Source organism: Capra hircus, chromosome 3, assembly GCF_001704415.2.
Source record: "Capra hircus breed San Clemente chromosome 3, ASM170441v1, whole genome shotgun sequence".
NCBI classification, from domain to species: Eukaryota; Metazoa; Chordata; class Mammalia; order Artiodactyla; family Bovidae; genus Capra; species Capra hircus.
Genome location: NC_030810.1, coordinates 93,595,522 through 93,666,947, shown reverse-complemented (window position 1 = coordinate 93,666,947; position 71,426 = coordinate 93,595,522). Strand labels below are relative to the sequence as shown.

At 46.7% G+C, this 71,426-nt stretch overlaps 1 protein-coding gene and 1 long non-coding RNA gene across 3 annotated transcripts; both read right to left on the bottom strand.

Annotated features, from left to right (window-relative positions):
- ATP1A1 (ATPase Na+/K+ transporting subunit alpha 1) lies at nt 22,399-55,262 on the bottom strand. The gene is made up of 23 exons (XM_018045956.1): nt 54,911-55,262; nt 43,728-43,832; nt 43,066-43,125; nt 40,163-40,366; nt 39,425-39,538; nt 38,908-39,042; nt 38,681-38,798; nt 37,983-38,251; nt 37,252-37,450; nt 36,899-37,008; nt 34,864-34,998; nt 34,004-34,196; nt 31,642-31,817; nt 30,509-30,645; nt 29,090-29,240; nt 28,339-28,507; nt 28,070-28,224; nt 27,572-27,695; nt 26,120-26,265; nt 25,864-25,994; nt 25,274-25,375; nt 23,112-23,203; nt 22,399-22,762 (listed from the first exon to the last, which is right to left on the bottom strand). Exons 1-23 carry the CDS (start codon nt 54,920-54,922, stop codon nt 22,734-22,736), a joined length of 3,066 nt encoding a protein of 1,021 aa, XP_017901445.1. The 5' UTR covers nt 54,923-55,262; the 3' UTR covers nt 22,399-22,733.
- LOC108635587 lies at nt 47,008-54,879 on the bottom strand. 2 transcript variants are annotated; one of them, XR_001917859.1, is made up of 2 exons: nt 54,149-54,879; nt 47,008-47,237 (listed from the first exon to the last, which is right to left on the bottom strand). It is a non-coding gene; the product is annotated as an uncharacterized LOC108635587 (long non-coding RNA). The 2 variants fall into 2 exon arrangements; XR_001917858.1 differs by lacking the exon at nt 54,149-54,879 and adding an exon at nt 50,601-54,140.

Genomic DNA, 71,426 nt, shown 5'->3' with positions numbered 1-71,426 from the left:
CCGTAGTGCGGAGCTAAATCCCTGCATTCTGAGCGCTGTTCTAACCGTGCAGTTGGACCAACCTGGGCTTTTCCGGTGCATCCTACCTCATGGGCCGTATGAAGGCTGAATGAGGTAATGCATGTAGAGTGTTTATCGCAGCCCAAGCCCGATGTTGAAGCTGAAACTCCAATCCTTTGGCCTCCTGATGTCAAGAGCTGACTCATTTGAAATGATCCTGATGCTGGGAAAGTTTGAAGGCGGGAGGAGAAGGGGACAACAGAGGATGAGATGGTTGGATGGCATCACTGACTCAATGGATATGAGTTTGGGTAAACTCCTGGAGTTGGTGATGGACAGGGAGGCCTGGCGTGCTGCAGTCCATGGGGTCACAAAGAGCTGGACACGACTGAGAGACTGAAGTGAACTGAACTGAAGCCCCATGTGGGCAGCCAGCCTAAAGGGGAGTTTCCATATGTACCCCTGTTAGGGCCCGTGCATGGTCAGCAGTCCTGGCACTAGCTAGGGATCCCAAATCCCTTTACCTTTGAATAAGGATGATGCTTCTGGAGTGTTAAAAAGATTAAACCAGATTATGTCATCTCGCTTATATTAATTATGTCATCAGCCACAGGGGCTGATGCTAAAATAAATTATTCCCTCTACTGCTACTGCCGCCTTACAAATGGACCTCTGCAACAGTCTCTCAGTGGATAGCTTGCTTGTAAGATGGCGTTAATAGGTGTGTTGTGAGAATTAAGTGAGAAAATACACATACAGAACCTGCATTTAATTAGGACTTGGAGAATGTTGTCGCTCAGTCATGTCAAACTCTTTTGCAACCGCACGGACTGTAGCCCTCCAGGCTCCTCTGTCCAAGGAATTTTTCAAGATAGAATACTGGAGTGGGTTGCCATTTCCTTCTCCAGGGGATCTTCCCAACCCAGGGATCGAACCCACATCTCCTACATTGGCTGACGGGTTCTTTACCACTGAGCCATCTGGGAAACCCTTGGAAATGGTAGCAGTTCTTTTTTCATTACACAAGTGGCACCACTGGAAACACCCACCCTTAGCACCTGCTTCTCATGAGTTGAGGGTGGGAGTGGGGCAGAGAGAGGGCAGATACTGCCAGAGCTGAGAGAGCCAGAAGGGAGCCAGCCATGCCCAGGCAGGCCGCAGTCTTGACACTCATCAGCGTCCACTCTCTGCCCCACCCTGCCTGATGTTTGTATTTGCTGCGCCCATCAGTTCCCACACCTGTTCTCTGAGGCAGTGAGCACAAGGACAGCTTGTCCTGGTTGAGCACAGTGAGTGCAGCACCCATCAATGGCAGTAGCCCTCAAAGTCAGCAGGTGAAGGTCCCATAGCCTCCAGGTCGGTGAGACCCTCCGGGTTAGCTTCCCAGCAATAGCCAACTCAAGGGCCTGCTGTGGTCAGTCCCTCCTCCTGTCTGCAGTAAACCAGAAATTATAGAGTACTAAAGAAGAGAATCCCATGGGTGGAGGAGCCTGGTAGGCTGCAGTCTATGGGGTTGCTAAGAGTCGGAGACGACTGAGCGACTTCACTTTCACTTTCACGCATTGGAGAAGGAAATGGCAACCCACTCGAGTGTTCTTGCCTGGAGAATCCCAGGGACGGGGGAGCCTGGTGGGCTGCCGTCTATGGGGTCGCACAGCGTCAGACATGACTGAAGTGACTTAGCAGCAGCGGCAGCAGCAGCAGAGAAGAAAAAGGGCTACCCAGGAGGCTCAGTGATAAAGAATACGTCTGCCAATGTAGGAGACACAAGAGACCTGGGTTCCATACCTGGACTAGGAAGATCTCCTGGAAAAGGAAATGGCAACCCACTCCAGTATTCTTGCTAGGATAATCCCATGGACAGAGGAGCCTGGTGAGTCCAGGAGAGTCAGACATGACTGAGCCACTGAGCACATGCGCAGAGAAGAGAAAATTGACATCTTCATTCCATTGTCCAAAGGAAAGGCATTTCAAGTGCTCTGTAATCTCATTTAATTCTTATAATCACTCTCACAATGTTCTGTCCCTTTTACATATTGGAAAACTGAGATTAAGATATTTGTCAAGGGTCACAGCTAGAAAGCAGCAGAGCCAGAATATGAAATCGGCTGATCTATAAATAGTGTGCTCTTCACAACTACTCTAAATATATGCCCATATCCTCTGCTTTAAATACAATGCTTTGTGTCTTCATTTTCTGGGGCTCTAATAAAGCCTTTTGCAGAACATGTTTTCTAGGTTCTCCTCCACCCCATGAAACCAAGCTTCCTTCACTAACCTTTTATTCATTGTAAGCACATAATGCATTCATGCTGAATTGGTAAGCTCAGCACCATGCTTAGCAGGCTTTGGTTAGGGAATTCAGTTGCAAACTTCCTGCGGCCCACCCAAGTGCTCAGGGCGAAATTCAGGGGCGCAAGACCCCTTGGCTCTGTAATTGCAATGACACCATGATACAGTATCCCTGGATCCTGCCTCAGAGGCCTCGCCACCCCCTTGTTCTAGTGAATTCATTTCTCCCTTCTCCAGTTATTGGGACAAAATGTCCTACGCATTCACCTTTACATGGCTCCAGATGTTAGATTTAATTTCGAAAAAAACTCTGCGGCAGAAATGTGGGTGTGAGTCAGGGATGCGTACGTGTATGCTCGTTTGTGTGTGAAGCCAGTCTCTCGGCAGCAGCTAAAAATGTGAAGCAGCCAGTCTGTGCCGGGAATTGAGGACACCGTTCGCTTGCATTTCTAGGTCTTCTCAAGAGTTACATAACTGGCCCCGAAGCCAGGGGGCAGGAGCAGGGCCAGCCGTGGGAGATGTTTCCCAAGTGGAATGCAGGGGAAAGACTGGCCTTGAGAAGATGGGGAGCTGGCCAGGCCGTGGAATGCTCCCAGCCTCGGGGCTTAAACAAAAACTGTATTCAGAGGGTGAGGGCTCTGTTGAGAACAAACCTTGTCTGTCTCCCTGCTTTGTCTTGGGGGCTTATCAAGGTGAACCTTTACCCTGTGGGGCACTGGTTATTGAATTTAGAGCCGGGCACAGCTGCCAGAACCGGGCCCTGGTAATCCTCCCAGCCATCTCTAATTAGCAGACTTTGGGGCATCCTGAGGGCCAGGCAGAGGTGAGAGAAGAGCTCCAGCCTCATCTGCTCACAGTATTGTTGGGGGAGGAGAGTGGTGGGAGAGGCCACAGCTAATCAGTGGAAGCTTATTAAGGGCATGCTGCGGGCATCCTGGGGGAGGAAGGTATCTGATTGGTCCCTTCCCCTTGGCACCTTGTAGAAGCAGCTCTGTTTGCCGCTCTCCCTGCCCACTATCTTACTTGTGTGCGTGCTAAGTCACTCAGTCATGTCTGACTCTGTGATCCCGTGGACTATAGCCTGCCCGGCTCCTCTGTCCAAGGGATTCTTCAGGCAAGAGTACTGGAGTGGGTTGCCAAGCCCCTCTTCAGGGGATCTTCCCAACCCAGGGATGGAACCTGCTTCTCTCAAGTCTCTTGCATTCGCAAGCAGGTTCTTTACCACTAGCACCACTTGGGAAGCCCCCTGTCTTACTTGACTAATGCTTATTTTGCCTTCACACTGTAACTTTTGCCTTCACCCCAAGTACTGAGCCCTAGAGCAGCATTTTTCAAGCTGTAGGTCATGACCCATTAGTCATTTGTCATGACACCATTAAATTTAGTAGGTCACACCCAGCATTAAAAGAAAGAGACCATCCAAGTATATCTGATGTAATAAAGATACCGTTGTTTCAGTTATCTGTATGAAATGAATTTATATTGGTGATTGTAGTGAAAAAGAAAGAAAGAAAATTGAAAGACTCTGGCTTAGAAGCTATATCTGGCTCAATCTAGTGTGGGCAAGAAGAATATTTCTTGTTTCACTTAAGAAATCCAGAAAGGGGCAAGGCCTCAGGATACAGACTTCACTTGGATTCAGGCTCCTCTTTGCCACCAAGGACACCAAGCCTTCATGAGGGCTTTATCCTCAGGCTGGTAGCAAGATGGCTACAGAAGCTCCGTGTCATAGCCAGAGAATATCACAGAAAGGAGAGACTGGCTTTCGTGACAGAATGAGCAAAGGTGCTTGTAATGTTGAAAACTGACATGGGACTAATTTCTAGACTGTACAAGAAATTCCTACAAACCAGGAAAAAGAGCGACCCTAAGAGAAAAATGGACGGAAGATATGAACATGCAATTTATAGAAGAGGTAACACTAAAAGCTAAGAAACATATGACAAAATATTCAAAATCATTAAAGAATATAATGATTAATTATATTCTAAGTATATCATTAAAGGAATGAATTCAAGTGAGACTTGTGTGCTTGCATGCCCGGTTGCTTCTGTCATGTCCGACTCTTTGAGATCCTATGGACTGAAAGCTGCTAGGCTCCTCTGTCCTTGGAATTTTCCAGGTAAGAATGCTGGCTGCCATGCCCTCCTCCCGGGGATCTTCCCAACCCAGGGGTTGAATCGGTGTCTCCTGCGTCTCCTGCGTCTCCTGCATTGCAGGTGGGTTCCTTATCCACTGAGCCACCTGGGAAGCCTGAGATTTTTAATATCCATTAGATTAACAGAAAACTGGGGAATTCCAGTTGCTGGCAGGATGTGGGGACATGGGACCCCACACATGCTGCCTGTAGGCGTGAGGACTACTGTAGCTTTCCTGGAGGGCAGTTCTTGGTCAAATTATGTAAATACAGCATTATACCATGTGACCAGCAATTCTGCTCCCAAGCAAGTTCTCACGAAGGCCACAAGAGAGGGGTGAGGATGTTCACTGCAGCTTTACCTGTGCTGGAGGGGAGTTGTCCACAACCGCATGTGTACCACCGAGTGAAGGAAGAGGCCAAATGTGGTGCACCAGAGGCCCTGACGGCAGTTAGAAGTGATGAATCAGAGGTTCCCATGGCAACGTGTGTATCTTGAAAACACTGTTTTTTGGAAGAAAAAAATCTACTTGGTGGTTGTGAGTTTTTTAAAAGATCACTTTCTGCTGGAGATACATAGTGAAGTGTTAATATTTCTGGGTGAAATGATATGATGTCCAGAATTTGCCTTAAAATACTCCTGAAGGAAAAAGTGAGCATGGAAGGTGGAAGGTAGAGGAAACAAAACTGGAAAAATATTGGTAGTTGTCGAAATGGGTCATGGCTATGTGGAGCTTTGTTGTATCATTTCTACTTTTGTGTACCTTAGAGATTTTTCACAATTGAAGTTTAAAGGAACACTCAAAAAACAATACCAGCATGATGGGAACATGCTGGAGTAAAATTACACAGTACCTATAAGGCAGAAGAAAGGAATGGAAGTTGGAGAACAAAAGGAAAAAGAAAATCGAGGAAATATTTTATGTTCCATCAGGAAGGTGCTGAAAACTCGGGATGTCCCAGTGGAGCCTGGGATGTGTAAGAATAAGGCAGGGAGGGGACATGGACTGAATGTTTGCAGGCAAACAGTAGGATCTGTATGGTGCCCACATTGATTTCCTTCAGGAGCCTCCTTCCAACCCACCCGTGCCAAGGCTGGGTTAGGCTCCTTCTGTGAGTTTCTGCAGCATAGGAGTTGGGTGACAGGGCCACAGGAGCAGGCCCAGGAGTGGGGAGGGTCCTATTCTGGCACCTACTTCAGAACATGTTAAGCTCTGCACAGCCTTTCTCCCAGACTGGGAGTTACAGGGCGTGGGACCGTGTGTTGTGGTTTGCACAACATGCATCCCCAGCATGTGGTATTGAGTCTACCCCACCAGGTGCAGTCGGTAAGCTCTGTTTATTAAACAACAATAGCCAAGGCTTGTTGAGTATTGTCTCATTTTATTCTCACTAAGAACCCTATGAAGTAGGAAATAGTACTTTCCCCATTTGGTGCTGTCTATGGGGTCGCACAGAGTTGGACATGACTGAAGCAATTTAGCAGCAGCAGCAGCATTTGGTCAAGGAAATGGAGACCCAGAGAGGTTAAGAAATGTGTCAAAAGTCACACAGCTAAAGCTCAGCAGGGCAGGGTCCGGCTGGACCATCTGCCATTGGAACCAATATCCCCAATCACTGTGTCACACTGTCTTGAGGGAGAGGGCAAGGCCACTGGTGTTATGAGGAGGACTGAACACACCTGCAGCACTTTGAGAGCGCCAGCTTGTTATTGTTTAGTTGCTCAGCCATGTCCGAGTCTTTCTCGATCCCATGGACTGTAACCCGCCAGGCTCCTCTGTCCATGTGATTTCCCAGGCAAGAGTACTGGAGGGGGTTGCCATTTCCTTCTCCAGGGCATCTTCCCGACCAAGGGATGGAACCTGCAGAGACACTCCTACACAGAGAGCTAAAGGTGGTGGTAAGACTCCGGGAGTGCAGGTACTGCTGAGAAAGAAAGGGCCTGATCAAGGAGATGGGAAACCAAGGGAAGGAGCTTGTTGAGGACAGCGGCAGGAGGCCAGCATGTGATTGCAACTGACTCCAACAGCATCTTCTCAAAATTGCTCTGGGGCTGAGATGGTATGCTGAACATAGCAGTCCTTGGCGTGTCTCTTCCCTCCTCGGTCTCTTCTCTTCTAGGTAGTTCTTAATCAGTGCTTCTGAACTGGGGGTGGCTTTGCCCTCCAGGAGACACTTGGCAGTACCTGACTAATGGCATCTAAGTGGGCAGAGGCCAGGGATATTGCTAAAGAAGCTAGAGTGCACAGGACAGCCCCCCAAATAAGAACGTGCTGTTGACAGTGCCAAGGTTGGGAAACTCTGCTCTGAACTTATCACTCACTCAATCTGTGAGAAAGTTTTGACCGTTCATCCCCTCTGCTTCTTACAGCCCCTCGTCTCTCAAGCCTCCAGAAGCTCTAAATACAAGGACTTGGCCAAGACAGAGTTTGTCCAGAGAAGTCTGAGGGCTGGCTGGGTCTAGGGAGCCTCACACATTGGTGGCATTTCTTTTGATGCTTCATTACCGCTCAGGAGGGGTGCACCATGCTGCTGTCTCACCCTGATACTTGGTCCTAACAATGTGCTGGTTAATGTTTAACAGCTGGCTCTCTGAGAAAACAAGCCGTGGTTTGCAGCATTTGACATTTTCCAAGGTGTAAATATTCTAGTCTCCTTTTCCTCCAGCGTCAAGCTACTGATGTGAAGTCGCCTGGCTTGAAAAATTTCCAAAGATGGATCGATGAAGCGAGCTGATAGGAGCCAGCTCTCACACACCACTGCTTAGTCCCACCTTCAACTCTTCCCTGTTCTCTTTTAAGCTCTGCAAACATTGACCTACCGGACCAGTGGCTTAACAAAATAAAAGTTTATTTCTCACTCATACTCCAACATGGGTATTCCTGATACAGCAGCTTGGGACCCAGGTTCCTGCTGTCTCGTGGCTTCCTTCCTTGAGGACAGTGGCTCTCAAACTTCAGTGTTCAGCAGAACCAGATGCAGAGCTGGAAACATGATTCCCCAGAGTTCTGACTCAGCAGGTCTAGGGTGAGGCTGGAGGATGTGCATTTTCTTACACATTTCCAGGTGATGCTGATGCTGTTGGACATGTACATATACTGAGAACCACCCCTCTAGGGCAACACTTCTTCACCTTGGCTGCAAGGAGGAATCGGCAGGAGAACATTGACAACTCCCACTGGCTGGGTTCCACTTCCTGTGCTCCTGATTTAACTGGCCGAGGAAGTAGCCTGGCCATGGAGATCATTAAAGCTCTCCAGCTGATTTCGTTTTGCAACAAAGGATGAGAACCACTGCTTTAGGGCCTTACTCTCTCTTCCTATGGCTTCCCAGGTGGCTCAGTGGTAAAGAAATCTGCCTGCCAATACACGAGACGCAGGTTGGGAAGATCCCCTGGGGGAGGAAATGGCAATCCACTCCAGTATTCTGGCCTGGAGAAACTCATGAAGCCCGGTGGGCTCCAGTCTAGGGGTTCACAAAGAGTTGAATGTGACTGAGCAAATGAGCATGCACACACCTTTTCCTGTGCTTCCCAGGGGGCCTGGCGGTGAAGAATCTGCCTGCCAGTGGGGGAGATGCGAATTTGACCCTGGGTCAGCAAGATCCATGGAGAAGGAAATGGCAACTCACTCCAGTATTCTTGCCTGGGAAATAGCATGGACAGAGGAGCCTGGAGGCTACAACATCAGTCTCTTCCTGCATTCCACAGGTGGATGTGGAAAGAGAGTGAGGACTCTCTCCGTTGAAGGGTGTATGGGCCAGGCCTGGAGGTGACCTGTAGGAGTGTAGCTGCAGCTTTCAGGGCAGACTGGGAAGTGTGGTCTCACTGGGAGCTCAGGAGGAAAGGGGGCATCGTTTGCTGAAAAACTAGTGAGTTGCTGCCATAACTCCATGCTGCTTTGGAACAAGCATACCTGGAGGGATGCCCACAAGTGTGGATTCAGGAGTCTCTGTGAGCCAGTGTGAGGGTGCAGGAGTTCAAGGCTTTAGGGTGAGTAAGTCCGGGTAAAAACTACCAGAGGTAACCTGGGGTGCTTTTATGTCCCTGGAGGAAGGCATCTTGATATAGTTGAAAGATTCATGGCTTATAGACCAGTGCTCCTTCCTCAACCACCTTTTATGAGCTACTAATCTCTCCAGCCCTCAGTTTTCCTTCTCTGTAAAGTGGGAACAATATCTACCTATTTGCTTCATAGGTAGTCCACCAGGCTCCTCTTTCCATGGGATTTCCCAGGCAAGAATACTGGAGTGGGTTGCCCTTTTCTTCTCCCAGGGATCGAACCTGTGATTCCTGTAACTGGCAAGCACTGCCAGGCAGATTCTTTACCACTGAGCCACCTGGGAAGCCCCTAATCTCTCCAAACCTCGGTTTCCCTCCTCTGTAAAGTGGGAACAATATCTACCTATCTGTATCTGCTTCGGAGGATTAAGTGAAATAAACCTAAAGCCCAGAGAGTGCTGAAGGCACATAGTACATGTTCAGGGAATGTTAGTTCCCTTTCCTTTAGAAAACGCTGCCCGGCTGGCACAAGGCATACTTCCTCAGTCGCTCAGTCGTGTCCAACTCTTTGCGACCCCGTGGACTGTAGCCCACCTGGGTCCTCTGTCCTGGGATTCTCCAGGCACCAGAGATAAAGGAACTGAAACAGGTGACCTGCTAAGACTCTGGGCTTCTCCCCCCAGCTCACGCATATGCGATGAAACTCTGGCTGGGAGTGATTTGCTGTCTATTCTTTGGGAGAAAATACCCCACAGAACTCAAGGCTGAAACTCAATTTCTGGGATAATTTCTTTGGCAAGATGTCCTTGTGTGTCTGTTATTTTGGGAAGAAATTAAAAACTTGCAACTAGTTTTGTGTGTGTTAGTCACCCAGCCATGTCCAACTCTTTTCGACCCTATGGACTGTAGCCCACCAGGCTCCTCTGTCCATGGAATTCTCCAGGCAGGAATACTAGAGTGGATTGCCATTCCCTTCTCCAGGGGATCTTCCCGACCCAAGGATCAAACCTGGGTCTCCCAAGTTGCAGGCAGATTCTTTATCATCTGAGCCATCAGGGAAGCCCCTTGCAACTAGTTTTAAAGGGAGCAGTTATTTATACTACAAAATATTCTTTGAGTTAATGAACAACCTCTTTAAGCAACTTTGCTTTCCTGTGCGCAAATTAACTGCACTGGGGCAGCCTGGAATGCTAGAAGGGAAGGGATCACTGCTTTCTACAGAAGGCAGAGCTGGGAAGGGCAATGTGAGCTCCTGATCACTGACAAGCAATCATTAACACAGAACCTGAGAATGTAAGGGACCTGCCATCCTTCCACTCACAGTTCTGCAGCATTCTGGGAAGCAGATCCAGCACCAGCCTAACAGGAGAGGCAGCACAGAGCTGGCCTGAGGTTACAACCACCCGCCTTCACGCTCACTGCCCAGCTATGCAAACTGCAGGCTTAGTCACCCAGCAGTTCCTGAGGGCAAATCCATTTGAGTAACTGTTGAACACCATGTGCTTAACTTCCAAGAAACTTTCCATGATCTTGTGTTTTAACACCAACTCTAACCTTTGTTTTTCATAAAAACTGCCCTTCTGCAGTTCTTGGCCCCAGCACTAGCTTTCTGCCACGATGCCGACATGTTCTTGCTGCTGCTGCTGCTGCTGCTAAGTTGTTTCAGTCGGGTCTGACTCTGTGCGACCCCATAGACGGCAGCCCACCAGGCTCCCCTGTCCCTGGGATTCTCCAGCCAAGAACACTGGAGTGGGTTGCCATTCCCTTCTCCAATGGATGAAAGTGAAAAGTGAAAGTGAAGTCGCTCAGTCGTGTCCGACTTTTTGCGACCCCATGGACTGCAGACATGTTCTTAGTGCTTGCTAAATATGGGCTTAGGAGTCTGGGCTTCAAGACAGACTCGCCCATCTCTGTTACTCCTTAGCTGTGTGACTTCAGGCAAGTTACTCCCCTTCTCTGAGCCTGTTTCCTCATTTGTAAAATAGTTGTAGTATAGGCCATTGCCTGGCCCAAGTAGCTATTTCTCTTCTGGGAATACCATGTCTGCTCTCCTAGGTTTGTCTTCAGGGGGTACTTGAAGCCCAGTTACTGTGCAGATGTGCTGGTGGGCGAGTGTGGGAAGTGAGCTTCCCTTTAATGAACGCTGATGAAGAGTCAGGGACTCCTCATGTAATCTTCAGTTGCCTCCGTTTTGCAGACAGAAGGAGGTTTGCTTATTTAATCACTTATGGTTTGGGGCTATACTGAGCCATCGTTGCTACGGGGGCTCTTCTCTGGGTATGTGAGGCGGGACTGCCCTCTTTTGCGGCGCCCAGGCTTCTCCTTGCAGTCGCCTCTCTGGTTGCAGAGCGCAGGCTCTAGGGCGCTCAGGCTTTAGTAGCTGTGGCCCATGGGCTCAGGAGTTGCTCTTCTTGGGCTCTAGAGCACAAGCTCAATAGTGTGGCACGTAGGCTTAGTTGCTCCGTGGCATGTGGGGCCTTCCGGTCCCAGGGATTGAATGCGTGTCTCCTGCATTGGCAGGCGGATTCTTCACTGCTAAGCCATCCGGGGAGCCCAGGAGGAGGTTTAGAGAAAGTCCAGATCTTCGTCCAGACCTCCCGCTTCACAAATTGAGGAAACAGACTTCCCACACCACTGCTGAGACCGCTTCTCTCTAGGCACACAGGCTAAGAGGGACAAGGAATAGAAAGGAAACCCAGCACCTGAAGCCATCTGAGCCCAGCCAGGAGGCTCTTTGTAGCTCTGCACGCCTGGGTCTGCCTCCAGGAGGACGGACAGCAGGAGACCCACCAGCGAGGCCTTGCCTTTGCTTTCAGCTACATGACGTTATGGACAAGTCTCTGCCTCTTTTAATTATAACGTGTCTTGGTATGAGTCACTTTGGTTCCATCTTATTTGAAACTCTCCGGGCTTCCAGCATCAAGAAGATGTGTTTTTTCTTTTTGGTCTGATTGGGTAGGGTCCACTGTCCCATTCCTTGCGTTCACAGATCCTTTCTTCCCTCCGTCTAGTCTGCTGTTGAGCTCTTCTAGTGCTTTGCTGTTGTTGTTAGTTCAGTTATCATACTCTTCAGCTCTGTGACTTCTATTTGGTACTTTCATGTATCTCTTACATCTTCTTCTTGACGTTCTCAGTGTGCTCATCCATTTTTCTCCCAATTAGGGTGTTATGGTCGTTATTTTTAGTTCTTCAGATAAATCATTTATCTTTATTTCCTTAAGGACCTTTTCTGAGATTTTGTCTTGTTCTTTCATTTGGAACACATTCCCCTATTTCATTTCCCTCGACTCTCTTTTGATTTTTATGCATTAGATAAAACAGCCACCTCTCCAACTCATGAAACAGTGACATTATGTAAGAGATGAACTTTATTGTTCAACCTTGCCCTAGCTCTTGGTTGCCTCTCAAACCTTTGTGATTGTCTTAGCAGTCTATTTTTAGTGGTTAGGGCAATGCCAAAGAACGTTCAAATTACTGTACAGTTGTGCTCATTTCACATGCTAGCAAAGTAACGCTCAAAATCCTTCAAGCTAGGTTTCAGCAGTACATGAACCAAGAACTTCCAGATGTACAAGCTGGATTTAGAAAAGGTAGGGGAGCCAGAGATCAAATACCAACATCTGTTGGATCATAGAGAAAGCAAAGGAATTCCAGAAAAACATCTGCTTCTGCTTCATTGACTACACTAAAGCCTTTTAGTGTGTGGATCACAACAAATGGTGAAAATTCTTAAAGAGATGGGAATACCAGACCACCTTACCTGTCTCCTGAGAAAACCTGTATGCAGGTCAAGAAGTAACCATTAGAAATGGACATGGAACAACAGACTGGTTCCAAATTGGGAAAGGAGTACACTGAAGCTATATATTGTCACCCTGCTTATTTAATTTATATGCAGAGTACATCATGCAAAATGCTGGGCTGGATGAATCACATGCTGGAATAAAGGTTGCCAGGAGCAATATCAATAACCTCAGATATGCAGACAATACCATTCTAATGGCAGAAAGTTAAGACGAACTAAAGAGCCACTTGATAAGGGTGAAAGAAGAGACTGAAAAATCTGGCTAAAACTCAGCATCCAGCAAAGATCATGGCATCTGGTCCCATCACTTCATGGCAAATAGATGGGGAAAAAGTGGAAACAGTGACAGGCTTTATTTTCTTGGGCTCCAAGATCACTAAAGATGGTGACTGTAGCCATGAAATTAAAAGACGCTTGCTCCTTGGAAGAAAAGCTATGACAAACCTAGACAGTGTATTAAAAAGCAGAGACATCACTTTGTCAGCATAAGTCCATATAGTTAAAGCAATGGTTTTTCCAGCAGTCATATACAGATGTAAGAGTTGGACCATAAAGATGGCTGAGCACTGAAGAATTGATGTTTTTGAACTGTGGTGCCAGAGAAGACCCTTGAGTCCCTTGAACGCAAGGAGATCAAGACAGTCAATCTTAAAGGAAATTAACCCTGAATATTCACTGAAAGGACTGATGCTGAAGCTGAAGCTCCAATCCTTTGGCCACTTGATGCAAAGAGCCGACTCATTTGAAAAAATCCTGATGCTGGGTAAGACCAAAGGTAGAAGAAAAGGGAAACAGAGGATAAGATGGTTGGATGGCATCACCGACTCAATGGATGTGTATTTGAGTAAACTCTGGGAGATGATGAAGGACAGGGAAGCCTGGCATGCTGCAGTCCATGAGATGGCAAAGAATTGGACACAACTGAGCAACTGAACAACAACCACCACCACCCCACAGTTAAGGGTGTGCCAAGACCTGTCAGTGTTTCAGAGGAAAAGATCTCAGCACCTAGATTCAGAATGACTAGGACCCAGACCCTCAGGCAATAGATTTTAAAGTATGCAAATAATATACAGTCCAATGGGACTGCAAGCATAAGTCCTACAGGCCAGATGATGGCATCTGGTCCCATCAGTTCATGGGAAATAGATGGGGAAACAGTGGAAACAGTGTCAGACTATTTTGGGGGCTCCAAAATCACTGCAGATGGTGACTGCAGCCATGAAGTTAAAAGACGCTTACTCCTTGGAAGGAAAGTTATGACCAACCTAGACAGCATATTCAAAAGCAGAGACATTACTTTGCCAACAAAGGTCTGTCTAGTCAAGGCTATGGTTTTTCCTGTGGTTATGTATGGATGTGAGAGTTGGACTGTGAAAAAAGCTGAGGGCCGAAGAACTGATGCTTTTGAACTGTGGTGTTGGAGAAGACTTTTGAGAGTCCCTTGGACAGCAAGGAGGTCCAACTAGTCCATCCTAAAGGAGATCAGTCCTGGGTGTTCATTGGAAGGACTGATGCTGAAGCTGAAACTCCAATGGCCACCTGATGTGAAGAACTCTTTGTTAAAGACCCCAATGCTGGGAAAGATTGAAGGCGGGAGGAGAAGGGGACGACAGAGGATGAGATGGCTAGATGGCATCACCGACTCGATGGACATGAGTTTGAGTAGAGTCCGGGAGTTGGTGATGCACAGGGAGGCTTGGCGTGCTGCGATTCATGGGATCACAAAGAGCTGGACATGACTGAGTGACTGAACTGAACTGAACTGAATGTGAATATGTCCTCTGGGTAGCTGCTGAAAAAAAAATGGGGTTGCTAGATGATGAAAGTTCCTTTTTGGAAACTTCAGGTTCTGGTTGCAGTTACCTGGAATGAGGGAGAAGGAGCACACAGAGATGGCTTCCATAATCCCTCAAGTGCACCTTAGTAGGGGCCTAGATGTGTACCAAACCAGAAGGCTGCCCCTCAGCCTAGAGCTTCAGGACGAGAAAGTAGCCCTCTTGCTCAGGAAGACTAGGAGTGTATTTCAATCTGCTATTAGTGCTTTTCCCTGGGGTGGGATGGTCTGTCTGTCACAGGCCTGTGGGACTCAGGGATGCAAGCCCCCCTTGCCAGGAGAGCCAGGCAATCAGTGTCTCCTGGGTGCCAGACCGAAAACCTGAGGCACCAGGCATGTGCAAAAACTCCTCTCCAGGAGATGCTGATGCTCTCGAGTACAGAGAGAGAGTACAAAGATAGCACCCACATTCTGAGTCTCTGGAAAGGTTTCTGTAGAACCTTAGATGTGTGTCTGGTTGGAACCCTCAGGTCTCACCTATGAAGATAGCCCATAGGCCTCTTTCATAGAAAGACTGGGCTCCTTGGAAACCATTGCCTTATGCTGTATGCCTTGCGGGGGTGGGGGTTGGCTGTTTAAAAACTCTTTCTCCTTTGGTCACAGTTTTGTGGGACCCTTGAGCATAAAATCCTCGCTGGGCACCAGAGCCGGATGATCTCAAGGTGTCCCTTGAGTGGCAGCCACAAAAATCAGGATGTCAGAAGAGGGTAGAAGCTTCTTCCTGGGAGGTCCTGACAAGCTGGGGGCAAGGCAGAGGGGGTGGCGCTTGATGGTGTCTGATAGTAGGCTTCATCCCTGGAAAGAACCCTGCAGGCCCTAGATGTGTGTTGAATTAGGTGTCTGCCCCCGGACTGATGCTGTAAGATACGCAAGTAAGCCTGTTTCATGTAAGGTCCGGGCGCCTTTCAATTGGCTCCCTTTGCACTGGTCTCTGGGATGAGCCCAAACACAGGAGCCCTTTAAGAGCTGTTCCTCCACTCACTACAGCCTATGAGCCTTGTGGCCATGAGGCCTGTTGGTTTTCAAAGCTAGAAGTCTGCAGGGGAGTGGTGGGGGGTGGTGGGGTGGTGGGGGGTGGTAGTGGGGGGGTGTCTCTCAAGTGCAGGTCTTAAAGTAGGGGCACCCTTGCTCCCCAGGAAGAAACTCTGGTTTTAGATTTCCCCCTGATTGTGGGTCATCACACAGTGGGTAAAGTCTTCCAAGTGCTTTGCCTGATGTGGAGGAGTTGCTCAGCTAGTTTTTCAGAGGTTTTCGTTTTCAGAGGAAAATGTTCCATGTGTCACTGCAGGTTCGGCACATCCGTGGGAGGAGGTGAATTCAGGATCTTCCTACATTGTCATCTTGTGCCGGAACCCGCCCTTCTCTTTAAATAGAGAGTGTTGGCCACTGTGCTAAGTGCCAACTTCTCTTTTTAAGGCACTGAACTGAGCACCAGGGATAAAACAGAAAAGAACAGACCAGCTCCCAGACCTCATGGGGCTTATAGGTTCCCCGGCAAAAATAGATGTTAGATTCATTATTACATAATTGAGTAATACATAGTGAGAACAGTGAGTTCTATGAAGAAGCAGAACTCTAACCTAATCGGGAGTGGGAAGGGTTTCTCGTGAGATTATTTGAGGCCCAGGGATTTGAAAGCTCTGGAACTGAGGCGGGCCCGTCTTGGTGGCTCTGTGTACATCTCCTCCTCTTCTCTATTTTCTTGTGTCACTTGCCATGGTCTGCCAGTCCATTTCTTGCCATCCTAATTCCATCCATGACTCATTTTTAATAATCCCTAATTTCCAGCCTCAGAGTCTTGAGAGATGGGGAGAGGCCCTAACTCATAGATTCCTGACAAGCCTGGGCATGGATTTCCTTTGGGGACTGTCAGTTCTGATCCAAAAACAGACCCAAGATGAAGGTGAAATGTTAAAAATATGGCTCTTTTGGGCAGCAGGAAAAACATCTGGTAACAAGCATGTGTCCATTCATTCAACAAGCACCGATTGTGTCCAGTGTTAAGGAGGGTGTGGCCTGGTTCACTGCTCTAGGGAACTCTAGTTCCCTGGTGAAGGAATAAACCAATAAACAAAGGTCTGGAGGCTGCAGCAAGGTGTGCACGAGGGAGGGGCCATTGAACCTTTCCGAGGGAGCAAAGGCCTGAAAGGCACCTGGAAAGGTGAGTCAATTAGCCAGGAGGACTGGCTAGGTTAGCAGGTTGATCCAAGGTGGATGATTGGAAGGAAGACGCCAAGGGAACTGCAGACTGACAGAAGCAGTGTAGAGCCCATTAGGACTGCCCAGGAATTTGGATGGCTGAGCAGAGATGGGTTTATGTGCTGCGGTCAAGGGTGAAGAAATGGAGTAGCTATCATGGTCAACAAGAGAGTCTGAAATGCAGTACTTAGATGCAATCTCAAAAACAACAGAATGATCCCTGTTCGTTTCCAAGGCAAACCATTCAATATCACAGTTATCCAAGTCAATGCCCCAACCAGTAATGCTGAAGAAGCTGAAGTTGAACGGTTCTGTGAAGACCTACAAGACCTTTTAGAACTAACACCCAAAAAAGATGTCTTTTTCGTTATAGGGGACTGGAATGCAAAAGTAGGAAGTCAAGAAACACCTGGAGTAACAGGCTAATTTGGCCTTGGAATGCGGAATGAAGCAGGGCAAAAGCTAATAGAGTTTTGCCAAGAAAATGCACTGGTCATAGCAAACACCCTCTTCCAACAACACAAAAGAAGACTCTACACATGGACATCACCAGATGGTCAACACCGAAATCAGATTGATTATATTCTTCGCAGCCAAAGATGGAGAAGCTCTATACAGTCAACAAAAACAAGACCAGGAGCTGACTGTGGCTTAGATCATGAACTCCTTATTACCAAATTCAGACTCAAATTGAAGAAAGTAGGGAAAACCACTAGACCATTCAGGTAAGACCTAAATCAAATCCCTTATGATTATACAGTGGAAGTGAGAAAGATTTAAGGGACTAGATCTGATAGATAGAGTGCCTGATGAACTATGGAATGAGGTTCGTGACATTGTACAGGAGATAGTGATCAAGACCATCCCCATGGAAAAGAAATACAAAAAAGCAAAATGGCTATCTGAGGAGGCCTTACAAATAGCTGTGAAAAGAAAAGAGGCGAAAAGCAAAGGAGAAAAGGAAAGATATAAGTATCTGAATGCAGAGTTCCAAAGAATAGCAAGAAGAGATAAGAAAGCCTTCTTCAGTAATCAATGCAAAGAAATCGAGGAAAACAACAGAATGGGAAAGACTAGAGATCTCTTCAAGAAAATTAGAGATACCAAAGGAACATTTCATGCAAAGATGGGCTCAATAAAGGACAGAAATGGTATGGACCTAACAGAAGCAGAAGATATTAAGAAGAGGTGGCAAGATTACACAGAAGAACTGTACAAAAAAGATCTTCATGACCCAGATAACCACGACGGTGTGATCACTCATCTAGAGCCAGACATCCTGGAATGTGAAGTCAAGTGGGCCTTAGAAAGCATCACTACGAACAAAGCTAGTGGAGGTGATGGAATTCCAATTGAGCTGTTTCATATCCTGAAAGATGATGCTGTGAAAGTGCAGCACTCAACATGCCAGCAAATTTGGAAAACTCAGCAGTGGCCACAGGACTGGAAAAGGTCACTTTTCATCCCAATCCCAAAGAAAGGCAATGCCAAAGAATGCTCAAACTACTGCACAATTGCACTCATCTCACACGCTAGTAAAGTAATGCTCAAAATTCTCCAAGCCAGGTTTCAGCAATACATGAACCGTGAACTTCCAGATGTTCAAGCTGGTTTTAGAAAAGGCAGAGGGACCAGAGATCATATTGCCAACATCTGCTGGATCATGGAAAAAGCAAGAGAGTTCCAGAAAAATTCTATTTCTGCTTTATTGACTATGCCAAAGCCTTTGACTGTGTGGATCACAATAAACTGTGGAAAATGCTGAAAGAGATGGGAATACCAGACCACCTGACCTGCCTCTTGAGACATCTGTATGCAGGTCAGGAAACAGCAGTTAGAACTGGACATGGAACAACAGACTGGTTTCAAATAGGAAAAGGAGTACATCAAGGCTGTATATTGTCACCCTGCTTATTTAACTTATATGCAGAGTACATCATGAGAAACGCTGGACTGGAAGAAACACAAGCTGGAATCAAGATTGCCGGGAGAAATATCAATAACCTTAGATATGCAGATGACACCACCCTTATGGCAGAAAGTGAAGAGGAACCAAAAAGCCTCTTGATGAAAGTGAAAGTGGAGAGTGAAAAAGTTGGCTTAAAGCTCAACATTCAGAAAACAAAGATCATGGCATCCGGTCCCATCACTTCATGGGAAATAGATGGGAAACAGTGGAAACAGTGTCAGACTTTATATTTGGGGGCTCTAAAATCACTGCAGATGGTGACTGCAGCCATGAAATTAAAACACGCTTACTCCTTGGAAGGAAAGTTATGACCAACCTAGACAGCATATTCAAAAGCAGAGACATTACTTTGCTGACTAAGGTCCGTCTAGTCAAGGCTATGGGTTTTCCTGTGGTCATGTATGGATGTGAGTTGGACTGTGAAGAAGGCTGAGAGCTGAATAATTGATGCTTTTGAACTGTGGTGTTGGAGAAGACTCTTGAGAGTCCCTTGGACTGCAAGGAGATCCATCCAGTCCATTCTGAAGGAGATCAGTCCTGGGTGTTCTTTGGAAGGAATGATGCTAAAGCTGAAACTCCAGTATTTTGGCCACCTCATGTGAAGAGTTGACTCATTGGAAAAGACTCTGAAGCTGGGAGGGATTGGGGGCAGGAGGCGAAGGGGACGACAGAGGATGAGATGGCTGGATGGCATCACGGACTCGATGGACATGAGTCTGAGTGAACCCCGGGAGTTGTTGATGGACCGGAGGCCTGGTGTGCTGCGATTCATGGGGTCGCAAAGAGTCGGACATGACTGAGCGACTGAACTGAACTGTACTGAATTGAGCAGAGATGGGTTTGTGTGCTGAGGTCAAGGGTGAAGACAGGCATGGTGAGAGGCAGCCAAGTAGAGCTTAGAAGATGGTGTAGAGCAATAGTTCTCAGATTTTGACATGCATCAGAATCACCTGCTTATAAAAGAGACTGCGGTTCTCTTCCCTCTCTCTCCCCACCAGTTTCTGATTCAATAGTTTGAATTAGAATGCACTTTTCTAAGAAGCTCCCAGGTGATGCTGGTCTAGAGATGACCCTTTTTGAGAGCCACTGAAATAGAGGAAGGCAGAGAGTGGAGACCAGCCAGGACATCCAGATGTCAAGGGCGGTGACAGCAGAGAGAAGGATTTACCGCACTAGCCACTGCACTAATCTCTTTATGTGTAATCTCACATAATCCTTTTAACAACTCTGAAACGCCACCCTTATTCTAGGGTAAATGAAGCACAAAGAGACTAAATGCCATGTCCGTGGTCAGTTAGTGACAGGACCACTGTGCCCAGGCTGTAGAGACACAGAGCCCCTGCTCTCAGCCACCACACGGGAACCAGCAGTGGGTGGTGACGGGTGGGGTGGTGGGGCCACAGCAAGATCAGGGAGAGAAGCCTCAGGTGACTTCTAGGGTTCGGACGCGGCCACAGGGTGACAGATGTCTTTGCCCAGAGCATGTTCATTGTGAGGGACCTCACTCAGGTTCAGTTTTGTCACTGGGGTTAAGACTCCACAGTGTGCTGTGCTCTTTCTGAATAAACGACGAGAAAGATGGATTTATGGGTCTGGGGCTCAGGCTTCCCTGGTGGCTCAGATGGTAAAGAATCTGCCTGTGATGCAGGATACCTGAGTACAATCCCTGGGTCGCGAAGATCCCCTGGAGAAGTAGATGGCAGCCCACTCCAGTATTCTTGCCTGGAGGATTCCATGGACAGAGGAGCCTGGCAGGCCACAGTCCATGGGATCGCAAAGAGTCCGACACAACTAAGCAACTAACACACACAGGAAGAATACAGGTGGGAAAGGGGGTGGGGACCTCCCCGAGGAAACTAGCAACAGAGAGGCAGGTGGAGATGAGGGCGGAAAGGTAAGGAGAGGGCAGAGGTGATGTCAGAAAGACAAGGCAGCTGGTTCCAGGAGATGTGTGATGGCGTCACAGATGCTGCAGAGGCCAAGGGGAGTACCCAGTGGATTTGACACTCAGGAGGTCAGCGGCAGCCTCAACCGGAACAATTCTGGTGGGCCAGAGTTAACGGGAGGCAGTGGGAGGAGGCAGGCAGGATGATGGCAGATGAGCCAGTAGAGGGAAGAAGTGATGGGTACTCTCCTTAGAAGCCTGCCCATGAAAGGAAGGAGGGTGAGAGTTAAAGAGAGGAGTCAGTAATGACACCAAAAAATGACTGGCCAGAGCTCAGATATTGATGTGGCCAAAGGGGCAGGTGGTCAGAAGTGTCAAGAGGGCATTACCCCAGGGATGTTTGGGAGGCACTGCGGGGGAATATGGCTGGGGGTCAGGAGGGCTCAGTTGCAGATTTGTAGGGGTAGACAGTAGCTGATGTCAGTGTTCAGGAGCCGTTTGTTTTTCTGGAGCAAATTGTAGCTCTTACTAACAGGGCTAAAGTTAATGGGTGAGTGTTGGGTAGGAGTGTTGGTAGGAGGCCTAAGCTGCCTATAGGAGGCTTGGGAAGATCTGGCCCTTTAGGAGGCCTGGCTTTGATGCCAGCTTTGCCTACCCCCATATCTGAGGTCTCTAGATGAAATGTTTGGCTATAAAACGTTTTATGCAAGGGACTGCCAAACAGAACAAGGGCAGAGAGATTCTGGTGGAAAGAGGGCAGGAGGTTCTGGCCAGCCTTTGTGTTGCTCTGGCCCTGCCTCCCCATGCTCCTGGAAGTCCAGGCCTGCATAGAGTGCAAGGAGCCCCGGCAGAAAGCTATCCGTGGTCACCTACAAGTCTACAGTGTCAGGCTGCTTCAAATGCCTCTAAGTCAGGGAATATCCATGACCTTCATCAGGGTTATATTCGCCGGTCAGCTCTCCAGGGGTGCCAGAAAACAGATGGGGATTAGAGACAGCAAGCCTCTGGAAGTCCCTGCCCATGTAAGCATGTGGGCAGCCTCATTCCTGCGCTCAGAGCTGTATATTCTCAGGGAGGACACAGCGATCACTTGCCCTGAGCCTGAGATCTGTTAGTTCTTAGCTTTATCCTAAGTTTCCTTATGTTGGGCTGAACAAGTGGCTCTTTAGCAATGACTTGCCCACAGGCACAGAGATGATCCTGGAGAAAGAAGGGAAGAACTGATGTGTTGGATGAGGGAGGCATAGGTCACCCTGCCCTCCCAGTTCCCCAGTGGGAGAGGCTGCGGACAATGCCCGGTTGTATGTGCGAGTCACTTATTCCCCTCCCATCTGCGTAGCTTGGAAGTGAGTAGCGCAAGAGGCAGGAGCAATGAATCAAGCTTTTCAGAGAAAAACCAGAAACTTGAACCCAAACTATCATCACCTGGCAGATAATGATCACTAGTGCCAGAGAGAAGGGCTCCCCCCTTATAGCGTCTACTTGAAGCAAGGACGGCCTTGAAGTACAGCTAGTAAACAGCACTCAGGATGGATTACTGAGTGATGGGACTTGAAGGGGCCTTTTACACTAACTTGATGAAAGCGGAAGAAATACTTGATCTCGACCCTGCAGTAAACAAATCTTTCCACCTTCTTTCTTAAGTACCTTCTGGCACATAACCCCTCTCTGAAATGGAGCTATTCGATGCTAAATTAGGAACGAGTTTATGTGGAAGGGAAGCACTTGGTGATGTGCACATGTATTCCAACCAGCTGTGTAGAGGCAGCTTCCTACTTCTCAGATCTTGGTACAGAGACACTTGAGGCTAGAGTGGTCCTGTGATTAGAGACCACAGCTGCGGCTGCACCCAGGATGGGAAGTGGGGGTGGAGGTGGGCCTTCTCTGAGGTCTGAAAATCTTTCTCCTGACAGGTGTGTTTATCAAGAAACAGATGTGGAGGCAGCAGTGGGGGGTTTCAGCCATACCCCCTGCAGTACAGGCCATGGGGAAACCCGTTCGGGTGAGCTTGTCTCCTCAGACTACAAAAGGGCAGGAAGTTTCCCTCAGCCTGTGGTTCTGAAACTTGAATGTGAATCAGCATCACCTGGAGACTTATTGAACAGATTGCTGGCTAGCGTCTCGCTCCACGGCCGTGGCTTGGCTGTGCTAACCAGTCCCCGGGTGATGCTGATGAGGCTGCCAGCCAGGGACGCATGCGCCGGGAAGCACTGCTCCAGATCAATCTTGCGCGGACATCTGGACCACAGAACTGATGAGGGCTGTGAGGCGGACTCCATTATAATAGCCATCTTTATTTGTAAAAATCCGAATATAAAATGTATTTCTTTCATACATTCCGAGTTTTCCATTTTACAAAAACAAAAAGGCACATAAAAACCTTCCCCACGGTTGTTTCCACAGACGGATGTTTCTCGGGCAACCCTCCCCCCCACCCCCACCCCCCCCATAGAGCTACATGCTTCATTCCAGGACGTCTCGCTTCCCCACATGCTTCGGTGCTTTCCTACCAGGGTGGAATTCTGAATTCCAAGACTGAAGTACACAGAGAGGGGGTGGGTGGTGGGTGCAGAGCTCGTGGCGCGATGCTCCGCGGCGTGCAGGAGGGGCTAGTAGTAGGTCTCCTTCTCCACCCAGCCTGCGGGCAGCAGAGAGACAGAGGGGAGCGACTGTGAGCCTCGGGGAGCAGCCGACGGGGCCCTCAACTGCATGTGTTTTTAAGCGTAATGTTTTAGTTAGAAAGACGGTTTAGACTTCTGGCCAAGTTTCTACCACATCCTATTCAGGTTGTATTTGGTCAATTTTGAAACCTCAGTTGAGATCTCCATTCTGAGGATGGGCTGTGACCGGAGTTAGTTAGCATCCCGTGGACTTAGCCAATCAGGCTGATTGTGGAGGAGCCCAGACACTTTGAGAGAAACAGAGCAAAAGCCAGAACTAGGCAGCCCTCCCCAGCCCCACTCCTAACTGAAAATGCCTGTACTCACCGCCAGGGCGTCGCCTGATGATGAGCTTCCGGACTTCGTCATACACGAAGATGAGAAGCGAGTAGGGGAAGGCACAGAACCACCAGGTAGGTCTGGAAGCAGAACCAGGCGGCAATTTACATGTGGACACCACTCAAAGGCAGGCAGAGACGGCACGTCAGCAAAGGGACAGCGAAACACATCAGCCCCAAGGGAGAAGCCAGGCACAGTGCCGGGTAACTGCTGAGCACTCACACAGAACTCTAACAACACCCCACTTCCCGGACGCTCAGAGCCTAGAGGCGCAGCAGAAAGCAGACTGCCTCCTTCACCTGGGTTTCCATGAGAACCGGTTGGTACTGTAGGTCAGCTTTTTTGTTGTTGACAATTCCAGAGCCAACAGGATATTTCCTCTTTTCCTTTGCTAAAATATTTAAGAAACTCAAGTACGTCTGTCTCATGTCCTGGCATTTGAAGATAAAAGAACTGCCAGTGTGGGTCATGACTGGTTTAATCATCCCCTGAATCTGGTCTCTGACAGTAGAGTTTAGGAGAGTCAGGAGTGTGCTGAGTCCCAGACCTGGGGAGTAAGCAGCTGAATCCTAGCAAAGATCTGAGGCCTTTGGGGACCCAGGGGCTACTACCACAGTCCCCAGCCTGGAGACAGGCACCCTGGGCAGCCTCTAGAGGAGGTTGACACTATGACTCCCAACTTCCCAGGGCAACCACAGGAGGAAGGCCGTCCCAGGGCAGAGCTCTGGCATCTCCCCCTCTTCCTGTCCGGTGTGTCCTCCACAGCTGCTAAAAGACGACTTCGCTTGACTTGGGGACCTTTGTAACTAAGCCACCTTCCACATAAGTCCATACAAGTTCTCTCACAAGTCACAGCAAAAGATGCTCAGAGGCATCAGTTTGTTTTGAGACTTCTCATTTTGGCCTTTTTAGAGAGCTCTGATCCTCTTAGCCTCCTCTTAAAACAATGGCCCAAAATGATAGAATTCAGCTAGGGCAAGGTTTGCCCCTGTCGTGTACAAACTCTGTGCAGGGGGCTGGGAATACAAAGCCAAAAAAAGACACTGTGGTCCTTGCTTTGAAGATTATAATCTAAGGCGTGCACAGTGACAACAATGGCAAAGGAGGGGTGCAGCTGCACGGGCCCGGAAGCCAAGAGCACAGGGGACAAGCCCCAAGGGAAGCAACCTGGAAGAACGGTCAGGGCTGATGAGTGGGAAGGGAACAGCCTCCCAAATATGAAGGCAGAGGAGGAGTGCTCAATTCACCTAAAGTAAGCCTGGATGGGTCCAAGGCTAGGAAGACCGTCTGGCACAGTAAGGAGACCCTGGATGCCAGCCTACCCTTACACCGCCGACAGGAAGACAGGGCACCCACGAGGTCTGGTTACTTCTGGGACGAGAACAGGGAGAAGTGCTGAGGGCAACAGGCTACTTGGGAGAGAGTCCAGATGGGTTAGAACCAGGATGGGAGACTGCTGTTCAGATCACAAGTCCCACTTTCTGTGGCTTAGCATATTCTAATGAGGATGCAGCTGCCTAACCTGAACCAGTCGGCAGATACCACAAACACACTCCATCCTTCAAAACACTCTTGGGAGTTTGTGGCAAATTCTGCACGTGAAAATTCAATCTATCAAAGGTGTTGTCATTCACCATGTTCAAGGCCAGTCGGGTTCTGACCAAAGACAAGTGGCTGGCTTCCTCTGAATCTCTACCTATGCATGGTCTCCTGACACTACCAGGGCTCGACTATGAAGACCTCAGATTTGCGGCTCCACCCTCCTCTTCTGAGAGCAGAGGAGTCAAGGCCCCAGAGATGAGGGGCTTGCGATGTGATGCACATCACTCACTGGGTGAGCAAACCAAGATTTGGACCTGAGACCCCAACTTCACAGCTGAGGACGTCCCCCGCTGGCCTCAAGACAACCAGGCTTTGGCGCTCAGCTCAGCTGGCTGGTGAGCAAGCCCAAGGGTCAGAGCCTGGGTGGCCCTAGCAACGCCGATTCCTGGTCTGCATCACTGAGTCAGCCTCTGTTTCCCAGCCCAGAGGAACTCTTATACCTATCAGCCGACAGTTCTGAAAAAAGACAGCTACTAACATGTGCCATGGGAGGAACAAGCCATGCTGGTTATTTCCAACTTTTTGGACCTAAAAGAAGAGGGACTTACTTGAGGGGATACATCCTCAGGGCAACACCCATTCCAGGGCAGTAGGAAAGGAAAGCAGCAAGGGCTGTCTCTTCGAAGAGGCCAAATATTAAGATCTTGTTCCTAAAAACAAGGAGGGGCGAGAGGTTAAAAAACTACAAATAAAAGTATATCTCCTAACGTTTTTTATTATTATTATTTTTAATGTGAACCACTTTTAAAGCCTTTATTGAATTTGTTACAATATTGCTTCTGCTTCATGTTTTGGTCTTTTTTGCCCTGAGGCATGTAGCTCCCTGACCAGGGTTCGAACCTACGTCCCCTGAATTGGGAGGTGAAATCTTAACCACTGGAGTGCCAGGGGAATCCCTACTATGTTTTACATGGCAGGTTGATGTCTTCTTAGGTCTTTATGTATTTGTACTTAGGAACCTGAGGTCAGGTGAAAAAACCCAGAAAATGACATTTTGCTTCATGAATTAGCTCCCCAAAGAAGATTCTAGAACTTCTGTCCAATGTGTCAGATGCTGGGCTTTTTATTTAGCACAGGGCTTAGACATCCATCACCAGACCCGTCTTTGAGTTGAGACCCCCGACTGTGGCCTACTCACTTCATCCCCTGCTGGAAGACGGAATTCCTCCTGGTCTTGCAGATGACCAAGTCAGCCCACTGCACCACCACGATGCTGACAAAGAAGGCCGTGTGGCAGGTGAACTCCACGATCTTCCTCTGTTCATAGGTCTGAAACGTGCAAGGCAGGCCGATGAGCCTGGCTCTTGGCCCATGTGTCCAGAGCCCGTGAGGCCCTGCCCTCTGGTGCTAGAGGAGCTATGTCTGGCATTGGCAGGCAGGCCGCCCTCACTCACCCACTGCTGCCCATAGCTGTCCTCCACGTCGTTGATCCAACGGTCATCCCAGGTCACTCGGATGCCCAGCAGGTGATTAGGGAGGAAGCCGTTCTCAGCCATGATCACAAAGTAAGTGAAGAAGCCCCCCAGGGCCTGGATCATACCTGAGAAGTGGAAAAGAACTTGAGTGCCAGGGCCTGGTACAAGGCATCTGCAGGCACACTCTTCACCCACACCTGTTCCACTGTGAGTCACCTATTAGAGCTTAAAAGAGGGACCCGGCCCTTGTTCTTAAAACACCCACCTCTGTTCTTTGGTCATCTGCTTCTATCAGGACATGACCCTTAGGGGTAAAAATCCACATCGCCATTTTTTAATTCCTGAAAAAACATTATGACTCCTGTCCCATCTCTCAAAATTTTTACCCATGGCCTTTTTGCCAGCCACTGTGGAAATCATGAATGTGGCACTTTCTGACCTGATCCTCCACTTCCCCAATTCCAGGATCCTTCTCCTGGGATCAACTCTTTGGGGTGGGATTTCATCCTATACTCTGGACCATTTTCCTACTTCAAAATTAGGCCTTTCTAGCCATCACTTTTCACTTTCATGCATTGGAGAAGGAAATGGCAACCCACTCCAGTGTTCTTGCCTGGAGAATCCCAGGGACGGGGGAGCCTGGTGGACTGCTGTCTATGGGGTCACACAGAGTTGGACACGACTGAAGTGACTTAGCAGCAGCAGCAGCAACAGCAGCCATCAGCCAATTACTTTGTTGTCAGAAATGGTTAAATCAATCTTTGCCATATTTCCGTAACATACTTGATTTGTCTCATTTTTACCCAAGTGTTCACAGTGATGCAATTAGTCTAGAAGAACAAGTTGCTGCTGGTGGCTTTATGAAGTTCTGCTAAAGGCAGTGTTTAGGATCAAAGGGCATTTTCACTGTCCACCATCTAGACTACCTGTTAGCTGGTTCTGCTCCGTGAGTGGAACAGAAATCAAGCACTGGGGGTGAGGAGAGTGAGGCTGCAGAGTTGCCACGTGATGGTGAGCAGTCAGCCAAACCTCCAAACTCCATTGGGTGCAGAGTTAAGAGTTTGCTAAGTCCAATCAGTGGTAGTACTTTATTTCCCCAGAAAAGCTGCCTTTGAGTGAATACTGCAGCTCTTAGGAGCAGTGCCTGGCATTCAGAAGGCTCCATGAGCAGGGGTGTTGCTCTGTTCTAAAGCAGATGAGCTCAGTTACAACTGCCCAATCTAGTTACAACTGCCCAATCTAAAGAACTAAGGTTTCTGGGAAGATGGCAGAAGATGTCTTCTCACATGGAAGGCAATCTAAAAAAAATCCCCAGCCTTACCCTAGGATCCTGGCTCATCTTAGATTTGGAAGTTACCCAACTTCTGAAGCCTCAGAACCCTGTCTGAGGTGGACACCACCCCTACAGAAACTCGAAATCTGCCTGCTCACCAATCTGTCCGTAGGCCATGCTGATCAGCCGCTCGTTCACGAGTTTGTCTGTCTGGGGGTTTCTGGGCTGTCTCTTCATGATGTCGCTCTCAGCTTGCTCATAAGCCAGGGAGATAGCAGGGACCTGAAGGAAGGGCGGGAAGTCATCAGAAACCGGCAAGCTCATGCTGTGACCCTTTTGTTTGTTCTCAAATTCTTGCTCTCCCTTAAAAAAAAAGTTTCTCATAACGAGATATTACAAGTCCCCCTTTTTAAAAAAAAAAAAAAAAAGGGCAAAATGATACAAAAGGGAAGATTCCTATCTGATAAATAGGTATTGACAGCTGTCTTAAAGAATGATTTAACACTGAATCTTTGATGCTGAGGCTGCCACACAAAGGCCAAAAAATTCTTGGTAGTGACATTCCAAAATGCTGGCCACGGGGACCCAGAGAGCACAGTGAGTGCTAATGCCACACCTTAGCACTGTGTCGCGTGTGAGGTGTGCCAGTCACTCACCATGTCCGTTCCCAAGTCGATGCAGAGGATGGTGACGGTCCCCAGGGGGAGTGGAATGTTTGCAATAATAAATATCAGGAAGGGGGTAATCTCAGGAATGTTACTGGTGAGGGTATAAGCAATGGATTTCTTCAAGTTATCAAAGATCAGACGACCTGTGAAAACAAGATTGTTTTGACTGTAGAGCTTAATGAAAAGGACCGGAAATCACACACAGAAATGGCTACTGCTCAGCAGCACCTGGGCCAGGTTTCATGCAGCACTCTCACCTTCCTCTACTCCAGTCACAATTGAAGCAAAGTTGTCATCTAGGAGGATCATGTCAGCAGCTTGCTTAGACACGTCTGAGCCTGCAATCCCCATGGCAACCCCAATGTCTGCCTTCTTCAAAGCCGGGGAGTCATTGACACCGTCTCCAGTTACAGCCACGATGGCACCCTGCCAGGAAAAGGAGTGGAATTGCGTGGCTGGGCATAAGTGTGGTGCAGCCTCTATTTGCTTCTCATTACAGACACTGTTCCTTTCCCACTGAGACTCATCTAGACTTAGAACTATCGCAGCCAGGAACGCACACAGCTAATACCAAACAGCAGGATCCAGGAGACACCCCCACCTTGTGCACAAGGTCTACATGAAGCAGTGACTCGGGTGACTGTCACTCAGGAAAGCCCCGCTCCTCTATGCACCATCACCCCCAGGTCTCTCCCAGGTGTGGGATGGACCCCCTGGGCATTCACATCCCCCATGTGGACATCAGGACCCTGCACTGCTCCTCTGGTGCTGAGTGCTGAAGCTCTGACTCTGGGCCACAGCAAAGACCAGTACAGTAGAGTATGTGTCTCGGCTAAACTGTGATCCAGTCACCATCCTCTACGCCTGGAGCTTCTTACTGGCCCATGTGTACTGAGACAGAGAGGCGCTAGCTGGCTCAGGTTCCCAGCACTGTTGCCTTGTTTTTTGTCTACACTCTACACTGAGGTCAGCAACGTCTGAAAGAGCCCGCCCCAGCTGTGTGCCGACCTGTCTCTGGCAGCCTTCCACAATGATGAGCTTCTGCTGCGGAGAGGTCCTGGCGAACACAATCTCTGTGTGGTACTTCAAAATGTCATCCAGTTGCTCGGGAGTCATGTCCTTCAGATCACTTCCATGCACCACGCAGGCCCTGGCATCCCTACGATCAGGACCAAAAAAAACAAAAAACAAAAAAAACCACACCAAAAACCACAAATAAAGGTCACCTGTCTGTCCCTTCTTCACTGAGAACAAAAGTTGTCTCACTTCACAGAGTTGCGTTGCTTGCTCAGTCATATCCGACTCTCTGTGACCCCAGAGGCTGTAGCCCATCAGGCTCCTCTGTCCATGGGATTCTCTAGGCAAGAATACTGGACTGGATTGCCATTTCCTCCTCCAGGGGATCTTCCCGACCTGGGGATTGAACCCAGGTCTCTGGCATTGCAGGTGGATTCTTTACCATCTGAGCCACCAGGGAAGCGTAACACCATAAAGCCAGGGGGAACTGTCCCATTAAGTAAAAGGTATTACCTGTGCAGTGTTTTACAGGTTATAAAGCATACTCATGTATATTATCTCATTCAAGATTCACAACCACCATGAGGCAGGCCTGTCTCTCACCTTCCTTACCCCATGTTTACAGGATGCATCAAAACAACATAACTAAGTTTTAGACACTGGCAGAGCTGACGAAAGACCAAACCCAAAGTAGGCCAAAGTAGGCTTTGGTGGGGGTGGCGCTAAGCCTTAACAAAACATTAAAAAAGCAAATCTAATTTGTCTCAAGTCATCTATTTCACTTTATTGCCAAAATTCTTTCTGGCCTGAGTCGTAGTGCTTTGCCCATTTTGTTAGTGTGGACTTGAAAATGACAAGGTGCTAGGTGCTGGGCAGTAAGGAGAGAGGGGAACAGCATGAACTCAGAAGCCTGACTGCTGAGTGTACTGCGAGACTCGGCCTCAGCTTCCCTGCTCTGCAAGCTGGGAGCACTACCAACCTCTGTGGGTTTCTGTAGCAAATGCTTAGGACAGTAAGCACCATCTAAGTGTTGCTTACAATGATTGCTTTATTGAAAACCCTCCCTGGGGTGTTCAGGGCTGGTGCACTGCGATGACCCTGAGGGACGGGATGGGATGGGGAGGGAGGTGAGAAGGAGGGTCAGGATGGGGAACACATGTACACCCATGGCTGATTCACGTGAATGTATGGCAAAAACCACCTCAATATTGTCAAGTAATTAACCTCCAATTAAATTAAAAAAAAAAAAAAAGAAGAAAACTCTCCCTGGAAACAAGGCTGCTTTCTGCCACTGAAGGGGCCTTCCTACCCAGAGTAACCCTAGAAGGAAACCATGTAGAACCAAGCTGAAGATGCCCAACCACCAGCATCTGCACATTCAAGGCAGCAGTGCTGACCTTCCCGCCTTACCTGGGATTCACCTGGCTCACTGGGATGTTGAGGCGGGCAGCAATGTCTTCTACAGTCTCATTCCCTTCTGAGATGATGCCCACACCTTTGGCAATGGCTTTGGCAGTGATGGGATGGTCTCCGGTGACCATGATGACCTGTGGCAAAAAAAGAGGACAATCTGCTGAATGCAGCTGCCAAGCAAATGACCTTGAGAAGTCTTACAAGTGGGCAGGAATAAATATCAAGGATGACTCAGCCTGCAACATCAAAGGGAAAGAAATGCAAATAGAAAACTGATAAACACGAACTAGCCCAAAACACAAACACAAGTTCACAGAAGACACCAAGCAAAACCCAGATTTTATCTTGGCACACAATCACACAGGATAAATAGCTATCTTTTTCTTTTTACACCATCAAACAAAGATACTCAAATTTACTAAACCCAACAACAACAAAAAAGGATGAAAATCTCATGCTGGTGCGTAATAGGGCCCACACATTGCTGGTCAGCATCCTGAAACTGGCCCAATTCGGAGGGAAAGCAATAAGTAACAAGAATTCAAATCAGTTGCTGTTCTTTTTGACCCTACGATTACATTAAGAACATAATCAAAGTGGTAGGAGAAGAGTTTTTACAAAGCTTTTCAGAGCAGTATTACTCATGAGAATGAGAAGTTGGAAATAAGCCAAATGGCCGGTAACACTGCAGACTACAAACCACACTGAATCGGCGCACCTGAACACTCTGCAGCTTAAGACAGACAGAGTCTATACACCAAACATTCCCTTCAAAACAACTATCTGAAAACACAAGACAGGCATTCAATGCCTGATGAGTACTAATTTAGAATAAGGCAAAAATTTCAAAATTTAAAACCTTACCAAGTCTTCAGCACTTTTTAATTTGCTTAGTTACATTTCTCTTAAAGGTTTTTTTTTTTTTTTTTTAACTTTTTGATCCCTCATCTGCAGCTCACACCGACATTTTAATACCATTTGGCTTTCTCCAGGGGTAACTAAAAAGCTTTGGAGATGAGAAACCTATCCTCCAGGTGAGAAACACCAGCGATCACATGGACCCTGAGGGGCACTAAGGAGGGTGCCCAGAACTGCTAAGAGGTGATGCCACGGTGGGGTGGGGGCAGTACCTTGATTCCAGCACTTCGGCATTTGCCCACAGCATCTGGGACAGCAGCCCGTGGTGGGTCAATCATGGAGATGAGCCCCACGAAGCAGAGATTATCAACAGGGAAGTTCACATCGTCGGTGTCAAACTGGAAGCCTTCAGGAAACTGCTCATCTGGCAGCATCAAGTGGCAGAAACCTGCAGGAGGGCAGGGAGTCTGTGAGGACTTCCGGTGACAGAGGAAGCTGCAGGACACCAGCTTGTTGTGCAGCAGTTTGCTGGTTTGGAAAGCTTTTTTAAAATTCTACTTTTATAACCAGATGAGTTTCACTGAACATTTATGAATGATACAGAGTCCTTGGAAACCACGCAATACAGACAGAATCCATCACCAAGCCTCAGAGGATGAGGCTCTGTTTAATGTGGAGAAATGGGAGTCTGAGCACCGTGGTTTCAGTCCCAAATTGGGAAAGGAGTAGGTCAAGATTGTATATTGTCAACCTGTTTATTTAACTTATACGCAGAGTACATTGTGAGAAATGCCGGGCTGGATGAAGCACAAACTGGAATTAAGATTGCTGGGAGAAGTATCAATAACCTCAGATACACAGATGGCACTGCCCTTATGGCAGAAAGCGAAGAGGAACTAAAGAGCCTCTTGATGAGTGTGAAAGAGGAAAGTGGAAAAGGTGACTTAAAACTCAACATTCAAAAACTAAGATCATGGCATCCGGTCCCACTACGTCATGACAAATAGATGGGGAAACAATGGAAACAGTGGAAACAGTGACAGACTTTATTTCTGGGGGCTCCAAAAATCACTGCAGATGGTGACTGCAGCCATGAAATTAAAAGAGCCTTGCTCCTAGGAAGAAAAGCTATGACAAACCTACACAGCATATTAAAAAGCAGAGACATTACTGACAAAGGTCCATATAGTCAATGCTATGATTTTTCCATCATGCACAGATGTGAGAGCTGGACTATATAGAAGGCTGAGTGCCAAAGAATTGATGCTTTTGAACTGTGGTGTTGGAGAAGACTCTTGAGAGTCCCCTGGACAGCAAGGAGTTCCAACCAGTCCATCCGAAAGGAAATCAGTGCTAAATATTCATTGGAAGAACTGACGCTGAAGCTGAAGCTCCAATACTTTGGCCACCTGATATGAAGAATTGACTCACTGGAAGAGCCTGATGCTGGGAAAGACTGAAGGTGGGAGAAGGGGACGACAGAGGGTGAGATGGTTGGATGGCATGACCGACTCGATGGACAGGAGTTAGAGCAAGCTCCAGGAGTTGGTGATGGGCAGGGAAGCCTAGAGTGCTGCAGTCCATGGGGTCGCAGAGTCAGATATGACTGAGCGATTCAATGGAAGTGAACTGAGACTCGCCCCCTCATTTACTTGGACTTTGGCACATCATGTGATTACTTGTCTCTACTCTCCTCTCTGGAGAAAAAACCAAGGCCATGGGTCTACTCACTGTTCACCTAACCAAAACATATACTGCTGAGCAGCTGTGTAGAAGAAAGAGGCCAAGCTTCGAGGATAAATGCAGATCAGACACACTCTGCCCAAGGGGTTCATCATCTAGTATTGTTGTTAATACAAGAATCGTGATACTTAAGACATTTCTTTCGATGTTGTGTAGAGGTTACAATGTCCTTTAAAGTGATATCAGGTGCTTTGTGGACTCATAGGAGAGACTGCTTCTACTGTGAGGTGGTGGAGGTGCAGAAACAGAAAAAAAAAACAACAAACCCACACTTAAAAATGACCTTTCAGTTGAATAGAGACCTAAGACACCTCAAGTTAGACTGAAGAGCAGGTAAGAACAAGAGGATGGGGACCAGGTTCTAAGTTACCCAACTAAGGAGAACAGAGGAATTACATTCATTTTTTAATCTGTACAAAAGATGACAGATGCTACTTTCCCTATGACACACTGGGTGAACGTGCTTCTCGTCCGCAGTGGCTGACACAGAACAGGTGGCATCCGAGGCTCCAAGTTCACCATTCACCTAATCTGGGAGCTGATAACACAAGTGCCCAGGTAAATTCACAGCCATTCTGTGGCAGCCGGGAAGCGGCTTTATTCTAGATACCCTAGGAATGAATGAATTTTCATTTCATGAAGCTTACAGATCACGGACATAGCAACAAAAGCCAGACAACAACTCTCTTCCCCTCCTTTTCTGAGCAAACAGAACTGACCAGCATGAGACCAAAGGTCTAAGTCAGAATCAGAGGCAAAGCGGCAGGATTTTGTTGCCTGGTGTCTGCAGTGTTTATGGTTTTCAAAACAAAGGGGGCAAATAAAGGGAAGTTAACGAGAGGCAGAGGTTAACGCGGTAACTTGCAATCGTTTCCCGGACAGTCAGCGCACCCAGCACACGTTCTCCCAGGCCACCCAGCTCCAGGTAGGCGTTCTGAAAGGCGTCCTTCAGCTCCTCGTCCAGGGGCTGCTCCTTGCCATGGATGAGGATGGAGCTGCAGCGATCCAGGATCCTCTCCGGAGCACCTTTCATCACCAGTAGGTGCCGGGGCTCACCTGCATTGGCATTCTTGTGGATGGATAACTGTAAAGAATGGTAAGCATGCAAACGTTAGACAGCTGGGCCTGACAGCCCAGGGAGCGAGTTTTTTTTTTCTGTGGCTGTGACATGTGGCTTGTGGGATCTTAGTTCCCTGACTAGGGACTGAACCCAGGCCCTTTGCAGTGAAAGTACATCCTAATCAGCAGAGCACTAGGTAAGTTCCTAGTAATTGTTCTGAAAGATACAAGATCCCTTATTTCTGAATTTAGTGTATTACACCCTGTAGCACACTTTGAATGGTACAGAGGAAACGAGTGTGGCAAGGTGCTCATGCATCCCTGACACGTGTTCATGTACACAATTTTCCCAAAGAAAATCCAGAACAGGGACTGGCAGACTCATGTGCACCTGCAGCCCTGCCCAGCCCTCTCCCCATCCCCACATCCACTCCAGCCCACAAAGGAGAACTCCAAAGGGCCTGGACAACACACTAGAAAGAAGAGGCTCCATTTATCCTACTAATGTTCAAATAAATTAGAATTTTCTACACGGACACAGACGTCAAATTCAAGCACTCATAAAGAGTGTGACTAATTTGTTTTTAGAAAGCATTTAAACCTGGAAAATTCCAAAAGGGTGGAGGGATCTTTTTCTAGCCTATGTCCTTCCTTTCTGTGCCCCCTAGCAATGAGGCCCCAGATCCTCAGACCTGGTACTTGTTGGTGGAGTTGAACGGGATCTCGACGATCTTGGCGTATCTCTCTCTCATCTCCTTCACAGAACCGCAGCACACCTCAATGCACTTCAGAAGCGCAGACTCTGATGCATCACCTGCTACAGCCCGCTGTGAACAGATGTCTCCATTAGTCACCCTGAAAGCGCTTCGCCCTGTAGCACGTCAGCACTACACTACCGAAACCCAGGAGAAAGCTTGGACTATCTTCCCATCTGACAGAAGAGGGGAGGTGGGCGAGGAAGAGCACCATTCTGGGGTGTGACCACCCATCACAGTCCTTTATTCTCAAATTCCAAACTCTTCCTGGCCTGCCCTCCTCACCCTACCCAAACTGGTGCAAGGTGTCACTGAGCCCTGGGGGAGGCATGACATACTCTTCCAACCCACTCCAGACTTTTTTTTTTTTTAAGCTTCCCCGGGACTGCTGAGAAGTCTCAAAGACAGTATTATTCCCAACCACCTATTTCTAGTTATGAATCAGAAAATACAGAGTGACAATGTAAATAGTTATAGTCCCCTTCACTGCCCTGCAATTTAAGAAGAAAACGCCCTGGGTTCTCAGGATGGAGGGCAAATGGTCTGTGTCAAAGACTAAGCAGGACTTTATGCTTTAAACATAATTTAATTGTGCAGGATTATCTGGGCCTGAATGATGCGAACTGAAAGTTATTATTAGTTCCAACACTAATGTCATCAGCTCCCGTTTTAGTTGAAGCCCACACTTCAGGTATCACGCATTTTGTACGCTATACACTGTGGCACATTTTGACACACTAAAAAGCACTTTCGGCTGCACTCAACTTCCACACAGAAGAGTATTTTACAACTGTGGCATACCAGACCACACGTGCAGATGGGCAAATGAATGCTCCCTTATAGATATGGGAGTTCTTTTTAATAAGAAATGTGGCCAGGTTTCGTAAGAAGCAGGAAGTAGGATCACTTTAATAAAAGGCAATTATCAAAGCAGAATAGGGCTGTAGGTCCCTTTTTTTTTTTTATAATGTCATTAACATAACATGGCCCCAGACTCCTGAAATAACTTAGAAACAGCAGCTCATGCTACCTTCCTGGAGCTTTGAAATGAGAAAAGGTTGGATACTTATGAGTCCCCATGCTCAAAGCCTAGAAAGTTCCACTTTGAGGTAAAGAAAACGATGAAGCAGGCCATCTCAAGCTTTATCCCAAGATGAGCCAACATCCCCAAATCAACACTGATTCAATGCCAAGAAACTCCTTTAAAGAATAAAGGAGCCCCATCCTCAAAACAGAGGTCATCTCCATTCCATCTGAGCCATATTCTCTTGGACAACACAGTTTCTACCCAGATCCACCACAGGCAGCTTAGGGGAGAGTGAGCCACCCTAAGGGGCTCCACGTAGCTCCTCTCAGCCTCAAGGGCCTTGTATAGCTCATGACCTTTCTGGGACCGAGTCTTTACTGGGTCACACAGTAATATCTTAGTCATTGCAAATTTCATGTGAATTCCAGGAGGCTGAGCTTAATTAGCTTTTTTTTGCATCATTAGTAAGCAAGCTAAGAACAAATAAGATAAGAGAAATAGCTGAGCTATTTTAAGAAAATAAATGGCTTAAGGGATTGGCTGGAATCTGCTGTATCATAATTTGCAAATACGATTATCAGGTCACAAAAGTAGCCCTCACTGTCCACTAGGTGATTGGGATATAAATTCAAGGAGTCAAGCTGGGTTTTACAAGTTAGGTGGACGGCCTGCCCCCCACTCTCACTTTAGTCAGTTTTTCCCATACATTCCCCCTTTACTGATCTTTATGGACCACAGGGTACTATAAGTACTTGGGGATCTACAGGCAATACAACTCAGGTTACACACAGCAGAGAGTTACATACCATTCCAAGTGTCTTACAATAGACAACGATTTTACAATACCCAAAGGTCACGTGCTTTTTAAAGCGAACCTTCAGGCGGTGGTTCCGGTGTGGCCTGTGCACAACCTGAAGGCAATCTTAACAGAGCTGCTGAGCATACCTTCAGGATAGGCAGGTTATCCTGGTTAGCCTGAAACACGGCCCTGTTACAAAGACCTGCAATTCTGGACAGAGCGAGCCAGGTGGCCGAAGTCTTGTCAAATGAAACACCTGGTAGAGGCAAAAAGAGACAAGAAGAAAGAGCTTAGCTTGGTACTGAAGTCCCATAAAGATGTGAAATGGCACACCTCCTTTCCCCATAAACGAGTCAGGTTTCAGGCATTTTTCCAACCATGCTTGAATTGACATGCAAAAACACCAAAACGAAACCCCCAAACCAGAAACATCGAAAACCAGGACGTTCGATAAACTTCAGGCAGGGGAGGCTGAGCCGTGGGGGCGGGCCGGCCTCACCGCTCTGATTCTCCGTCGTGTCCGCCTCATGGATTTGGTTGTCGAACCACATGTGGGCCACTGTCATTCGGTTCTGGGTCAGAGTTCCAGTTTTGTCTGAGCAGATGGTGGACGTGGATCCCAAGGTCTCCACAGCCTCCAGGTTCTTCACTAAGCAGTTCTTCCTGGCCATGCGCTTGGCAGTCAGGGTCAGACACACCTAAAGCATTGGGAAGAGATTATTAATACTTCAAATGGCCAGGCAGCCGTTCTATAGGAACTCTGGCTACCCCTGCCCCCACAGAAGTCTTTCTTAAAACTAAATCTCTCTAACCTTTCTCTGAAGTCAGAAGAAATAATAATGGTCACGTGTATATGGGGCTCCTTCCACCCCCTCCAAAAAGGCTATTAAGCAAAGTGAAAACAGTCAGGATTTATCATATTCTGCTTTTCCCACTTAGCCCTAAGTCCTTCTCCTTTCTGGGCTACACTGTTCTGGATCATGTGATAACTCAAGGGGGAAAAAAAAAAGTATGCTTCTGGGTTACTATCTTCCACATAAAAATGTGCTGAGGTCTTCTCACTGTTTAACCCTACCCAGCTGGCTCCAAAGAAAACCCACATATAAACACATGCAAGAAAAAAAAACCAGAAAACCAAGTCAGCAGCCCCCTAGGAGAGGGTAGTGGATGAACCTCACACTGAGGCAGGCCTTCAGAGTGGGCAAGCATCACCTTTCCGCAGCCTCTTACCGTGACGGTGGCCAGCAAACCCTCTGGCACGTTGGCTACAATGATGCCGATGAGGAAGATGACAGCCTCTAACCAGGTGTACTCAAGGATCAGAGAAAGGATGAAGAAAGACACGCCCAGGAACACAGCCACACCCGTGATGATGTGGATAAAATGTTCAATTTCTGCAGCGATGGGAGTCTGGCCCCCTTCCAGCCCAGAAGCCAGGGTGGCAATTCTGCCCATCACGGTTCGATCCCCGGTGTACACAACAATGCCACGTGCAGTGCCTTAAAAAAAGAGTACGGGAAATTTTATCAGTGAAGCTGCAGAATCTGCACAACTACACACCAGGGTTGAAGAAAGAGAAGAAACACCCATAATTTTAAGGGCCACATGCTGTTTGTTTTAAACTATATGGACTCTGGCAAAGGGATTTCACTCCATTAGCAGGACCATAGCTCCAAACCTTCCTTGAGCTTAGCGTTGCTAAGAGGGACATGTGAGGCAGAGGGAACAGGGGAAGAGCAGCCACGAGGTTTACTGTGTCTTCCTGCCAGCATGTCAACTGCTTCTGCCATGTTTGACTGAAGCGGCCAAAAATGGGACCCACAAAACAAAGAGAAATTGTGGCCGCGGGGTTATTTTTTTTGGTGATTGTCATTAAAGCCCAAGATAAATGCCACGCTGTGCTGAAGAGTGCTTCAAAATGGTCCTACCTTCAACACAGTTGGTTGAAAAAAAGGCAATGTTCCGTGTCTCTAGAGGATTTTCATTGGTGAAATCCGGAGACCTGGTCTGTGGCTCTGATTCTCCCGTGAGTGAGGAGTTATCCACCTGCCCGTGAATAAAGTCAAACATGTCACATGAGCAACACGAGCCTTCTCTGGGGCTGCGGGACCACTCCATTCCCTCTGCCCCAAGCACGGAGGCTGTTTAAACCTACCTTGCAGCCATTCGCGGAAATGATCCTGAGATCAGCAGGAATTCGATCCCCTCCTTTCACTTCCACCAGGTCTCCGACGACAACTTCTTCCGCATTTATGCTCATTTTTTCACCATTTCGAATCACGAGAGCTTGCTTTTGGAAGGGGAGACGTTTACACCATTCCATCAAGTAAAAATGGATACCACCGGGAAGGTAGTATCAAAATTACAAAACCATCTGTAATCTCAACTATCTGCATTACAACCAAGATTTAGCTTTTTATTTATACCAAGTTAAGGAAAGCTTGCTCAGGTTACCTAAGAGGCAGTCTTCATGCTGCCACTGTGTGGTACGCTCAGAGGGGAGACACTCACTTTCCGGGTACAAGAAAAACAGATGTGGTCTTGGGTCAGGGGAGGTGTCCCTCTCTCTCTGGTGGAGCCACTGAATACTCGGAAGGCCTTAAGCTCACACTGGTTCACACTCCTGGTGCTGTCAAGTTACCAGACAGGGAAGGACAAAAAGCAGCAGGTACCTGAGGAACCATGTTTTTGAAGGACTCCATGATCTTGGAGCTTTTAGCTTCTTGATAGTAGGAGAAACACCCGGTTATGATGACAACAGCAGACAGCACCACACCAAGGTACAGCTAGAACAGAACAGACGGGTTAGGGCGGCAGAGCTCTCGGCAAAGGACTGGGAACAGTCAGTTAACTTTCGACTGAATAAAAAACACTTAAAAAGAGAGAGAGATCAAGGCTTCAGAAATACAAAACTCATGCCTTCATGCTTCTTCCCAGAGACAGTGTCCAAGAAAGTCAGAAATGGAGTCACACTGATACTGGTCACTAGCTTGGGGAAGTGTTCCAGATGAATCAGTTTCTCCTGCTTTGTTAAACGTATTTTCAAGACAACTTGTGACTTGAAGAATGGCTACCAAACATTTCTGGATGCGTGTAATGTTCCAATGTTAAAAACTATGCCCTCCACCAAGTGGCAACAGGACCTGCACAGGGTCTGAGCAGAGCTGCCCATTCAGGGCAGTAGCGTGCAGGGTAGATGCCCAGCTTGGAAGAACATCTCAACACAGGGCAGGAGACAGAGAGAGAACCTGAAGTGAAGAAGGAAGACGTATGGGCCCTGAAGGCAATCGACGCTGATGTTACTTTCCCCAGAGTGTAAAACCATCAAGTAACCCGTAGCGACTGAAAATAAATAGATGGCAGATATTTACGCATACCTAACAATCCACACTAGGAACTAAGGTACTCACATTATCATTTTGAGGTTCCTCTTCTGTAGCAGCTTGGATGCCATAGGCCAAGAAGCAAAGAACTGCTCCAATCCACAGTAACATTGAGAACCCCCCAAACAGCTGTCGACAGAACTTGACCCATTCAGGGGTTGTGGGAGGGGGCGTGAGGGCATTGGGTCCATCTCTGGCTAGGATCTCAGCAGCTCGAGCAGTTGTTAAGCCCTGAGAAACAGAGGGATATAAGTAAGACCAAGCGCTTCAGAGCTCACAAGCTAACACAGCTACCGACAGCTGAGAAGGAAGCAGAGAGAAACTAAATGTCCCAGGCCAATGCAGAAGCTACAAAATCCTGATGATCACCCTATGGTTCAGGCAAACAAGAGCCCAAATGTCCTGAGAAACCTACAACACTCAGACTGAAATACTTTTAAAATTGACCCATGGACAGATTGGAATCTGGTATGGTCTCTTCTGAGTTTTACAGAAGGAATTCACGCCAAACTGCATTTACCAAAAAGATAACCACCTTAACTAACTGATTCAGTTTTGCAAGAGTTTCCTGTGTATTGAATCTGTCAAGGAAGTGGAAAAAGAAAAAAACACTATTAATATCAAAGGAGGAAAAAAAAAGCTGTCAGAATCCATCCTGTTACTTGGTTAACTGCCAAATTTCAGTATAGAACTTTATTCCTTGGATGGCAATTAAAACACCTGTCTGGTGGGGAAGGGGGTCACATGTGTAATATCTGATGCTAATAACCCCAGGACACCCATCAGTTGAGAAGTATTCACTGGGGGCCTTCTCTGGTGGTCCAGTGATTAAGACATGGGCTTTCACTGCCAAGGGCCAAGATTTGATCCCTGGTTAGGGAACTAAGATCCTATGAGCCATCTGGGGTGGCCAAAAAATTAACAAATAAAATCTTAAAAAAAAAAAAGTATTCACTGGAAGAAAGTGAAAGAGGAGACCGAAAAAGTTGGCTTAAAGCTTAACATTCAGAAAACGAAGATCATGGCATCCGGTCCCATCACTTCATGGGAAATAGATGGGGCAACAGTGGGAACAGTGTCAGACTTTATTTTTGGGGGCTCCAGAATGACTGCAGATGGTGACTGCAGCCATGAAATTAAAAGACGCTTACTCCTTGGAAGGAAAGTTATGACCAACGTAGACAGTATATTCAAAAGTAGAGACATTACTTTGCCGACTAAGGTCCGTCTAGTCAAGGCTATGGTTTTTCCTGTGGTCATGTATGGATGTGAAAGTCGGACTGTGAAGAAGGCTGAGCACCAAAGAATTGATGCTTTTGAACTGTGGTGTTGGAGAAGACTCTTGAGAGTCCCTTGGACTGCAAGAAGATCCAACCAGTCCATTCTGAAGGAGATCAGCCCTGGGATTTCTTTGGAAGGAATGATGCTAAAGCTGAAGCTCCAGTACTTTGGCCATCTCATGCGAAGAGTTGACTCATTGGAAAAGACTCTGATGCTGGGAGGGATTGGGGGCAGGAGGAGAAGGGGACAACTGAGGATGAGATGGTTGGACGGCATCACGGACTCGATGGATGTGAATCTGAGTGAACTCCGGGAGATGGTGATGGACAGGGAGGCCTGGCGTGCTGCGATTCATGGGGTCGCAAACAGTCGGACACAACTGAGCGACTGAACTGAACTGAAGAAGAGCCCACTGTACCGAGGCCCTGCTGTTTCGTAATGGCCTTAAACCCAAGATGCACTGACAGCAGGTAAGAGACACACGGCTCCCACCATGAGGGGAAAATGTGGTTACTTTCACAAAAGACATAAAAAACATGTGTGCCGGAAGCATGTATATATATTTTGTTCTCAAGTTATCTTTAATATCAGAATCAAGGAGGGAATATGGGGAAAGGGACAAGAACACCTACAGGGTCCACATGGACTTACTTCAGGACCTTCCTCTGCCTCAAGTTCACGACACAATCCCTGGAGAGAATGACCACCACCGACACCAGCCATCTGAGCTGTCTCTGCATATGGGGCACTGAATCCAGTACTTCCAGTTAACTTTAATTCTCACCACAACCTTTACCCAACCCTTTCATTAACCCCATTTTACAAGACAACGGCCCCACAGCATTTGAGTAAGTGACCTAGGTTGCAGAGAACACACGTCATAGGAACCTAGAGTAAACTTCAGTGAGATAACCCACATGAGGTGCTCAGAGACCAACTGCCTGCTGGGTCTTAGTGCCGGGCCTCCTCTCAGAGCCTAAGGCCCCAAACTTCTCAGAGCTTGTTGGTAATTTACTGAAAAAACAGCTCCATCGTAGCTGGCACTCAAGTCATTCCTCAGACTTATTAGTGACTGTCCAGAAAAGAACAAACTCCCCCCTGCCCCGATTTTACTTTTATATTATTTGCAGCAAAGTTAATATCAAAATCCACTAGATAACAAGGATATAAGGTACATATTTTACTGAAGTTTCTTTGAACTGTGTAAAAAAAAGTTCCTAATAAATGACAGAATAAACCAAGGTTCTGACCTACTACCATGAGCTAGCTGATAAAAATACAAAAATCTGAATTGTTCAAGATTCAACTAGTTGAAATTTTCAAAGAATAAACGGAACATCTGTGCCCACAAGGTCAGGTGGTAAGCATGACCTTGGATCTGTTTGGTTTCAAATCCTGGAGCTCCTACTTGTTGCTTGTCACTTGCTACAAGATGGGGAAAATAATGACTATTTTCAAAAAGTTTCAGGGGAAACAAAATAGTAAAACAGCACATAAGAGCCCAAGCTCTGTGCATGTCACACAGCAGACATGATATGGATGGTGGCTATCACTATTCCAGAGTCGCCAAGGTTAGGCCTGTGATACCAGGGGAAAATGTGATAGGAAAGAGCAGAACTCTATGCAAACAAATAAAAATTACAACATACTCGGTTCAAGTCTGTTCCATATTTGCGATGAAGTTCATCAAGGCTAAGTTTATGATCATCCTAAGGGAAAACAGAAAGAATTAAACATTTTATCACTAAAAAAAGAATTAAAAAACCATCAGTGTCATCCCTCACTATCATTAGGCTCAGAACACAAGTTAGTATATATACTCTCACCATTGCCAATGGCTTGGTGACCACACAGCTCCTACTGAGTGGTCTTCAACAGAGAATGGCTCAAGCTGTATGATGGGGGCCTTCACAGCCTGACCAGGCAAATTCTAGACAGGTTGCATCCGTGGAGGCCTCCACCGCCTGAAGAGGCTGAAAGTTCCCTACATTCAAGATGATTCAGAAACACAGAAGCAAAGGCCCATGATATCAACCACTCCTCTGTGGACCTTTGGTTGAATATTGAGTATTGAATACTGAATACAGAGTATTGAATAACTTGTCCAACCCGCTGATAGCTTTTACAATGAAAAATTTCCCTACCAACCTCTACGATTCAGTAACATTTGTAGGACTGCTATAATCTCTTTACTTTGAAAATGAAGCAAATCTGATTGAAGAATGGCTGGGGGGAGGGGCACCACACACTCAAGGATATAAGATACAATTCATACTTAAGAACAGAAAGCACCCTTCCTGCTGGTACTTACCATAGAAACTTCTTTCTTCAGCTCGTCCATATCCCTCTCTTTCTTGGCCTTTTTTTTGTCGCCATGCTCTGAAACAGCAGCCGGTTCATATTTATCACGTCCAACCTATAGAGGAACGGGGGAAAGGTGTGATTGTGAATTAGGAACAGCATCTCAAAATTCAAGGTTGTGGAGAAAGGATTTTCAGCAGTTTTAGGCATCTTGAAGAGTCATTGGGCTAATATCCATGGAAATATATGTGCTGATGAGGCATACTCAACAACAATCCAGTATGATCCAGAATACTGCCATCTCTAGCTCAAGACAGGCCATCTGCACCCTAGGGCTAAGACCAGTGGGAAGGCCTTGTCAGGACTCAGAATGGCCCTCCCAGTTGCTTCCGTCTGGGGTGGGGGGCGGGAGAGAAGGTTGTGCTGTCAACATTTCCATATCATGGCCCTTCATCCTCCCCACTGAAAGATGAAACTATCTTCACATCACTAACTTAGAGTATAATACACTATACTCATGCACTTGTACTCCAAAAGTGAAGTCGCTCAGTCGTGTCCAACTCCTTGCGATCCGTGGACTGTAGCCCACCAAGCTTCTCCGTCCATGGGATTCTCCAGGCAAGAACACTGGAGTGGGTTGCCATTTCCTTCTTCTTGTACTCTGAATCAGACATCAAATCCTGGGCTCCACCACTTAACACCTGTGTGTCCTTGGGCAAATCACTGATTCTGAAATTGCACTATTCTCTTCCCTAGCACAGAGATGATGGTGCCCATTCCCTTAGATGTTTGAGAGGACTAAATGATACACACCTAAATGCTAATGACTTGATTATCATGTTTAATTCTTATCTTTGCAAAGAAGTCATTACATACCAACTTTAAAGAAGTCATTACATACCAACTTTAAATATAATACCTTTAGGGCTTGCCTAAGAGTACGAACTTTTTTACCTTATTTAAAAAAAGAAGTCAGCCCAAGAGTCTTTCAAATTCTTTAAGTGAAAACCAAAAAAGGGACTCCCCACCCTAATCTGCAGCCTGAGAATAAAGCCCCCAAATGAAAAGTCCCTGGAAATGTTTTGACAGAGGCAGGATATAGGAGAAGCATGTGCATTATCACACAATTCACAGGATCCACCTACGCCTCTTGAAAACTGGAACAATTTTTAGAGAAAACGTTGATTCCATAGTTTAAATTTAGATTGTTCCACTCCCCCACCTCCTGTTGAAAATGCCTGCGCTCAGCTACACAAGGCCGGAACTTAGTGCTCCTAAGGGTGGTCCCCAGAGCAGAAGAGACCCCCCCACTCCAGAGGCCTCCAGCCCACAATCTGCTTGCAACCACCACCATCTCCTAAGAAGGGAAAAGAAAGGCAATCTTAGCAATTTTCTTACAATGGGTGCTCTGTGGTGCAATTTCTGTTCATTCACAGCTCTCCCTTATTCACTTCTAATTTTCAGTACACCAGGTACTAAGGCAATAAGTAGAAACACTGTCTAGATTAAAATGATACTGTGTTAAAAAAAAACAAAACATAAATACCTTATAGCAGATATGGTTGTAAATAAATACTATAATCACTTTGTTGCAAGAAGGCGGACCCCTTCCAGGGCCCGAAACTGGGTTCTTGTCTAACACTTGGAAATGACTTGTCCGAGTTGAATTTGAAAAATACCCCTTAAGACTCTAAAGAGATTGTAACTTCAAGTTTGTGCTACCAAGACATAAGGACACGTACAGTATTCACACTGCTCAACTTGTGTGGTTACATTTACAGTGTTCCCTGCAGATTAATTTTTTCAGAGTGTCCTTTAGCTTTCTGTATCTTATCTGTTAAGAATGAAGGAGAGCTAAAGATAGTCAACATTCTCAACATTCTCTCCACTATGGAGCAACCACGCTGGTGAGCGCCTCTCTGGTGGAGCCCTGGTGCCAGAGGTAAGATGGAATATCATCACACACTGGAAGCAAACAAGACAACACAAACCAAAAAAAAAAAAAGGCCACCCCCTCCGCCCTCCTCGCGCGGACCACTGGATTGCCTTCGTATTTTTAATGAAGAAGCCCAACACTGAAACGTTAAACACATTGACTAGGGAGCTCTCAAAGACTCATGTGGCCAGTTTGTATTTATTTTTAAAATCCAGTCCACAAATTCTCTAAGCAAAGTTGAGTATCATTAAAAGATATTTAATTTAAATATATGAAAATCAGAGTTAAAATCCCTCTGCCTCACCATCTGTAGGCTTTGATTATTTTCTGGCTTTCAACATCTTACACTCTGAAAGAGGGGGAGAGAGTTATTAGACCAGCTAAAACTTGGATATGTTCCAAAGTTCTATCCCCCTTTGCAAAAACAGACCCCTTGCCTGAAGCTTCACAGTTCTCAATGCTTAAGGTAGCTGGAAATAGAGCCCCCCTAATAACCCTCCCCTTTCTCCATCAATTCATGGCATACTAAGAGGGGGTAAGTTTAAAGCAGGAGATTTGTGAAAGAGACAGGGGAAGTACTAACGAGATATTTCTTTTCCTTCAAGATTTTAATCGTTTCACTAGGCACTGTTTGTCCAGAAGACCAGGCTGCTTATGCAATTCAGTTCTTTCCTACAAGTAAAACAATAATACTAGCTCATCTTGATGGGAACCAAACATTACTTCAGTCCCTACCAATCTCAATTACTAGTTTCAAGGGGCCGGGGCGGCGGAGGGGTGGGGGAGGGTGGGGGGATCTGTCTGTGTGGAAGGGTAGAATGCAGGGTGGAACAGGGAACAACTTAAATTGGGTAGATAACATTTTATTATTTCTTTGAAAAGCATTTGGGAAAAACAAAGGTCATGGAAAGGGGAATGATAACATGACCTTCCCACTCCTCCAGGTATACAAGTCATTTTTTCAATTAGGAAATGCCCAGAGGCCAGGCAGGTACCATGCTCTGTGGGCAGCACCCTTGGGGCACCACTGTGCTCTCTCCCTGGGATAAATACAATGGAGGCTCAAGGTTACTGTTACACCCTCCCCAAAAGGGCCATTTGTGAACCTTCCCCTCCACCCCGTTCTAATTTAGGAAGTAGGAGGTCACAACAAGGGCAGGGGCTTGCCCAGTGTGACACAGCCTCAAACCAAAAGTGTTATTACTTCACCCTGCGCTTCCAGGGGATTTCATTTTCTCAAAGGGTTCACTATAAGTTCTGCCACCATTTGATCTGGGTAGAGGAAAACTGTGCTCAGGATGTAAGGAGAGAAAATTCGTAACCAAAGGAGCCAAGGCTGAAACCTGGAGCAAGGTTAATTTATTTAGCATTTATTTTAAACTGTTTCAACTTAGTTTATTTAGGGGATTCATTTTCACTTCTCAACAGATTATGTATTTCTCAGCTGCTTCTTCATCTGAATTAGCTCATCTAGTTCTGAATGGTTATTGAGTGTCATCTTGATTAGCCAACCATCTTCACCACAAAATGCGATGACAAGTCCTGGATTTTTGGCAAGAGCTTCATTCGTTTCAGTGATTTCTCCTGATAGAAAAGAACAGAATTCACTTGCAGCTTTCCCCACAGCCCCAAGCACCAAACCACTTTTGTTTGTTCAACTCTGTCCCAACTGCAGGCAGACAACAGTAAATAACATCTTCCAAAGCTTCCTGTACAAAGCTGCTGACTCCTCCTGGGTTCGACCCCTGGGTTGGGAAGATTCCCTGGAGAAGGAAATGGCAACTCACTCCAGTACTCTTGCCTGGAAAATCCCATGGATGAAGGAGCCTGGTAGGCTAGAGTCCATGGGGTCACAGAGTCAGACATGACTGAGCAACTTCACTTCGCTGCTAACACCATTTTCTGTTGTCATCTATTCACGTTTGTGAATTTATGCACAGAGCAGAAAGGGGCTGGTATGCAGCACAGGGGAGGTGCCCACCCTCAGCACTCCAGCCCCCAGGCCGAGGCCCCAACCTTCACTCCTTTAAAAGCACAGACTGAATCCTTACAATGAGCATGATCTGTTGGGGCTGACGAGGCACGTTCCTCTTCTTCAGTAATTGACAATTTAAAGAGGGAGGAGTGGGAAGCAGATATGACAGGTACAGAGAATTATCCATATGAAAGTGAAAGTCATTCAGTCGTGTCTGACTCTGTGACCCCATGGACTATACAGTCCATAGAATTCTCCAGGCCAGAATACTGGAGTGGGTTGCCATTTCCTTCTCCAGGGGATCTTCCTGACCCAGGGATTGAACCGAAGTCTCCTGCATTGCAGGCAGATTTCTTATCAGCTGAGCCATAAGAGAAGCCAAGAATTATCCCTAATTTTTTTTAAAAGGCACACAAAGAAGGTACAAGGAGTTTAGGAGAGAAGTTTCTATCCCAGAGGTTGAGTCACTGGAGGTCTGCATAAGCTAAAGTTGCCCTGAGGCCCTCAGATCCATCTCTACAAGCCCCCAGGAGGGCAGGCCTTGGAGATGTTCTCAATTGAGCAGAGTGGACATCTGACCACAGTTCCCACCCTATCAGCACAATCCCCTGTGGCCAGTAGGGAGGTCAGAGACCTTCAGACTTCAGAAGTTGCTGTTGATGAAGTCTGGAGGGTACTTGGGAGCAAAGACATCTATACCCTTGGGATGGGAATATGGATGGTGCTTTTAAGTCAGCCCCAGGTCATTCTAGCTCTGCCATATGCCAGCAAGACAATCCTGAACAGTCAGCCTCAGTTTCCTCCTTGCCTAAAATGGAAATAACACTTGGGGGTAACTACTAAAGACTCTAGATGGCATTCTAATAGTCTGATGAATCAAGGGGCTACCGTCAAATCCAAAACCAAAACACCTAAAGCCAGCACTGTTTCTAAAACTGACAAAGCATGCTTTGGACTATCAAGATGGGCCAGAAGAAGAGTAAAAGTAACTGCCCCAAATGCAGCCCGTTTAAAAGCTGGCCAAGAGGGCTGTAGAAAGGGTACCTCTGATTCCAATTAGGCAGGGAAGTCAAAGGGATGATCTCTCTCTGATCCTGCTGGTTGCCTAGGAATACTGCCTAGAGTAGACTACATCTTTCTTTTATATATATAAGGGATGGGGGCGTGGATCTTCCTGATGTATTATTACATCATTATCAAACCTAATAGTATATGTGAAGGTACTGTGCAAAGCACTACATGAAAGTTATTATAACTTGGTTTTAATTGACTTATATCACTGCCATTCTTCATTGACTATGAAAAGTCATAATCTTAAAAAAAGAAACCTCATTTTGGGCATTTTTTAATTTTATCATCAACTAAAACAAAGAAAACAGAAAATATTATCACACCAAGTTCATTACAGCTCTGATCACTCCCAAATGACTAAGAAGTTTATGTACAAAGAATGTTCTCTTGCCAGGGATCTGAGGCTGGAGATGGGAGAGGGCAGGCACTGCTGTGATTCTACAGCCAGCAGCATTTAGGGCAGTGAGGAACAGGAGGTGACCCAAGGAACACCCTACCTTCACACTCCTTCTCTCCCTTACCTAAACCGTGGTGGACCTGGGGAATACCAAGCAGCCAGGCCATAGCAGTGGGTCTCTTTGTGAACTCAGCTCAGTCCCTCCAAACTTGGGCTGCAGTCCATCAGCCAGCAGAGTGCAAAGAAAGCAGCTCCAGCTCTAGCCGGCAGGTTCCCTCAGCCCAAAATGAACAAGGCTTAACCTTCCTCTCCAATCAACCTGCATGTGAAATTTAAGGAGCCTGACAGCCCACCCTACCTGCAATAGTTAGTATACATTTATGATCATTCAAAAAAAAAATCTAAAGCATCTAAATAATCAATATACTTTAGATTTACTACCTCTTTAAAAATGTGCTTTTTCAGTTTTAAAAATGGGGTGTTACTTTCTACCTCTACACTAGGTGCCTGGGTTGGAAAGAGTTAAAATATTCTGCCTATTCCCCCCATTTGCTGCCCTCCTTAACCCTTTCTCATTTTGTCAGACCACTCTGGCTAGTGCTACTCGAAAGAAGTTGTTGGTTTGAGAGACCATGGATTAACAACTGGCACAAGCATTAAAAGCAGACTGAATTAATTTCCAAAGTCCTGATCACTCCCCCTCAATTGGTACCCCGCAGCCTAGGGTGGGAAGTAATATAGCTGTAGGGCTGAAAAGAACAAAGGCAGTGATAACCTAGAGAAATGCCCCCTGGGTTAAAAAAAAAACCAATATGGCACCATAACACAAGAGGAGAACACCCCAAAGTGCATGAGGATCTGCCCTCACCATGCCGACAAACAGGAAAGATAAACTGAGTGCCAAGTCCCCCTGATCCACGAAACCTGAACACCGAAAACAATGCAGGTCCCAAAGATCAAAGCACAGGCATCAAGGATCCACTGTTCAGATCACCAACAGAAAAAAATCTACTAGCTGTTACTACAGAGGGTTTGAATAAAACCAGATACAGAACTAATTAACGTCCAGATATAATTCACTGTAAAGTCACAACGGAACTAAGGAATGGGGTCTACTGGCCAAAATTCCCTCGACTCAGGATCCATAGGAAACCAGAGAGGAAAACTGCAGGGTGGGTTGGGGGGTAGAGTGGGGTGCTTCTATTCTCACTGACAGAGTCTGCTATCTCAAACATTAGTCAAATAAATGAAGAACTTCTTGTGGATTCCTGATGACAGATTTAAGCACAACTAAGGAGGTGACTCATATGCAGAGGAACAGTCTCTCTCCGACTCCAGCCAAAGAATACACTTCCTCTCACACACACACTCGATTCATAGCAACGTGAGAAAGTTCAAGCCTGATTTGGTTACGTCTCCTTTTCCAAAAATACATAAACGAAGATGAGTTTAAGAAAATAGTTAGTGGATTTTAAAAGTCTCTGTCCTTCACATTATCACTTACTGGACATGTAATTTCAGCGGAATCCAGAATTGGACAGCTCTGGCAGGGCCAGGGAAACATTCTGCCCAGTGTTGTGCTGGCCAAAAGCAGCCACTCTGATTACTGTGAGGCCATCTGATCTGACACTCGTGTTTCTTCTTCTGGCCTGCTGGCTGGCAGAGGGCCCTGGGCAGCTAGGAGGAGGCACCACAGCACAGATGCTCGTCCTCCCACCCCTCACAGAGGGCTGAAAAGCCCATTTCATTTCATACGACCTTGACCAAGACTCTGAAAATGTAAAGCCTTTTACCTGAAAAGTGAAAGTAGATGAGAACTTAAAAAGCCATCATCCCAGCTGAGTCCACTGACACTTTCACTTGGCCTCCCTGGGGTGGGTAATTCATAATACTTTCCATTCTTTCGAACCCTCAGTATTTTTTTTTTTTCAGGTGAGAGAAAAACTATTTTCTAGCTTTGAAAAGGCTTAAGACTTAACTGGTGAACAGCACAAACCCATACTTGATACATGCTTGATCTCTCAATGCCAAAAGCCCAACAATAACAGGTGCCACTCTCACTTGCCCTGCACTCTATAAACGTGTGAGTACTCTAGCTAAGGGTCAGATGAGAAACGGACGCTTCGGGGCTTTTATAACCCTTTTTGTTTTAAATAAAGAAACTAGTTTTACTTTTCCACACAAACTCCTTTCAAGAAAATTATCTTTAAAGCCACTGTCAGTCTTAAATTTGGATATACTATGTGAAAGAACACAGCCTGACTGAACAGAGTCACTAGTCACTAATCTATTCATTCACTGCTAAAATCATAGCCAGCAAACAATGCTCTAAAAGGGTTCTGGGGTGGAGAATGGATGGGCTATGTAATGTTGAATCCACTTTTTTCTTTTTAAAATGCAATTTAGGAATAACACTTGGGCAGGGGGTGGGGGCTGGGTATTTTAAGCTTTACTCTTCCCCTGCCTAAACATTTTACTAGGTTTTTAAAAATTCCTCCCCCTCCTTTTGGGGGAGGGGGGTTGTCAGGCTGAGCCTACTCTCAATCTTCTCAGATTTATGATGCAGACCTCCCCTTTCCTACCCTCCCACCCAAAGGTGAGTCACCAGAGTGTTACAAACTTACTGGCAGAGAAAACTACAAATTAACCAACAGTAAGTTACCCAAAGAGAATACACCCTCAGAGCAGCAGCAGGGTACAGAAAGTGGGGGCGGGTGGCAGGGGGGAAAAAAAAAAAATCACACTCAGATACACTGAACACTTGACAGGCAAAGGATGTGATGCAACCCCAACCTTCTCTGTCCCCAGTTCCTCCCGTAACCACTCCACTTGTTCCAGCTGGGCCCAGGCAACTTTCCATCCTGAGAACTCTGCCTTATGATGTTTTCAGTCTAAAGTCCTGGCTTTACAGCAGCCATAGGAGATTCAGCCACTTTCAAGTTGAGCTCCAAAAGGGCAGCTGACAGTGTTACCCTGCAACCAGGATTTCTGCTGACATGTGTATACCTTGTGTAACCTGCACCTTTTCCCCAGCTCCTCTTTACATCACTACCCATAAGCTAGGTAACTAAGGTAATGTTCTAACAATGGAGAACTGCGGGGAAAGGCCTAGTGACATCCCTCCTCCCCAGCCTGGTCTTCTGTAAACTTGAGAAAAATAAAGTTTCTTGCATATCTTTGGTTGGCTAAAGAATTGTGGGTGGTAGGCCGAGCTGCGGATTTAAGCCAAGTCACTGGCAAAAGCAGCCAGTATGAAAAGAAAAAAAAAAAAAAAAAAGGACAAAATCCTATTTCATCCAGGAATGATTCAGCAGGAGCTGGTTCTTTCATTTCATTACCCAAAGCTTAGGAGATCGATTTTTTAAGGAGAACTAAAATCACCTGAAATACAGTCAAAACCTGGGCCCCCAACAGTAGTGGGAAGAGGAGGGGAAGAAATGAACAATGACCTTAAAAATTAGCTGCCAGCACAGGCTTCCTGGTTAACCAATTATCAGCAGGGCTTTAGTCACCACTCCACCCACATTTTAATCCCCATGTGGAAAAATCCCAACATTTCAGCATAAAATATCCTTCTGAACATTTGGACTATCAGAGTAAGTCACTAGGGACAAAAGCAGTTATTTTATCCCAGAAGAATTACCACCACCACCACCACCACCAGAACACAGACACACACACACAGATACACCCTCCCTAATGTTCAATTCATCAGAGTACTCAAAATACTAATGACAACTCGGCAGATAAGCAGAATATCAGCCTGTGTTAACCAGTTACAATTCCAACTTTGGGTTTGCTAGCCCCTAGACATGTTATTAGAATCCATAAGACATCAAGGTTGAACCTCCACAGCCCGGGTACGCTGTTATCTTTACCACTACTGGGCAAGTGTGTGGTTACCCAAGGGACATACAGGTCTACGGACATAATTTACTCAAAGATCTTTCACTAATCCAACAGATACCCCAGTTTCATCTGAAAAATAACTTAAGAGTTCTGCATATAAGTCATTGTTAAGGAGTGAGTGAGTGAGTATTTAGGCTTGGACACTACAGGCTGTTCACGAATCAGGGACATCTGGTGTGTCACGAACCAACCATTTGACCTTGAGCAAATCCCTTCACCTTCCTAGGCCAAGCTTGGGTACATATCTACGGGGCTCTACCTTCCTGCTATCAGTAATGTGTGGCTCAAGAAATCAACTATTTTTCTGAGGAGGAAGAGACAAAGAAATAAGCTTTTAAGAGCCTGTTTACTGGAATGACCTAGGGTTTGATGGTATGTACAAGCATAGGCCACTAACCCAGTTTGCACCCCCGAGGACAGAGGCTGGCACTCAGTTCTCTTCAGCTACTTGACCTGAGCCAGCAGCCCTCCACATTTTATGCTTTTAAAAGATTCAAGCTGTGCATTCCCACTTCTCCTTCCCTTCTCCACCAGGTCCAAACCTTTCAATGACCTCCTTCAAAATCCATCTAGAGCCCCCAAAGAATGAACCCTCCCTCTTTCCCCATCACTCACTCCACACGGAGGAGCCCTCAGACCCTTCAAAGTCCTACTAAGCGCCGGACAGCCTGCAAGCCCTGGACACAATGGAGGGGATTCTCTCCTACTGGTATTCTCACGACCTGGTCATTTTATCCCATCAATTGATACTTCTGATCGTCATTTTGTATAAACTTTTCTCGACTGGACTTTGGCCTCGGGCCTATAGGTTAACTGAGTTACAAAAATGCAGGAACCAGCCGTCGTTCTGGTATTCCCACAGTGTTCGCCTCTCCTGCCCGGGGAGGAGGAGGTTCGTTGCTTCTAGAATCTCTCTTCCCTGCGTAGACACTCCTAACCTGTACTGTCCTCGCTTCCCTTCCTTATTTCGTATTTATAGTACCCGGGGACTCTGGTGGATCAGCCTGTGCTCTTTCCAGGCTATTCCAAAAAAATCTACATTCACCCTCCCCACCAACAAGATGACCACTCCTGTTGCTCAGGCTGCCCCGAGTGCATCCCGTGTTTATGGAAAGTGGCCCATCAAAGCTCTCAAAAGTATACCTTCAAGGCCATCCTAGAGCGAAGGCACACCCTTTCTGGCACCAGCCCGCCTGACCGGCTCCACGCTAAGGGAAAGCCAGTTGTTTTTTTTTACCCTTTGGGGGAGGGCGGCCGCCTCTGCCGACAACTGGCTAAACCCTGGCGCCTCCAGGAGGAGCCTAGGACCCCAAAGCCGGCCCCGCATGGCAAGCCCCCCAGGGCCCAGGCCGGAGCCGCGGCGGGAACCGCAGCCCGGGAACCGGCCGGGCAGAGCGCCCACAGGGGAAGGGGAGGAGCACGCCTTTCCTCCCGGCGAGAAGGGCGGAGGGAGAAAGGAAGGCGAGAGACGGGAGGTGAGGGCGGGCGGAAGGAGGGAGGGAAGGAGCGGGCTGGGGATGCCGCCGGCGGCCCGCTCCTGGCCAGGGCCGCCCGGCCGCCGTGCTCCCTCCTTCTCCTCCAGAGCCGGCGGCTCCCAAGCGCCGCCTCCAGGAGCCCCAGACCCCGGGCGCGCTCGGCCCCTCAGGGTCTGCGCACCGCCCGGAGCTGCCGCGCTCCGGCCCCTCGGCGCTCTCTTCCCCCCGTCCGCCCCTCATTACCGCACTCCCTCCATTTCCAAAGTGCGTCGCCTTTTAAGCCTCGCCGCTGTGCCAACCCATTCCGCGCTGCGCCGCTTCCTCCTCCTTCGCCTCCCGCCGGCTGCGGTCGCCCTCCAGACTTCCTCCCCTTCCTCCGCCTCCCGACTAGGGCTCCCCGCGCCCCTCCCCTGGCTCGCCCGACACTCACCCCCTTCCCCATAGCGGCGGTGGTCTGCGCCCCGCGCCGGGTCCTTCTGTTCAGAGAATAAGTGAGAAAAGAGAGCGGCTCCCGGCCAAGCAAGTGCGGCCGGGGGAGCGAAGAGGAAGGAGCTAGGGCTGCCGCAAGGCGGGAAGGAGGGAAGACGGCAGGCGGCTCGGGCCGATGCCTTCTGCCGCCGCCGCCGCCGCCGCCGGGGCTGCTACTGCTGCTGCTGCCACGTGTCCGCCTCCTCCCGCCGCTGCTCTGAGCCCCAGACCCCGCCGCAGCTCAAGCCCGCGCCTCCTCCTCACTTCCTAAAATATGCAACCTGCGTGCTAGCCCCGCCCACGCCCGGCACGTCACCGTTACCGGAGCAACCTGACACCGACCACGGGCCTGGCTCCGCCCCCAGCCCCAACCCCACCCCCAGGCCGGGGCCGTGCCGGCTGCGACCGGCCAGGGCTCCAGGCAGGAGGGCGCCGGGGCCTGGGGCGCGCGTGCCCACGTCCCGGGCGGCCGAGACCGTGTCTCTGCGGGGCGCCCCGGCTGGCTGGGCAGCGGGGATTCGGCGGCCATGCAGCTCGCGCGTACCTCCTCTCTCCGCCCTGCGTGACCGGCCCGCTTTGGAGCGCGCGCAAGGTCCGCAGTGGGTGCGGGGATGTCCGTGGAACTGAGCCCCCGAATCTCCGCGGACCCGGGACAGAATCGTCGCGCGGAGGGGCCTTCCTGGGAATCAGGGAGCTCCTCTGGTGCTAAAGGAAAAGCCAGCGCTCGCAGGAGGGACTGCGCATCCCTGCAGACCCCAGGCCCCGCGCCTACCTGCGGATGGCTTCCCTGACCAGGCTCTGGGGCCAGCCTCTCGGTGTTCTCACGAATGCCTCCTATGGTCTTGGGATCCCCGTTATCTATATCCTACAGGGCCTGGGCTGGCGTTGCCAGAGGTCCCAAGCGCCCTCCCCCTCCTTTGCTTCAACACCCCCAAATAATAATCCAGAGGGCCTGCGATTAATTCATTCATGTTGCTGTGTGAATATAAACTGCCCTGTTTGGGGATTCACTTTAACGGGGGAGGAACACCTGAAACCTAAGGGAATGCATATCTTTAGCAAAAGGGACTCCGCAGAGGGGAAGATGTTTGAGGGCCTGTCTCCTGGCCCTCCACCTGGCACAGCAGGGCCTCTCTCACCTCAGCCTTTGGTTCTCTGAGGGATCTGGGCCCAGAGTGTGGTGAGGAGCCCAGAAACCCCCCAGAGGGCCCTGGCCTGGCTGCGCGGTGTGGCATTCCTCCCATTACAGCTTCTGCAGAGGCTGCAATGGCTGAAGGTTTCCTGCAGTTAAAAAGGAAGGTTTTATTAACAATGTTTTCAGGAAGTCAAGCATGCTCTGGGAAAGCACAAGGTTTGCAGGAGAGAGTCACTTCATGTCTCTGGGAATTCTGACAACAAACAGGGAAAACATTAACTTCCTAAGCAAGCTAAAACTGGCCCTGTTAATTTCAACTATTAATTTAACATGAAAAAATAAAGAGGTGAAGCTTTGAAAGAAACTGGGAAGAAGGGAAGGAAGAAAAATCGAAGGGGGAAAAAACTAGCAACTCTGTTAGCTGTTAGGCCATTAGAGTAAATCTTGTTCCTTCTTAGAAGAAACTGTTTCTTTCCTCTTGCCCAAGAATGCATTGTTCAGGATTGGTGCCTCCTCCAGCGACCTTCAGGCTTGGTTAAATCAGCACAGTCCATGAAGAGCAGAGGAACTGTAAATTCAAATTCATGCCTGCTGGGGCAAGAATCCCCAAATCCAGAACAGAGTTCCCAATGCTGCTAATTCAACAGAAGGAATTAATGAAGTGTTATCAGGGCTCTGCCTCTAAAGGTCTAGAAAATGCTTTATTTTCATGCACTATATCCCCATTACTGCTAACCTGTAGGAGGATTTTGCTTACTAAAGATCTCTCAGCTTGTTTGAGATTAATTATCCCTTGGGCCCTGCTCTCAGCGGAAAAAGCACAGCAAGAACAACAACAAAATGTAGAAAGCAAAAGTCTAAACAATGTAGGTTTCTCCTGCTGGTGGATCACCTTTACCACCCAACTAACTAAAATGATCCCTTTTAAAATTTTCATTCAACAACATAACCCTGAAAGATCAGGCATTTATTTCCCTTGGCCTTTTCAGCTATTTATTTGGCAGCTGAAGATGGCTGAAGGTCCTTTCAAGAGGACCTCAAAGTTCTAGCTATATTCCAGACTGGGGAAAAGGCATAAAAGGAAGAGGTATTAAAATCTGAAATCTACTTTTGCTCCACGTAGCACTTTTACATATAAAATCCTCCCTGGGATTCTCACAAGTCTGGAAGGCAAAGGGCTTTAGATGCATTTTACAGAGTGGGAAACGGGAGGTTTGAGGATTTTCTCAAAACAAGGCCACTCAGCTAGTGATGACAGAACCTGGTCTCAAAATTGCAAGATGGAAACCGTCTTCCTACTTGTAAAATTTGGTCTCTGAGCATGGCACCAGGGAATTTTTGGTGGAAGGATACTAATTGCTTTCAATGGGGCTGTTGTCACAAGTACAGAGGGTTTCCATGTGCTTCTCCTCCTTTATAACCAAGAAGTCCCCAGCGAGAGCCTCTTTTGCCTATTTCTACTCTTATCAGTGTACCATGTGAATCATTGAGTCAGAACATTTTATAAAAATGTTTGCTATAGATCAACAAACACTCCCTCACCCCTGTTTTCACCCACCTAATCCCACTTCTCAAGGTGTATCCCATTCCATTTTCAAGTCATTTGATAATCCATTTTTTAATTTCAGTCCTGTTGAAAGACACATAATTCGACGAAAACATTTAAGTATCAGACAAGTTATGTTGTTGCTGCTGCTGCTAAGTTGCTTCAGTTGTATCCAACTCTGTGCGACCCTATAGACAGCAGCCCACCAGGCTCCCCGGTCCCTGGGATTCTCCAGGCAAGAACACTGGAGTGGGTTGCCATTTCCTTCTCCAATGCATGAAACTGAAAAGTGAAAGTGAAGTCACTCAGTCGGGTCCAACTCCTAGCAACCCCATGAACTGCAGCCTTCCAGGCTCCTCCGTCCATGGGATTTGCCCAGGCAAGAGTACTGGAGTGGGTGCCATTGCCTTCTCCTACTGTTCTTCTAATGTTGATGTTTCTATAAGTGCTCAGCCAAGTGTTACGGTCCAGGCACTTCTGGGCAATTCTCAGGAGTGTTTTTAGGGATAAAGTTTATCGTCAGGTGTTGAGGACAAATCTTAAGAGGTGAAGGGAAAAAAATATGGTAAGGAAGCTGGAGCTGAAAACTTTTTATGGGAAAGAGTGATGAAAAGAATCCCTGCTGGATTGTACAATGGAGCCCTGAGCATGCCTATAAAATGAAGACAAAGAGATATTGTGGACGAAACTGAGGTGCAAAAGTCACAGATGCCTTGGGACGTGGGTGACCAAAGGGGGAAATACCATTTTGGAGGACAGGCCTCTTTCCCCTCTTGGGAGAGCTTTCTGAATGGAACCTTGGAAAGCAAACACTCCTCTCATTTTATGTGAAGAAACTGAGGCTCAGGGAGTGATTGGAACTGGACAGTCCCTGAACATTGGCAAAACTATTGGGCATCTCTTCAAACTCCCAGAGCAGTGCTGAGGATAAAGAAACTTCCAGAAGAGAATGTGGGGACAAATTCCATCTCTCTATTCTATCTACCTCTTAGACTATCAGTTCTAATTAAGCTCCTAGCTTGGGAAACAATTAAACTGATGGAACCAGAGACTCAGCATTTACAGCCCCCAAGGCTGCCAAATGTGGATGGCTGTGAGGAGGATTTGCCACAACCACGGAGTGTTGGCCCAGTCATTGTGAGCAGTCAGGAGACGTCTGAAAAACATGATGCAAGTCAGTATTTTGAGCCAAGAGTGCTAGCACTTTGAGTAAGTACTTGCTGAAATGAATAAACATGCCATTGCAATTAAGGGCTTTAGAAAAAGAGTTGGAACCTACAACAAAGTTAGCATTTTCCATTGGAAGCAAACACTTGGGAGATCAGTGAGCTCGGAAACTGGAAAGATAGAAGTCTTTGGTCCAGCTTGCACTAGAAGTACCATGGAAATAATCTTAGGCATGCATCTTTATTTTTTACCATTTCCTTGGTACTCCAGGAAGCCACTTAGCTGCCACTGTTACTGCATTAAAAGCTACAATATTTACTGCACTGAAGCCAGTTCTTCTCACAATTTCAAAGTTTCTCCTAGCCAATATCTATCCCACCATTGCGTCCAGTGACTGTCTCCATGCTCCTAATGTAGAGGGCCTGGGTTTGATCTCTGGTTAGGGAACTAGGAACCAGGCTCCCCCATCCCTGGGATTCCCCAGGCAAGAGTACTGGAGTGGGCTGCCAGTCCCTTCTCCAGGGGATCTTCCCAACCTAGGGATCAAACCCCGGTCTCCTGCATTGCAGGTAGATTCTTTACCATCTGAGCCACCTGGGAAGCCCTCCTTTATTACAACTGCCACTGAATTTGCTCTTATTAATAGCAGTTTTTTCAAGAAAACAATTATAAAGGACTCATTAGTTGTCCCCCCCAAGTGTTTTACACTGTGTCGTCAAATTCAGAGTCAGGCTCGGTCTTCTTTTCTAGCACTTTCCAACACACTGCTACTCCCCTCGCCCCAGGGATTATTATTGTGATAATAGTGTCAAAACATTATTAAATGTTACAATATCCTGGCATGTAAAAATGCATATTTTGTTCCCTACAAATCAACCACCATGGGGCATTGCAAACAAAAATTAAATGGCAACAAACAAAGGGTCTAGAACTAAAAGTATTCTACTGCCAGAGTCCTATCTGCACCCAGGCAGCAGAGACATGGCTTTAGGCAGGCTTACAAGTCAGCACAGGCAAGCTGGAGGCAGAGGAGAGGCAGCAGGAGCAAACTGTCGTGGAACCCTCCTTGTTCTCAGGGGAAAACAGCCATGAGCACTGAGGAAATGAGGGCTGCCATTGGGGTGGATAGATCTGCTATTCTTGGCCTTTAAATCTTCCATGGAAAAACAATTGAGAAGGTTCTGTGAAGGCTGGTTCCACTGAGAACAACACTCTTCCTTAGATCCCTTTGCACTAAAATGGGGTTTCAGGGACTTGGCAGATTTTCCCTTCATTGAAGTGAGAAATCACCATAATAGGAGAGAATACAGAATCATCAAAAAGTTGTCTGGTCCATTTACAAAAGCCTGGGAGTTTTTTAAGAAAGTAACCCCAAAGTAGGTCAGGTACAAAAATAGTAACCAGCTCAATTCATTTTTAACAGCTTAGGTCTTACTCTGGAGGCTGCCATTTGGTTGACGGGTAAACCTCTACATATGGACTCTTACTGATAAGCCTGCTAGAGAAGTTCCCTCTATTTCATCCCTTCTCCCACCCCTACCTCTGGCACTCGCCATTGTTTAACAGAAGTAAGGGCTAACTCATGCCAAAACAAACAAAAATTAAATTTAACCCCCCCCCAACAAACAAAAAAACCCCAAATCCAAAATAGCCATTACTGGGGATCTACTGTGAGCCTAACATCATGCTTGATGCTGGCATATAATGACAAGTAAGACACAATTTCTACCCTCCAATAGTTCAGCATCTGGCATAAAGTAAGACATGTAAAGAGATATTAGTAAGACAGTGAGAGGTACTGTATCTATGTAGCATATCATGGGGACATGAAGGAAGAAGTGGTCAGTTCTGCCTGTGGAGCTGAAAGGGCTTCCCGGGGTGGATCTTGAAAGACAGATGGGAGTTCATGAAGTGGAGCTTCTTGTGGGCGCGCGTGTGTGTGCTTGTGTACTGTGGGGTGGTTGTAAGCAAAAGCAGCTGCATGAGTAAGACCCTTGGCACCTAAATAAACTTAATCTATTGGAGAGGACTGGCCAGGAGTTTAAAATCACTAGAGCATAGGTTGTGTGTGTGTGTGAGAGAGAAAGAATGCAGTAGGAGATAAGCCTGGAGAGGTGAGCAGGGTTGATTGTGGAGGACTTCGGTACCATTCTAAGGGCTTGGACTTTATCCTGTAGGCCATAGGGAGACACTGCAGGGTTTTAAGCCGGGAGGTGTCATGATCGGATTTGTGCTTTGGAAAGATTTCTGTGGTGGTATTTGCTTGTTTCTTGGAAGAAAAGCTATGAGAAAGCTTGACAGCATATTAAAAAACATAGGCATCATTTTGCTGACAAATGTCCATAAAAAAAACAGTAGTCAAAGCTATGGTTTTTCCAGTAGTCATGTACGGATGGGAGAGTTGGACCACAAAGAAGGCTGAGTGCTGAAGAACAGATGCCTTTAAATTGTGGTCGTAGAGAAGACTCTTGAGAGTCCCTTCGGCAGTAAGGAGATCAAACCAGTCAATCTTAAAGGAACTCATACCTGAATATTCATTGGAAGGACTGACGTTGAAGCTGAAGCTCCAATACCTTGGCTACCTCATGTGAAGAGCTGACTCATTGTAAAAGATCCTGATGCTGGGAAAGATTCAAGGCAGGAGGAGAAGGGGACGCCAGAGGATGAGATGGTTGGATGGCATCACCAACTCAATGGACATGAGTTTGAGCAAACTCCAGGAGATAGTGAAGGACAGGGAAGCCTTGCATGCTGCAGTCCATGGGGTCATAAAGAGTCAGACACAAATTAGCAACTCAACAACAACAACAACCAGAGCTGTGGGATAAGCTTTCATAATCTGTGCATTTACCAAAGCTCTTCTGATCGTGTTATTGGATTCAGAATCTCAGGACATCCATGTTTAGCTCTGAGATGGCATGTTAATTTTTTTCTTCCTTTTTTGTACATTTACATGCATGTCCTGATCCTCATCATGATCCCGATTATCTACTCCTTCCCCCAAACAGAGGCTTTCAAGTTGCTAGATATGGTGGAAAATTGGGATTTGGACACAATTTTGGGGATCTGTTAGGATACAAATCCCTGACCTTAAAAGGTGGCTCAATTTGAGTCTTCCTTCCTCAAATGTAACTTTTGAGCCTATTTTATCTGTAACCATATCACCAGGGCTGTTGCTGTGAGAATCAATTGACATGGTACTCTTAAGGAAACATTGCCTGTCACATTGTAACTGTTCAAACAGTGTAAGGAATGATCTTGTTGATTTCAAATTCCTCCTCAGCCTGGAAGAAACAAGGTTCAAAGAAAGATGAAGACATCCACAAAAATTTGTCTAGAGAAGGGAGTGAGAACAGAACCTGCTTTGTGCTGGTTTTCCTCTTGCCCCAGCAACCTCCTGTATCCAACAGCGGGCCTGTCTATGGATATGCAGCCAGCTTGTATCAGAAACCACAGTACAGAATGCAGGAGCTAGGTGAGAAAGTGTTGGGTAACACTCCACCTGTCTGAACTGGTCTAGTCATCACCAAACCGCAGGTGAGGACCAGGGAAATAAACCCTGCACGGAAACACAGCAGCACTGGCCTTACTGAGAAATTGTCACCTTTGGAATAAGAAGCTTGACTATCCATGTTCTGGACTGCAGGGGCAGGGCACGGGAAGGGAGAGAGAGAGAGAGAGAAAGCATTGTGTCCAAGTGTAACTTAAAACCATTTCAGGTTTTTTTTTTTTTTTCCTTTTTACATCCTCCCTCCCCCTTCACACACAGAAAGAGAGAAAGAGAAAGGAAGAGAAAGAGAGGAAGGAAGATACCACCTGCTAAGGTAGTCTCTAATTGGCAAGCCAGAATTCTTTCTCTTCCTAAGAATGACCCAAGAGAATGCTGGGTTTCAGGACCGTCACTCCCATTCCTGGTAAAAGTCTGCCAGACACCGTGCTGCAGGCTAGAGCTGCAAGGAGCTTGGGGCTGGGGAGTGAGGGGGTAGGGAGAGGGGGTGTTGAGGGTGGTGGGGGCAAGAATCCACTTCCCTGTCATGCCTTTAAACTCATCAACCAGAAGTGCTCAAACTCAATGTCTTCTCTTCCCCCTTTGGTTTTTTTCATAATGGGGGGCGGGAGGGGGGAGGGGAAAGGCAATGTTAAAGTTTTGAATTAAGAAACAGCTGCCATCTGGGTAATTGAATTCTGCTTAAACAGGCCACCTGGTTTTCATCAGCAGCTCCTGGCAGGTATGGAAGTGTCAGCCGAGGTCTTGCATTGACTTCTAAATGCAGGTTCGTGGCCCACGCACAGTACAGAAACCTTAATTTCTGAGTGGCGAAAGCGGTGTTCTATCAGGTTACCTCAAGGCATGGTAGATTTCTCAGACTGCAGACATTTAGAATTAAAGAAGTTGTGTTGGTCTCATCCATTCCTGGTCACATGCTGCTTTAAAAAAAACAAACTGAAAAGCTGGTTTTCTTTGGCTTCCTGTTTGGACATCCATGTCATAGAAATATGTGTGAGTGAAATCACCTTGCTTTCTTAGAGGTTTCGGGAGGCTGAGTGTTTCCAGTTCCTTGGATGGTGGAAAGAGGGGTGGGCAGCCTGGGAGGAATATCATGTGTCTATGGGCTGGATGCCATGCTCTGCCTTTCTTAGCAGCCTTCTCAGCTGCCACCCCTGTGCCTCAAAGGGAGGCACCATCAAGCAGCATGAATGGGGTTACAGTCCTGTTTCCTGATCTGAGACACCCACACACCAGGAAAAGTCAGTACCTTTTATGCAACTCGTAACCCCGCCTCCTGTTTACATGCACGGCAAAGCTTGTCAAGCAGGAGGATTGGTGAGGACAGAGATATACCCGTGGCAGATTCATGTTGATGTATGGCAAAACCAACACAATATTGTAAAGTAATTGCCTCCAATTAAAATAAATTTATATTTAAAAAGAAATATAGGCTAATCGAAAAACAAACATAAAAACGGAACAGAATGCTGGGAACTTGGGCGGTCTTGAGCAAGTCCTTACGCTTTTCTTCAAGTCTGTTTCCCTGTATCTGAAATGTCTGTAACAGAACTGAGTACAGTTAGGAGCCACGTTCAGGCAACATGGGATACTAGAGCTGGGAGTAGAGTTCCGCACTGGACAGAATCTTGCTCACAGGCAGTTATGTTTTACAAGGGACACTGAGCTTATGGAATGAGGCTTCTACACCACAGATAACCTGGTATGGTCTCCTCCTTTACAGAGGAATCAAGTCTGCGTATGCTTTTCCTGGTATGACCGACCACCTGCTTAATGTCAAAATGAGACCCCAGTCACTTATCTTTCCAGCACGCTATGCTGTTTCCTTTGCTTTAGGACCACTTGAAAACATCTACTCAAGGACAGAGCTGTTTTGCTTCCAAACCAAAAACTGAGGGTTATCCAAAACATGTAATTTAAAGAAGCTTTTTGAAAATAGAATTTTCCATGATGCACTGGGTACTCATATAGGTTCATCTTAAAAATCTTGACCTCTTTTCACATCAAGGAAGGTGTATCTGAATGCACACACACACGAAGATCCACACACATAGACAGAACACATACTACTGTTTTTAATCTGAGAGAATTCAAGGAAGTCTTGGGCTTCCCTGGTGGCTCAGATAGTAAAGCGTCCGCCCGCAATGCGGGAGACCTGGGTTCGATCCCCGGGTTGGGAAGATTGCCTGGAGAAGGAAATGGCAACCCACTCCAATACTCTTGCCTGGAGAGTCCCATGGACAGAGGAGCCTGATAGGCTACAGTCCATGGGGTCACAACAAGTCGGACATGACTGAGCAACTTCACTTCAAGGAAGCCTTGGATGGTGTCAGTGTAAAATTCAATTAAAATCTCTTGCAGGGGTCCCAGGCTTTGGACGAGGCTCCTGCACTTCTTTCCTGGGAAGCCTGCTCTCTGTTCAGTGACAGTCTCCTGGGCCTGGCATCACACCTGCATGGGGTCTCCTCAAGCTGCTGGGTGACAATGCCCAGCTCCATTCCATGGACGTCTTGGCTGCAACATCCTCAAGTTTCTCTTCCTTCTGCCAGCTGATGGAGGAACATTCGAAAAAGAACACAGAGGGCGGTAGCGTGGGGGCCGGGGACTGGAAGCAGAGCTGGGGTAAGGCTTGGGCAGACAACGGGGGCCAGGGGAGGGGGAAGTCTGAGGCATTTGGAGTAGCCTCCAGTTGCCTGGTCCAACTCCCAGCAGGCTCTCTTCTGCTCCCTCAACCTGGCTCAGATCTCGTTTCTTAATCCAATAAAGGGGCACTTGCCTAAATTTGAAAAGGTGCCATAAAATTATTTAATCCACCATATCCTGTCTTGAAGCAGTTAAGTTCCAATTTCCTCTTCAAAACTAGTTTCTGTCTGATAGGGCTCTTTCAGTATTGATCTACAATCAGTAATATATTATAGCCTCTGAAGCATTACTGTCTCATTACTCTCCTCTTTCTTGCCAAATGGACAGTGTCTCAAATCTCCTTGTTCCTTCGCCCACTCTTGTTTCTCTCTCTACTGCCACAACATCCATCTATCCACAGCCATGCCTTAACCCAGAGCAGCCTCTCCTGGCTCCTCTGAAAATTCTAATCAGAAAAACTCCATCTGCTCGAATCTGGATCATATTTAATGTACAGAAAATCAGATCCCCGCGCTTTGGAATAGTGGTGGTAGGTGGTGTAGTACTGATTCTAGATCCTTTTGCTGGGGGGCTGGAGGGACCAATAAGCCCCAGTGCCCTTGAGGTAAGAGCTTCTGGGTTAGTGGCAAAATTCCTACTTTTTTCAACATGGGGATCAGAGATTTCTTTGGTAACCTCATTTTCCTTTTTAAGGCTGCCCCTCTTACCATAGATCATACCCGACTGGTAATAAAATGTTGCCTTTTTGGGGGAGAACTACATTGTGATTTTCCCTGGGTGTTGACTACAGCCCCTGAAAACATGAAGAAAACAAATCTGGTGAAATATTGAACATTTTCACCCTGAAGTTGGGAATGAGTGATTGTTACCCATTACCACCACTTCTACACTGTAACAGAAGTCCTGAGACCAGCTGTTCAGCCCATGCCTCTAGCAACTTCTTCCTCCTTCCTACAACTCAACTGTGGTCCACACCCTCCTCTTTCTCCATCACTAGTGGACTGCATGTTTCTATGGCAGCCACACCTCCAAAGAAGTCTGAATCTCCATTCCCTTTCAGTGGGTTCTTCAAAGTTTCCATGCATCTGGGTCCAGTGGTTAAGAATCAGCCTGCTAGTGCAGGGGACTCAAGCTCAATCTCTGGTCCAGGATGACACGGGGCAACTAAACCTGTGCACAACTGCTGAGCCCATGTGTCACAACTGCTGAAGCGTATGCACCCTAGAGCATATGCTCTTCAACAGGAGAAGCCACTGCCACGAGACGCCCACACCCCACAGCTAGAGAGTGAGCCACCACTCTCCGCAACTAGAGAGAGCTTGCACGCAGCAACAAAGACCCAGCCCAGCCAAAAATAAACAAATAAATAAAATAAACGTTTCCAAGTATCTTCACATTTACTACTCCTCTGCCCCCAGAGGTCATAGGTCCCTTCTACAGAGGCTCCTTCTGTACCCCTTAGAGGCATATCCAAGATTCTGAATATTCACGTTTTTACTCGTTGTAAAAAAAAATTTTATATTAGAATTTTTCCGTTCAAAGTCTGGTCTGGTTTTTATCTCTCCATTGAACCCTGACTGATACCAGACCTAAATAAATGCAAGAATAAATAATGTTCATGGACTGGGAAGACTCACTATTGCAAAGAAGTCATTCTCTCTAAACTGAGCTATAGATTTAAGAAAACAGGCCTCTCCTAAGTGGCATTAGACAACTATAAAATATCCAAAAATAGTTGATTGTTGCTGCAGTATGTTTCTGGAAACCATGTGGAAAATCCTAAATCTAATTTTACCCATGGGATCTGTGTTTTAATTGGATGTTGCCTTTTTTAAAGTATTTTTATTTATTTATTTATTTTTTTATTAGCCACACAGTGTGCCTGAGGGATCTTAGTTCTCCAATCAGGGATCAAACCCATCCCCCCGCAATGGAAACAGAGTCTCAGCAACTGGACCACCAAGGAAGTCCTGGATGTTGCATTCTTGACCGAAGACTTGGCCTCAGATAAATCAGAGATGCTAAATATGTCATAGAGCAAAGATTCAGAGATTAAATTAGTTGCTGTCAACCCTGGCTGAGCATTAGAATTAGCAAACAAGATTAAAAAAAAAAATAAGCAAATCAGTGCCTGGGTCTCACTGGTAACCAGTTAAAGCCAAATATATATATATTTATATACATTAAAAAAATAAATGTATTTACGGCTGCACTGGGTCTTCGTTTTTGGGCTTTCTCTGGTCGTGGAGGCCGGCTTCTCATTGCAGTGGCTTCGCCTGTTGCAGAGCATGGGTCCCACGGCTTGGGCTTCAGGAGTTGCAGCGCTCAGGCTCTAGAGCATGTGGGGCTTCGTTCCTTACGGTGCATGGGCTCAGTAGTTGTGGCCCAAGGACTCTAGAGTGCAGGCTCAGTAGCTGTGGCTCATAGGCTTCGTTGCCCCTTGGCATGTGGAATCTTCCCTGACCAGGGATAGAACCTGTTTCCCCTGCATTGGCAGGTGGATTCTTAACCACTGGACTACCAGGTAAGTCCAAAGCCAAGTCTTCATAGGTGAGCTCAGGTAATTATCATTATTATTTTTTAATCAAGAGCTATGACAAAAAGAAAGAAATAGCTGTCATTTGGGACTTAAAAAAAAATTTAAAAGAACCAAGAACCACTTGAAAAGCAAATCAGAAGATTTATTGCTTGTCCAGGTGGAAATTTAGAGATCCCACAGGGATGAATGAGTCATCTCACATGGTAATAAGACAATGTTGCATCTACTGTCCACAATGTCTGAATATGAACTAGTGCCCTCAAGGTTCAATGTCCTAAGGCAGATGGTTGATGAGTTAATGAGCATTATATCTCCGGATGAGGAATTTGCCTTGGAGCCTCTGGAAAAGAATTTACACAGTACCTGTTCTTAAGAGGTGTTCAAGGTAAAAAGAGCACAATGATTCTAAAATTAGACATCCAGTAATTTAAAACATGGAATATTGGCCTTTGCTGATGTATAGCATTTGTATCTAAGGTGATCTCAACCAGAAGATCCAGTTATTTGGAAATTGTGGTAATCCAGAGATACATTTAAGGATACATTTAATCCAGAGATACATTTAAGGATTTTTCCCTTCCCTTGGCAAAAGGCTGGTGAGGGCTGTGACGCAGGGAGGGGAAGACTTGCCTTGGCCTCAAGGTCTCCTCCAGGTGCAGTGAGGAAGCTGGTCCCCGAGATACAGCCACCCAGAGGCTCCCAGGAGAGACCAGCCCCAGAGCTTATACAACTCCAAGAGGGTGGCTTCTCTTTTAGATTCCAATTCTCTGTCATCAGTTATGAGATTAGAAGCAGGCACTTTATGACACCTCACAGTTTATCATTTTAAAATAGAAAAATTATACCTATTCCCTATCTACCTCTAAAGATACTTAAGAGACAAATTAAATTATACTGAAAAGATATCTGACCATTTTAATATTTTTTCTGATTATAAGAGTAACATTTATTGAACTGAATATAGAAATTACAGAGATAGTTATATAATAAAGAAAATAAAACTCAACCATAATATCACTTATAACCTCACAATCATTTTAAACAAAACACAAATAAAGAACATTCTCTGTATGCAGTTTTCTATCCTTTTTTTAAAAAAGATTTCATAATGAACATTATCATTTTATCTTAAAGTTTCCTTAAAAAATACTATTTAATGGCTATATAATATTCCATTCTATGGCAATTGCATGATTTGTTTATTCATGGTGAGATATACAATATGAATATTTTTAAAATATAAGAAAAAATAATCCAAGAAATTTTGGTTATTATTGTTTATAACAGTATATTTCAAGATTTAAAAAATATACATGGAGAAGGAAATGGCAACTCACTCTTATATTCTTGCCTGGGAAATCCCATGGACAGAGGAGCCTGGCAGGCTACAGTCCATAGAGTTGCAGAGTAGGACATGACCAAGCAACTAATACTTTCACTTTAACACATAAAAAACATACAGATAACAATTGGAAACAATCTCAGAATCATGGAAAACAAGATTTAAAAAATACAATCGAGAACAATTTTATTTTTAAAGGTCACCTCGCTCACAAAGGACAAAGAGAACATGCAATAATTGCCTCTAACTACATTTCCATTGACTTCTGAGTGGTAATTTTATCTTTAATAGCCCCTACTTGTTTGACTTAAGGTTTCAGTGTTATCATTTCCTTTAAAAAAAAAAAAAGTGATTTAATTAGAAAGCTGCCACCTTTCCAGTCCTATCCTCTTCATTCTTTCTCTTGAAAAATAAAGTGAGAGGGGTAGGAGCAAAGGAAAAACAGAACAACTGATTATTATTTTATATTAACCCTCCTCCCTCCCCAGTGTTACCCACCATATGCAATGAATAGAAGCTGGAAAAGCCCAAAAGAATACGGAAATATCCTCAAACTTTCTTTTAAGAGCTTTGTAACTTGTTGCATTATTCATTTATTCAAGACCATTGCCACGGGCTCTATAGCTCAGATTACTTAGTTTATCTGAAAGATAAACTCAGGAATGTGTGGATTCACTGGAACTAAGGGGTTAAGTCAGGTCAGGCCCAACCATTGTGTTCATCCTTCTTAACATTGGAATTCCAGGCAGATCAATTCAAAGTGCTCTTTGAGATAGCACTTAACTGAGTAGTTGCTTATTATAGCAAGTTCCATCTAGCAAGTCCACTTCCGCCACAAAGGTCAGCTGATGCCCAAGTGTGATGCGAGGATCTGAGCTCCCTTCACTCACTCAAAAAGTGTTCATTGAGAGTCTGCTCTGCGCATAGCACTGGTCTAAGCACACAAACGAGATAGGTCAAGTCCCAGCTCTTGTGCAGTTTCTAGCCTAATGGAAAAGATGAACAATAGCAAAGCAAAAGAGGGATTCCTATCCATTTCAACTATGCTTTAAACACATGTAACATCTCCCTGGTAGCTCAGGCAGTAAAGAATCTGCCTACAATGCAAGAGACCCCAGTTCAATTCCTGGGTTGGGAAGATCCCCTGGAGAAGGGATAGGCTACCCACCCCAGTATTCATGGGCTTCTCTGGTGGCTCAGGCGGTAGAATCTGCCTGAAATGTGGGAGACCTGGGTTTGATCCCTGGGTTGGGAAGATTCTCTGGAGGAGGGCATGGCAACCCACTCCAATATTCTTACTTGGAGAATCCCCATGGACAGAGGAGCCTGGAGGGTTACAGTCCTTGGGGTTGCAAAGAACTGGACATGACTGAGTGACTAAGCACAGTACACACAGCGCAACTCCAGGTATCTGGGATTCTGCTCAAACTCTCTCTTTGCAGAAGAGTATCTCATCACTCACAGCAGCTTCCTCCTAGACTCCAAAGACAAGATGTTCAGAGTTAATGTTTCCTGGACTGCTTTTGAAAGCCCAGGGTCAGTGGTGGTCTTCATGGGGTGGGAGCTTCTCCTTTTAGCCACAGATTTTAAAACCTTTGATGAAAGCATTTGGTTTCTGGAGGCATGATTATAAATCATGTCTCTGATGTCCTCGTCTGGCATAAATGTGGGAGGAATTTTTAATCACTGGTAAAGTTTTTAGAGTTTGTAATTTTTTCCTATCATGGCTCTTCTTTCAGCTACAGCTGATGAAGTATTTTTGCCTTCAGATTCAAAGAGTAGGGATTGTCTCTACGTACTCTATGCAAGATACATCTATTTCCTCCTTGAATTTTTGTAATAACTTCATTAGTTATGTGCTAGGAATGAGAAGGAAGAGGCTCAGAGGGATTAGGGACTAGTTCAAAGTCAGAGAGAGAGGAGGGACTTCAGTGAAGCTTTTGGATTCCAAGCCCACAATGTGCCCCTGAGACTGAGAATGTGTCGTTCTGTCTAGATGCATATACACAGCACTGAGCTGAATCTTGAGGAAAGTAATGTGAAGTGTGATGAGCAAGTAGCCATCTTAATGAAGATTATGATCTCACTGGGGCCACGAGTTACCAATGAAGCAGGGGGTCGAAAGTGAAAGTGCTTGTTGCTCAGTAGCGTCCGACTCTTTGCGACCCCACGGACTACAGACTTCCAGGCTCTTCTGTCCTTAGGATTTCCCAGGCAAGAATACTGGAGTGGATTGCCATTCCCTTCTCCAGGGGATCTTCCCAAACCAGGGATTGAACCCAGGTCTCTGGCATTGCAGGCAGATTCTTTAACACCTGAGCCACCCCTCAGCTATTGGCTGCCTCTCCTCAAATACAACCTTGAAGAGGCCACAGGAGTATAAATAGGAAGTACAGTATTAATTTATAAAATTATGTCTATGATATAATCTATAAAAGCAAAAAAAGTATTCAGTATTACCCTAATAAAGAATTCAAAGGACCTTACTGAAAAGAAAATTGAGCTGTATTAAAGGTCCAAGTGTTTGGAGGCAACCTGAGGGTCCATCATGAAGAATACAGGTAAGTACAGTTTGTATGTGCATTTGATAGAATAGTG

Excerpts from the sequence above, each read along its gene's own strand:
- ATP1A1 (XM_018045956.1), bottom strand. Across the intron at positions 39,539-40,162 it reads AGGAACCTCAAAATGATAAT|CTGTACCTTGGTGTGGTGCT; the intron begins GTGAGTACCTTA and ends GTTCTGTTCTAG. Across the intron at positions 25,995-26,119 it reads ACAGCTATGGGCAGCAGTGG|ACCTATGAACAGAGGAAGAT; the intron begins GTGAGTGAGGGC and ends TGCACGTTTCAG.